Below are 71,795 nucleotides of genomic sequence, written 5' to 3'. Positions count from 1 at the left end.
TTTAAAATATTTTGTTTGGTCACTACACGGTCAACTCGCTCGTCGTCGCACCTATCTTTTGATTCTCGCAGAATACCGTGACAACTATTGAAATTAGTAATAAAATATAAAGACCTAATGGTATAATGGCCATTAGGTGTTTCATGATTACAAATTTCGACTATAAGTATAGGTACTTACTGACCATTGGTAAATAAGTTTGTGGTGTTTTGTGGATTAGGAAATTTGTCAATTTACAGCATATGTTTAAATTATTTAATATTTTTTAAGAAAAAAAAACCGACTTCCATGGGGTCCGATGAAAGATTATTGTAGATGGTACACTATGTAGAAAAGGAGGTAAAACCACCCACTTTTCTACTAGCATTTCGCTTCTGTATAATGGCTCCTCTACAGGATGGGCCAACGCCGGCCACTCCAAGGGACGCTGCCATGCGGTAGAATGAGATAGCAATATCACTTGCTCCCTCTAACGCATAAATGCGTCCCTTGGAGTGGCCGGCGTTGGCCCATCGTGAAGAGGAGCCATGAGGGTCGTAGTTCTAGCCTAATCTAACCCACTCCTCAGATAGCAGTTCGGTTCTGTGCGGATCGCAGTTCGAACCTAATCAAACCCACTTTTCAAGTAGCATTTCGTTTCTGTAAGGCTTCGCAGTTCTAACCTAACCTAATCCTTATTCGGTTCTGTGAGGATCGCAGTTCAAACCTAACCTAACCCACTTAATGGCGCATGCCGTGCGGTGTACGGGGGTTTAAGCGGGAGGGGCTAGTAAGATTGGCATCATCGTACTTTATACCTACATTAATTTTATGATAGGTAATCATAGTTGTTTATTTAGTTAAGGTATCATAGTGGTTTTCTGGGTCAAGGTCCGGGTCAAGGTCCGGGTCCGAGTCCGGGTCCGAGTCCGGGTCCGAGTCCGGGTCCGAGTTCGGGTCCGTGTCCGGTTCCGAGACCGGGTCCGAGTCCGGATCCGAGTCCGGGTCCGAGTCCGGTTCCGAGTCCGGGTCCGAATCCGGATCCGAGTCCGGGTCCAAATCCGGATCCGAGTCCGGGTCCGAACCGGATCCGGGTCCGAACCGGATCCGGGTATGAGTCCGAGTCCGGGTCCCAGTCCAAGTCAGAATCGAAATTCGTAATCACCAAACGTGTACCATGCGTCATTGAAGAGTTCTGTTCTGGTCATCATCAGCAGTTCCACTTCATCTAATGCGACAGTTTTTATTGTAAATGCTTGATTTTAATGTCACTTTTTTGGGTGTATATGCTTGATTTGTTGATAAAAACCCAAAAATCACTATATGTATGCCTTTAATATTTGAGGAGTTCCCTCGATTCCTTATGGATCCCATCATCAGAACTGGAGCTTGACAAAAACGTGGCTTAAAAACTTAACTTGCTTAACGAACATAACGAAAAGGAAAAATCGCCAAACGTGAACTATGCATCGTTGAAGAGTTCTGTTCTGATCATCATCAGCAGTTCCACTTCATCAAATGCAACAGTTTTTAATGAAAATGCTTGATTTTTTTATGTAAATACAAAAATCTCTATACGCATGCCTTTAAGATTTGAGGAGTTCCCTTGATTCCTCATGGATCCCACCATCAGAACTCGAGCTTGACAAAAATGTGGCTTAAAAACTTAACTTGCTTAACAAACATAACGACGAGGACAAATCGCCAACCGTGAACTATGCGTCGTTGAAGAGTTCTGTTCTGATCATCATCAGCAGTTCCACTTCATCAAATGCAACAGTTTTTAATGAAAATGCTTGATTTTCTGATGTAAATACAAAAATCTCTATACGCATGCCTTTAAGATTTGAGGAGTTCCCTTGATTCCTCATGGATCCCATCATCAGAACTAGATCTTGACAAAAATGTGGCTTAAAAACTTAACTTGCTTAACAAACATAACGAAGAGGACAAATCGCCAACCGTGAACTATGCGTCGTTAAAGAGTTCCGTTCTGATCATCATCAGCAGTTCCACTTCATCAAATGTCACTTTTTTGGGTGTATATGCTTGATTTATTGATAAAAACCCAAAAATTATTATATGTATGCCTTTAAGATTTGAGGAGTTCCCTCGATTCCTCATGGATCCCATCATCAGAACTGGGTTTTGACAAAAACGGGACCAATCTGTATGCATATACATTCAATCAAAAAAAGAATTTTCAAAATCGATCTAGTAATGACGGAGATATGGAGTAACAAACATAAAAAAAAATAAAAAAAATAAAAAAAACCGGGCAAGTGCGAGTCGGACTCGCGCACGAAGGGTTCCGTACCATAATGCAAAAAAAAAAACAAAAAAAAAGCAAAAAGAAACCGGTCACCCATCCAAGTACTGACCCCTCCCGACGTTGCTTAACTTTGGTCAAAAATCACGTTTGTTGTATGGGAGCCCCATTTAAATCTTTATTTTATTCTGTTTTTAGTATTTGTTGTTATAGCGGCAACAGAAATACATCATCTGTGAAAATTTCAACTGTCTAGCTATCACGGTTCGTGAGATACAGCCTGGTGACAGACGGACGGACGGACGGACGGACGGACGGACGGACGGACGGACGGACGGACGGACGGACGGACGGACAGCGAAGTCTTAGTAATAGGGTCCCGTTTTACCCTTTGGTCACGGAACCCTAAAAACATACAACCGAATTGATAACCTCCTTCTTTGAGATTTGGAAGTCGGTTAAAAATGGAGTATTTAAAGCTTATGTATATATGTATCTTAGGTATTATGTATAAACAATAATATGATGCTTAAATTTGAGGCTAATATATTTATTGGCGCTAAAATATTAATGCACAGCCAAATTATATTATATGCCCAGTGAAAGTTCCCGTTTAATATTTTAGCTGCCCGGTTAATAATAAGCCAATTGTTAATACAAGTATGCACGTCATCTGTAATTTTAATTCGGTGAAGGCCGTATGTTACGGATTATTGTGTTTACCCACCTGCTGCTGCTGGCTAGGAAACTACATAATATTTATATAAATGCATCTGACGCAAATGAGTGTTATGAATAGCTTTATTTAATTAGCCACTGGAGCAGATGTGAGTTGTATTATTACTTGCTCTCAAGTTCTGTAAGTAGAAGGTAAGTATTCAATTTCCTACTTGTTTAAAAGACAAACCGTCTTTTAATTATATAGGTACACTAAATTACCATGAACGTTCGTATATCACTGGTATTTTATCTATTTGTATCTGAGATTTGTGTAGATTATAAGTAACTGGCGACAGTGGCGCCCCGCCCGCCCCGGGTTCGCACGGGTTACACAATACCTTAATAAATTGCCCCAATTTCACCACGGTGACACGTGCGACAATTGTAAAACATCACTGTTGCTGACGTCACAGGCATCCATGGGCTACGGTTACCGCTTACCATCGGACGGGCCGTATTCCTGTTTGCCACCATCATTATATTATTAAAAAGAACTTTATTATATCGGAAAAAAACAGATATTTCTCTTGCTAAGTTTATGACCATTGTCACAAGAAACACGACAATTGTCACGAAATTCTGACATTATAACTTATTTCCTATCAAGATTCACCAACAATTCTACAAATATGTCGACTAGAAAAAATAATTCTTGTTCCACGACATAATTGTAATACATACAATTGTAGCAAACTGCCTGTCATGTTTTTAAGTATTTCTATAGAAAATATTTTATAAAATTGTAATAAATTGTAATATATAATAAGTCGCTTGACAATTGTCGCTCGACATATGTCACTGACAATTGTAGCCACGGTGAAATTGGGGCCAGGTGAAAACCGCATGAAAATCAGTTCAGTAGTATTTGAGTTTATCGCGAACAAAGATACACGCGGCGAGGACTTTGTTTTATAAAGTGTAGTGTACACTGGAGAGCATCAAACATTTGAGTCGCCATCTTAAATCATATTTCGTAAAGAATTCACCTACCTAAATTAAAATTCCACCAAAAACATTTTTATGCAAAATGTTACCAAGACGAGACCACATGGCGCGCTCTGTCAAAAAGTTGTCAGATCTCATGTAGATTGTAGAGCCAAGCTTCTAACTCTACAAGCCTTACCGTCACAAAGTCCCCATACAACCAATTCCAGTCGCCGTTACGACGCGGTGTAGACACATCTTGTGTTGACACCGTCTGTTTCGGTCACAATTCCAGTCGCAGAGTCGTCGCCGTGTCGACACAGTTACCAGAAATGGGGAAGGGTCGACACATGACACAAAGTGACATAAAGTGTGGTCGCCGTGTGCACACATTGTTTCGGGTTTGCGACTACTTTATGCCAAAATCATTCGTTCATTCGTTCATTTTGTTCCTGTCAAATGGAAACTGTCAGATGGAAAAATAGTTAAATAAAAATAAGTGACATTAATACGCCATCTCTAAAACGGATTACAAGACGTAATTATATATTGTTTGCATTTATATTACAATAGGACTTAAATTATTATGGGGAATTAAACTGCTCGAGTGATTTGATAAACTAAGTGTAATATAATCAACGCGCCACCACATTGTTTTAGTTTAGCCGGAAATGAAATTGTTTACTTCTCAGTGCTTGTGTTCATAAATATATTATTTGATGCATTTTTAGTACTTCGATGCGTATACTATACTTAAATAACAGAAATAACGCTTTACATATTACGAAACTTGTTAATTATGATGTATAAATATGGTTTAAGGCTGAGAAATATTGCAGTCACAAAGTAGTCGCAAATGTTTCGACTTTGTGTCGACTCTGTGTAGACACATGACACGCGCTGTCAAAAGTAATAACAAAGTTACTGGATTTGCAAAATGGCTCCTTGTGTTCATTTGTTTTCAGATATTCTCAAAGTGTAAAAATGACGTGGTCAGAGATGGGACTTAATAGATTAACTGTTTATTCGACTAATTAATGGAATAAAAAAAGTTAATCCTCAAATTTTAATCACGATTAGTTTAGTCGACCTAACATAGATTGAAATTGAATTAATCTGAACATTAATCGAATAAATTATCGATTAAATCTCGGTTGGAAGTTGATAGGGGGCCATTTTTGTACGTAAAAATAATAGAAATGTCTTGCATGCAGATGGTAGCCAAACACTTTGTCATAAAAGTCGAGATGGGTGTCGATTTATAGGTTTTAGGGAGTGCCGATTTCGAAAATGATGACCATTTTGGAATCCAAAATGGCGGCCATGCACTGTGTCATAAAAGTCGTCATGGATGTCGTTTTATACGTTTTAGGGGGCCCCAATTTTGAAAATGATGACCATTTTGAAATCCAAAATGGCGGCCATGCACTATGCCATAAAAGTCGTCAGGGGTGTCGTTTTATAGGTTTTAGGAGGCGCAGATTTCAAAAATGATGACCATTTTGGATTCCAAGATGGCGGCCATGCACAATGTCATAAAAGTCGTCATGGGTGTCGTTTTATAGGTTTTAGGGGGCCCCGATTTAGAAAATGATGACCATTTTGAAATCCAAAATGGCGGCCATGCACTATGTAATAAAAGTCGTCATGGGTGTCGTTTTATAGGTTTTGGGGGGCGCAGATTTAGAAAATGATGACCATTTTGGATTCCAAAATGGTGGCCATGCACTATATCATAAAAGTCGTCATGGGTGTCGTTTTATAGGTTTTAAGGGTGCAGATTTCGAAAACGATGACCATTTGGATTCCAAGATGGCGGCCATGCACTATGTCATAAAAGTCGTCATGGATGTCGTTTTATAGGTTTTAGGGGGCCCCGCTTTCGAAAATGATGACCATTTTAATGGCGGCCATGCACTATGTCATAAAAGTCGTCATGGGTGTCGTTTTATAGGTTTTGGGGGGCGCAGATTTCGAAAACGATAACCATTTTCGATTCCAAAATGGCGGCCATGCACTATGTCATAAAAGTCGTCATGGATGTCGTTCTATGGGTTTTAGCGGGCCCCGATTTAGAAAATGATCACCATTTTGAAATCCAAAAGGGCGGCCATGCACTATGTCATAAAAGTTGTCATGGGTGTCGTTTTATAGGTTTTGGGGGGCGCAGATTTCGAAAACGATAACCATTTTCGATTCCAAAATGGCGGCCATGCACTATGTCATAAAAGTCGTCATGGATGTCGTTTTATAGGTTTTGGGGGGCGCAGATTTAGAAAATGATGACCATTTTGGATTCCAAAATGGTGGCCATGCACTATGTCATAAAAGTCGTCATGGGTGTCGTTTTATAGGTTTTAGGGAGCGCAGATTTCGAAAACGATGACCATTTTGGATTCCAAAATGGCGGCCATGTACTATGTCATAAAAGTCGTCATGGATGTCGTTTTATAGGTTTTAGGGGGCCCCGCTTTCGAAAATGATGACCATTTTGGAATCCAGAATGGCGGCCATGCACTATGTCATGAAAGTCGTCATGGGTGTCGTTTTATAGGTTTTGGGGGGCGCAGATTTCGAAAACGATAACCAAATAGTTATGGTGGCCGCCATTTTGGAATCCAAAATGGTCATCGTTTTCGAAATCTGCGCCCCTTAAAACCTATAAAACGACACCCATGACGACTTTTATGACATAGTGCATGGCCACCATTTTGGAATCCAAAATGGTCATCATTTTCGAATTCTGCACTCCCTAAAACCTATAAAACGATATCCATGACGACTTTTATGACAAAGTGCACGGCACACATCTTGGATTCCAAACTGGTCATCATTTTCGAAATCGGCACTTCCTAAAACCTATAAAACGATATTCATGACGACTTTTATGACAAAATACGTAGCGGCCATCTTGGATTATAAAATGATCATCGTTTTCGAATTCTGCACTCCCTAAAACCTATAAATCGACATCCATGACGACGCAAGTTATCTTTATTTTCAGATCTAACAAATTGCTACAGAATACAAAGGACAAAAAAAGAAGCGAGGAGGTAATGAAACAAGCAAAAATACAGATGATTCCTCGACGCAATAGGATGCTTCTTAAATTGTGTCCAGATTTTTTTGTCATAAAAGTTTTTATTTTTCATGTATTACTCTCACAAGATCCGTGACATTTCGACTTTGTAATTTTTTAAGCAGGGCTCGGAAACCGGTATTTGCTCCATACAAAAATACCGATATTATTACGTTCTTTTTCGTTCTTTGGTTTATTATTTCTTTTTTAATTAAACAATCTGATAACACAAATTCGTTACCTAAATACATGATCCAGTCTTACGTAAAAAGCATAAAATAATTCAAAATATTGGTCTATTTCGGGGTTTTTTAAAAATACCGGTTCCGAGCCCTGTTTTTAAGTAAATGTTTTTGTTTATCTGTGAGGATCTCACTAGAATAATATAATCAAGGTATGTTTATATTTGATGATTGAAATAGTAACGCAAAAAAAATTATATTTGTGTCTTGTATTCCTGCCGAAGACTTTTATTTTTCCTTTTCCTTCTACACAAGTTTGGTCAAGTAATAAGAATTTAGGGCTCTCAATTTTATTTTGACTTCTACAACAGTAAAGCTACGAGGCCATGTTTGGTATCGTTTTCGTATAAATTCGCAGTACCAAATTTAGTTATGGTATCACATTGGCACCATTCCAAAGTAAAAACATATAAACTTACTTTCTTTTAAACTCCTCTTCACGCTTAAACTGCTGAACAGTTTTAATTTAAATTTAGTACACATATATTTTGAGTCTCGAGACAGGACATAATAAGTTATCTCAAAAATCATCCTTCAAAGGTGTGAAATGACGTGTAGGGAGGAATTCAGAATTGACTTCTTGAAGTTAATACTGTTTAAGTTTAGGTTTGAAGTCATGTTTTTTTTATCATTTTTAACTAAATCAAAGATGTAGACCATCCCAAATTTAATATAAATCGGTTCAGCGGTTATTGATTTCCCGTACAAATTTCCACGCCACTTTTCACACCTTCAAAAGATGATTTTGGTTATAAGATCTATCCTATGTCCTGTTCCGGGATGCAAACTATTTCTATACCAAATTTCAACGAAATCGGTTCAGCGGTTAAGCGTCAAGAGGAGTTTAAAAAAAACCGACCAAGTGCGAGTCGGACTCGCGTATTAAGGGTTCCGTACATTAAGTCCGACTCGCGCTTGACTGCACATTTCTAATAGGTTTTCCTGTCATCTATAGGTAAAGAACTATTTTGTGTATTCAGACAGACAGACATACAGACGCACGAGTGATCCTATAAAGATTCCGTTTTTTGCTTTTGAGGTACGGAACCCTAAAAAGATTTTTTTAATTTTGTGGAATGGTTTCAATGTGATACCTTAAATGGATTCAGCAACCCAGATTTATACGAAACGATGTAGACTGATGTAGATATATCAAGATAAAATTGAGAGCCCTAAATAAACTTTCAAGAGCGGATATCTCAAAAACTATTCAACATATCGAAAAAATTGTCTGAATAAACTTGTAACAAATTAAATTAACTTTCATTTTGTATAAGTGGCCATGTCGCTAAGATGCATAGTTTCCGAGATATAATCGAAAAACCGGAAAATGGGACATTCAAAGCCCCCCTCTCTTCCCCCCGCTCAAGGGCTACGGCCGGGGACTTTTGATATGTTCACCTCCTAACTTGCCCAAACCAAGTTACAGAGTCAAAAATTGTGTTCCGAGGATTTCCTTCTACAACTTTTTTGAGCATTCGTTGGCTGACCTAAGTAGCTTATTGCATTTCTTTAAAAACTTTTCTGTAAAAGGTTAACGGGTGTTGGGTGTTTATATGGTTTTGGTCGATTATTATCATTTGCATCGCCCATGATGACTTACTAGAATTACTTACGAGCACACGAGACACTAATAGTAGTTTGACAAACCTTGGTTTTCAAGAGGTATTTTATATTGACATTTGCTGTCACAAATTTGCTGTCAGATTTAGTCGCAAACCGCACGCAAAGTGCACACAAATGTGTCGACACCTTGTTACGGAAAAGTGTGCACACGGCGACGACACTTTGTTTCGAAACAATTCTAGACACATTGTGTGGACTCTGTTACGACACATCTGACATTTAGTTACCACTTTGATGATTCTGCGACTGGAATGGTTATATGGGTCTACACCTTTTGACCTGAAAATATGTGACTTGGCAGTTTCGTTACTACAATAACTATTGTATATCAGAAAAGTAATGAACGTGGATAAATTTTTCACCTCACGCGCATGTGACGGTAGCGAAACGGCCAAGCCACATATTTTGACTATAAGGTGTAGAGTTTGTGAAGTTGGGGCTAGGGGCTAGGATAGATACTTAAGCCATTCATTGATGATGATGATGACAGTATGTACGGAGGTACGTACACTATTTAACAATGCTACCTATTATTAATATACGGACATATAAAATGAGACTTGAATTGCTAAGCCAATTAGCGGTACCTTAACTCAAATAAAAATGTAATGCAAACATATTAGGTACAAACATTCTTTATCGGAAAAATCCATTTTCAACGTGATTTGTTTTTGAGATACCGCTATTCGGCTTAGGGGGGTAGTATATGAGTATACCGTTGACCTGGGTGAGGACGACATTGAAACTATTGAGAGATGCAAAAAAAGTCCCTAAGATATTATTTATTTAACCACTTCATATGTATCCCCACGTAAAAAGATAATTCGCTGCCTTGTGACTCAATCTACTAGAGTAAGACCATCTGCAACGATTTTGACAGCACTCGCAGTGCAAGTGTTATTTTATACGTCGTAATTTCATAGAAGTTTGACGTTTAAAAGAACACTTGCACTGCGTTTGTTATCAAAATCGTTGCATACTTATTATGGTCTAATTACTATTCGTAGGTACACCTGCAGGTTCGTGTGATGTTAAGAAAGCTCCTGAATATATTGCAGGTATAGCGGGCTCAAAACTCAAAGTCGCTCAACGAGCTATGGAGATGGCTATGCTCGGAGTTTCTCTACGTGATCGAAACAGAAATGAGGAGATCCGTAATAGACGAACTAAAGTCACCGACATAGCCCACCGGATTAGCAAGCTGAAGTGGCAATGGGCAGGCCACATTGCACGCAGAGAAGATGGCCGATGGGGTCGAAAAGTGCTCGAGTGGAGACCACGGACTAGCAAGCGCAGCGTAGGACGTCCACCCACAAGGTGGACAGACGACCTTGTTAAGGTCGCCGGAAGACGCTGGATGCGGGTCATTTCCAACCGGCACGTATGGAGGTCCAAGGCCTATGTTCAGCAGTGGACGTCTTATGGATGAGATGATAATGATGATGATAGCGGGCGGGTGGCGGGAGTACTTCGACGAGGAGATGACGGCGCAGGCGCAGCGCTGGGTGGACGACCACCTCGCCGGCTCCGACCTCCGCTTCCCTGCTCATACGTTCTAATAGTCCCAATTAGTCCATAATAGTCCACTAAGGCTGCCTGTCCTCTGAGGCGGAGCGGAGCGGAGATGTGGGAAATCAACCAACACTTATCCAATTTTATTTTTGTATAATCCCTATTTAGATTAATAATAATTTTAAGTTGTTTTTATTTTACCGTGCTTTAATGCCTAATAATAAATGAATAAACAGTATCTGATATAGGTACAAAAAAATTGAAGCTAATTATCTTCGTATATTGTTTTAGTTTAAATATTATCGAATAAACTTTTCTTTTTTGTGCCATGTAATAATTTTAAATGCACAGTGAAATGTAACATCATATTGTATCTTAGCTGTTTTTTTTTATCCCTAATATGAATAATATAAATATAGGTCCAACATAATATTATGTAATTTAAGAATAAATAATAAACCCTCTTAAATACTTTTAGGCTCTCAATACTAAAGATAATCACCGGGCTTAACCTCTAGCCGCCCATACGTCAAACTTTGTGCCAAGCAAAATGAAATTTTATTTTGTCAACACAAAGTTCAAATTAGAATGGAACAGGAGACCTTTTTATAGGTCTATGGGAGGCTAGAGGATAAGTCGCCACTCATCTGTCAGTGTCACCTCGATGATGGACCGACTACCCTCACCTGCAGTAACATGTTACACAACGAAGGCAGTAAAAATATCCGACCCGATAATAAGATAAGAGCGTGTCACGTATTTTTGTGGCCTTCGAATAGTAACATATTATTGCAGGCGATTGTACCATTGAAGGCAAACTAGAAGATGCGAAGCGAGACTTGCTTAAAATATTGCTACCGTGCCTGTGGACCGGAGTCAGCTTCTTTTTCCCCTCCTCCTCATAAGTAGCGCCTCGCCTGGGCTTAAGGAAGCTCCAATTCTTTTAGCCTACTCGGAGCAGGGTATAGGTATTTCCTTCTGCACTACTCAAGGCTCTAAGCTGCTATCACGTAAAGAGTTCCTCGTCCGCATATAGATTTGGCTCTCTTGGTAATGGTAAGTAACTTACCATAACGTACAGTTACAGTAAGTTATCCCGGGGGTTATGTGCCCCGAGACACCTATGTCAGGGGCCGATCGTAAAATCTGACAGATCATGAAATTCCTATAGGCATATCATGAAACCCCGTTATTTCATTATCTGAGCAGCGACCACCAGCCATACGGTCCAAACCTAGTAGTTTGAAGCATTGCTAGAAAGTTGACATTTACACGTTCCATCTACATATTATATGTATTGTGTACAAGAAATAAGAAGCGAGTTTGACAAATTCCTGACTACCTACTCGTATTTCAATGCGGTTTTTTTAAGTGAAAGCAAGGCTCCTTGCGGTGGTTCTTACCTATATTTGATAACAATCGATCCAGCAGTTTGAAGAGTATCAGCTTTTTTCCGAAATCGCATTTTTGTGCGAAGGGTTTTTTATTTTTTAGTTATTGAAAATTCATCCCCTGTGGTGAAAAAGTTGTAAGTTTGTAAACGATTTTTTTTGAGTGATGGACTTGAAACTCCGTAACAAGGAAGACACAACACAATAAAAGTAATTTCAGCGTTTTTATAAATTCTTACGGTAAGGTGGTCAGAGGGTTAAAAGTTTGTATCCGAAGCAACTTGAGTAGGTAGGTAAGGGATTTGAAATTCATAGGTAGAAACAATATTAGAAAGCAAGAAAAGTAATTTCAGTGCTTTTGAAAGGTCATCCCTAATAGAGTAAAAAAATTAAAATGGTTGAAAGTTTGTTGATACTAACTTCCCCGTTCCCCGTTTTTTTGTTCCTGATGGAACAAAAATTAAAGGCTTGAAACTTCAAACAAATAGGTACACATTGTAGTACAAGAAAAGCAATTTCAGTGTTTTTAAAAATTCATCTTCTAAGGGCGGTAAAAAGGTGTTGAAACTTTACTCATCGAGAAAGAAAATGTTTTCAACTGAGTTTGGGAAAATTCATGCTAGGTATTAAGCGGGTTGAAAAGAGATTGCAAGCTATCAATCGATATCGAGGACAATTATTTTTCAAATGAGTTAAAAATTTTGGAAAAAGACACGTTAGTCTACTCGAGAAACTGAAAACGGTGAAAAATAGATATACTAAGTACTTACTCCTAAAAATACGAGTGATACCTCGTAACGATAATAATGCCTAGAAAAATGTATTCGAAGCGTTAGCATTAGCACACAAATAATATCAAATTTAATAATATGATGTAATTAAAACATGTAAGAAAATGTATTACTTAATTTATCTTAAAGTTAATTTTCTACAAGTTAGGGTTTTTTAACAAATGTTTAAAAAACTATAGTATTTTTTTTCGCTTTAAGAGCCCTTCTCACATACATGCTTAATATTAAGATCACGTTATAAAAATTCTGAAAAATGTCAAGGTCATGTACAATTACAACAACCAATATAATGATCCACGCGAACAAAAGCGTAGGTATTAAAGAGTCCTTCGCTGTAATGTACGAGTAAAGACATTCATCACCAAAGTTTATTAATACGCATGTGATTAACGTCTTAAGTAAATAGAGGTAATAATACATTTTATGGTTTACTTTCAGAATATTTTACGCTGCTGCCCGTTGTAATTAGGTGCCTTTTCTAGGGTGATTCTATTACCATTTGAAAATATCAAGGCCAGCGCAAACCGGCGCACAGTGGTTCGGGTTGTATGGGCGCGCGGAATTAATTGTTTTTAAGAATAGGTGGGATTATAAAACGTGTGTAATGTGGTTTTATCGATAGAAATAGGTAAAATAAATAATATAAATAAATTTTTGTTTTGTTTATTAGAAATTTATATTAAAATCATCAAAAATATACTAAAAATACAAAATTATAATAATTCAAAAATGGCTTACAGAATTAAATTGCAATAAATTGAGTATATAATAAAAATAATTACTAGTATAAATAAATAAAAAAGGCTTTAAATTAATAATTTTCTACAATAAATTGTTGTATTTCGTCGTGCTCTCGTCCTGTTTTCTTATAATTATTATTTGCTCTTAAGCTGTAAATAAAAAGGTCAGAAGATGTCAAAAGCAAGTTTATGATATCTTCGTTCGCAGATTCCCTTAAGCATTTCCTCGAATGGTACAATCTGTACCGACGATAATCCTTATTCCGCGCTTCCTGGGCTTCTTCGGTTAACATTCCAATCGGTAGAGCAGCAGCGGATATTATTTTACTTCCATGGATCAGTATTTTGTGTACTGTATTTGGCATATAGTACCATTCGTACAAGCCAACGAATATTTCAGCTGTTTTATTGCAGTAATCTCCAAACTTTTCAGCATCTATTGTGGCACCAGAGTTAATTGCCTGTAATATTACTGAAAACCGGTGAATCAGTTCTTTCTACCCCTGTAATCTCTGCAACTAAACTTGGGTTACTGAAAAATCTCCTGGAGGTATTACCATCATTAGATGACCCCATACCTTGCTTGACGAAGTCAACTTTCAAACCCAATCTTTCGTACAACTCTTTTTGAATTCTATTCTTTTCTGCTTCTTTTTGTGGCCGTGTGACTGCATTTGTACTCCATTTACAAAATGACTTGTTGTAGGCTATGTGTAGAATACATTCCATGAGCTTTCAATACACTTATGCACATCTCGGTCACTTGAAATAGCAATTTCAACTAACTCTGCATTTGAAATGCTGAAACTTCCCATAACTACTAAGTAGGTACAATAACGCAAAAAACAGTGTTATTTTCTCGAATCGATAATTGTAACTGAAGAAGAAGAAAATAATGTATGCATTTTATACCCAAAATCAAGATATTTATTTATTAATCACCCCCATTAAGGTGTTAACCTCATTAAGGTGTTTCCTTACATTAAGTACGCTCATTAGTTATATGGTCATTATTCAAATGTTTGCAGGCCCCGGCAGTTGGAATCAATTTAGTAATTATCTCAGATACTTAAGCTATCATTTGTGCTATTTTTCGATGGAGCGGACGCTGGCGGAAGAAAGTAATACTCTTTTGAATAATGAAAATTGGCAAAATAATGACTATGTCGTTTTCGCCCAAGCCATACTCAAATTAAGCCACAAAGTCAATAATATTATATAACATATAAATAGCTTAATATATGCTCCTGTAACTAAAATAAATATTTTGTATACTTTAGCGCTGATTTCAGAAATATATGACCTGCAATAAACAAGTTTTTTAAGGGAACATTGGCATGTGTACAGCATCGTGTACTTTGGTCTATTAATTTACTAATAAATAATACACCAAAATTAAAATCCTTTCACGATAGACCTACACAAGTATTCTACTTTTAGATTTAAGACATACGAATGACTAAAGCTGACCTGTAAAATTTGGACTTTATTCCGCTCTTGAACCAATGTGCGGCGGGCCGCAGCGTAGATCACCGAGGAGGATTTACGCCGCGCACGCGCAGCGCACACCGGCGACGTAAAATACCCCCAACATGCCGCGAGCGCCCGCACAGCCCGGCGCTGGCAGCCGGCGCATCTGGGATCACTGCGGCGCAGGCCGGGGGATGCCGCGGCATGCCGTCGCGTGTACTCTATCAAAAGGGATTAGAGACTAGTGTGCACGAGTTCTCCCCCGTCGTCCCGGTGCTACTCCGGCGCACTCGGGAGGCCTCGGCGCATACCGGGGTATGCCGCGGCATGCCGGCGCCTACCGCCGCGGTATCCTCTAACGTGCTCCTCGATGCCGCAGAGTAACAATCCTCCGTGATGCTCCGAGGTCTCAAAGCATTTAAATTTATACCTGAATGTAATTGAAATAAAAGGACATGCCTATATACAGTTATTCAATATTATTATAAAAAAAACAACGGGTTGCACTCCGGGAGTGCCGACAGAAGTGAAAACTCAATGACTAGTCCAAAATGTCTGCAGCACTATGTATAATTGACCCATTCTCCTTTCTATTGAAAAACTTTAGTTCCGAAATTGCTGGCCAGTGAGCTTAAATTTGCAGCGTTAATTGTTTAAAATTCGAATAGAAATTGTAAAGTTACCTTGCATACCTCGCATCTAATTTGGTCATGATATTTTGAGTTTTATTCACCAGCACTAGAATTCACTTTTATTAGCGATTTCATCAAGATGTAGCTGTATTAAATTGAATTATATTTGAGTGATATAAAGTTAGAATGTAACTGTGAGATCCTCGTATTTCAACCCGTACAAGATTAGAACCTTTTTCATGTTATGTCATTGAGTTTTTCTTTATTGATTTAAATGCCATCTAAATCAGTGGCCATCTAAACGTTACGGTCACGTGATCGAGTTACGCTGTCTCGAGTTTATCATTTTTGCCCCACCTCAAAAAGTGCCCAGTGCCGCTAAATAAGTTTTCACTTCAAAAATCGCTTTTTTCACTCTCCGTCGTGGAATTGCCCAACCATGTCTCACATATTATCACATACGTACACACATGCACACATACATATTGAGCTTGTTTTGGGACATCGGCAAGCTATTCACAGAGAACGTGTTGAGTTGTCCACAAGACAGGAGACCCACAGTCAGTGCGCTCTCGACATTTGTATTCCTGGAACGTAAGATTCGTAAGTGACATTGTCATAGGTACCTTTACATGTAACTGATGTGAACAACGCTATTTATTTATGTAACCATTATTGCACAAAAGACAAAACCTTACAGTACAACCGTCGGACTTAATGCCATAAGTCATTCTATACCAGTCAACCTTGCTTATGTAGCGAGAAGGTAATCCACATTTCATAACCAACGATGCTTTTATGCCGCATTTATATACATATGCGACAAGTCACCAAACTAAGCCAGAAATAGTAGGTACATTACATTACGATACGAGTACAAGTGCGAGAAGTAGGAAATTCGCAACGAGTGGCGATAAAATGAAACACGACCGAAGGGAGTGTTCTACATAAATCGATACGAGTTGCAAATTACCTTTTCGCACGTGTATTGTGCAACTTTTTACAGTAAGTAGCTACATATAACATTACGGCTCTTAAAATTTTTGACATAATATGCACGTATTACCTAATATTGGCCTTAATCCCGCCCTAGGTAAATTAAATGTAGAGTAAGTAGGTACATTTGATGCTACTTTACCACCCTAGGGCCACTGTTGCCACTTTTTATAATCGTAATACCATCAAAGACTTCAAGCACGATTAAGATTTTATTTTTTAGGGTTCCGTGCCTCAAAGGGAAAAAACGGAACCCTTATAGAATCACTCGTGTGTCTGTATGTCTGTCTGTCCGTCTGACGCAGCCTATTTTCTCCGTAACTACTGGACCAATTAAGTTGAAATTTGGTACACATATGTAAGTTTGTGACCCAAAGACGGACATGTAACGTAAACAAATGAATTTTAACATGGAGGTCACTTTTGGGGGATAAATGTGAAAATTAAAAATAAAGCTTTTCTCTCATATCTCAGGCTATTTATATACTAGGTAAATTATAGTATTAAAATATAGTTAAACGTGAGTTATTAGCTGCAGATAGCGTGGCTCCAGTTCGTGATCGCGTTACCTACCTGAAACAATAACAAATATGAGTATTCATTACGTCGTGCAGCCGATATTTTTGATAAAATGTGCAGGTATAGACGACTGAGCAGTTAACGCTAAAACCGAAATTCGCAATTTGCGGGGATCTTTCTCTTTTACTCCAATGAAGGCGTAATTAGAGTGACAGAGAAAAATCCCCGCAATTTGCGAACTTCGATTTTCGCGGTTATAGCCCTGGTTAGATCATTTTCCCAAACACATAATTTAATATTTTTAATAAAAAACAATAAGTTTCTAGCAATACATAATACATAACTTGGAGTTGAAATTAGAAGTTATAAGTACTTAAGTCTCTAAGAAGGTAAATTCTTATTTCCTAACTAGGTTTTCAGGGTTCCGTACGCAATGGGGAAAAAACGGGACCCTATTATTACGACTCCACTGTCCGTCTGTCTGTCACCAGGCTGTATCTAATGGGCCGTGAATTTAGAGATGGGTAGTGAGTAAATACTCACAGGTAAATACCGAGTAAATACTCAGTATTTACTCAATATACCCGTATTTACTCGTTTACACCCAAATTGGTGGGTATAAACTATTTAGAGTGCTGAAAGGGGCATATAAATTTGAAATATAGGTGTATTTTGTAAGCCGCTACTGGATTAAGTACTCAAAATTGTAAGAAATGTATTTTTAAGAGGGGCACTCCATACATGTAACTAATTGTCACAAAAAAATATCTCAGAAACCACCAACGTATTGCACGTCATTAAATGGGTCTTCAAAATAACTGGAATGTTTCTAAGAACATTTTTGGATAAATTGAATATTTTTGGAAAAAAACCGTTTCGAAAGGCCAAAATAATGTTTATCTTTCTATAACTTTCGAACTAAAGTTCAGAAAAAATATGAAAACATATCGGGAGATTAGCCGTATAATAGAGTACAAAAAACAATATTTTGAACATCATCGGTTGAGCCATTTTTGAGTTTTCTTTAAAAACCCTTAATAAAAGGTCGTAAGTGCCGCGCAAACACGAACTTTTGCGCGACATGCACTTATCTAGAACATCGATAGAATTTAAGTACTCATATTTTTTAAGAAAATAGCTTCTTATTTAAAACAAAATTGTTATCACAATTTGCCTCTCAATAATAATTACCTTTTTTTCCTAAATTAAGCGCCCTCTATGCTTTTTATTTTATAGATATTGTTAATACACGTTAGCACTCTTCAATAAAAGACAATTTTGTTCTTAAATCTCACTTTTTGAATATTTTATAAGCAATCGTTTTTACCCACCTAAATGAGTAAATACGGGTATTTATCGGGTGCTTTGAGTAAATACCGAGTAAATACTCAGTATTTACTCACCCCTACCCATCTCTAGCGTGATAGCTAGACAGTTGAAATTTTCACAGATGATGTATTTCTGTTGAACTAAAACTGTCCAATTTTTGTTATGAAACAAAACAAAAAGAAACTCCATAACAAAAATCTCTTTGAATTTCTGTTGAATACGATGAAATGATATTTTTGAAATCGAGCGACAGAAATCGAGAATCGAGAGGTAGTGACCACTAACTATTCTATTTTATTAGTAGAATTTAAATTGTAATCTGAATTAATAGTATCATGAAGAGAGCCATAGTCTCCTACTATACCTTCTTAGACGTAGTTTAGAAAGTCATGGGGGTGGTCATGGGTAGGTTACGGGGTGGTCATGGGATTTCGCCAAGGAATGGTCATGGGGTTGATCACATAGGTAGACATGGCTCGGCTATGTGGTGGTCATGGTGTGGTCTTAAGATCAGCCATAGGGTATGTTTATGGGATGTCCATTGACCATGGGGTGATAATGTGGTGGTCATTGCATTCTCCTTGGGGTAGTCATGGGACCGGATTGGCCATGGGGATGGTCAAAGGGTTGTCAGCCACGGAAATATGTATGCAATTTATAGAGCAACGAAATCCCTCTAGTTAGTGTAGTTACCATACTATCATTATTAATGAATTCGGGCACCTGGCATCTGTTCAGCGGTGGGTGCGGGAGTGGATGGGCAACAAAGGGGTAGTTACAATCAATTGAAGGTGTACAATTTATAGAGCTCTGAGTTTGGTGTGATATAATAGCTAATTATGTATTTAATTCAAATATAATAATGCCAGGCGTTTTATTTGGGGGAAAAGTAGTGCCACATTTTCTAGCTCTTAGACCATAATTAGTTTTGTTTATTGTGTATTGCATTTCCATGCTGTTACATAAAGGTGTTACAATAATTACTACCCTAGTAGCATTTTCGTTGGGGCCCACGGTGCCAACGGTAGGGAAAACGTTGGGATGAGGTTCGTTCCGTAGCCAACATTAATTTTGTATTGGCCCACCATCGCATTTACCAACATTCGCTGTGGCACAGATGCCCAACAATGGGCCTTTGTGTATTTTGGTACCGTTGGCTAAACAACGATAATATTCGTTGGCCCAATGATGACATATATCGCATTTACCAACATTGGCAGTGGCAGTGATGCCCAACAATGGGCCTTTGTGTATTTTGCTACCGTTCGCTAAACAACGATAACATTCGTTGGCCCAATGATGACGAATACCGCATTTACCAACATTGGCTGTGGTACGGATGCCCAACAATGGGCTTTTGTGTATTTTGGTAACGTTGGCTAGTCAACGATATCATCCGATGGCCCAATGATGACAAATATCGCATTTACCAACATTGGCTGTGGCACTGATGCCCAACAATGGGCCTTTGTTTATTTTGGTAACGTTGGCTAATCGACGATATCATCCGATGGCCCAATGACGACAAATATCGCATTTACCAACATTGGCTGTAGCATTGATGCCCAACAACGGCCCTTTGTGTATTTTGGTAACGTTGGCTAATCAACGACATCATCCGATGGCCCAATGATGACAAAAATCGCATTTACTAACATTGGCTGTGGCACTGATGCCCAACAATGGGCCTTTGTTTATTTTGGTAACGTTGGCTAATCAACGATATCATCCGATGGCCCAATGACGACAAATATCGCATTTACCAACATTGGCTGTAGCATTGATGCCCAACAATGGGCCTTTGTGTATTTTGGTAACGTTGGCTAATCAACGATATCATCCGATGGCCCAATGATGACAAAAATCGCATTTACCAACATTGGCTGTGGCACTGATGCCCAACAATGGGCCTTTGTTTATTTTGGTAACGTTGGCTAATCAACGATATCATCCGATGGCCCAATGACGACAAATATCGCATTTACCAACATTGGCTGTAGCATTGATGCCCAACAACGGCCCTTTGTGTATTTTGGTAACGTTGGCTAATCAACGACATCATCCGATGGCCCAATGATGACAAAAATCGCATTTACTAACATTGGCTGTGGCACTGATGCCCAACAATGGGCCTTTGTTTATTTTGGTAACGTTGGCTAATCAACGATATCATCCGATGGCCCAATGACGACAAATATCGCATTTGCAACATTGGCTGTAGCATTGATGCCCAACAACGGGCCTTTGTTTATTTTGGTAACGTTGGCTAATCAACGATATCACCCGATGGCCTAATGATGACAAATATCGCATTTACCAACATTGGCTGTGGCACTGATGCCCAACAATGGGCCTTTGTTTATTTTGGTAACGTTGGCTAATCAACGATATCATACGATGGCCCAATGACGACAAATATCGCATTTACCAACATTGGCTGTAGCATTGAGGCCCAACAATGGGCCTTTGTGTATTTTGCTACCGTTCGCTAAACAACGATAACATTCGTTGGCCCAATGGTGACGAATACCGCATTTACCAACATTGGCTGTGGCACGGATGCCCAACAATGGGCCTTTGTGTATTTTGGTAACGTTGGCTAGTCAAAGATATCATCCGATGGCTCAATGATGACAAATATCGTATTTACCAACATTGGCTGTGGCACTGACGCCTAACAATGGGCCTTTGTGTATTTTGGTACCGGTGGCTAAACAACGATAACATTCGGTGGCCCAGTGAGCACGAATATCGCATTTACCAACATTGGCTGTGGTACTGATGCCCAACAATACCAGTTGAGTTTGCTTGTGGCGTCACTAGATGGCGTTACTGTCTCCAAACATCGAAGTTATAGTTATTTTCTCGATTATTCCGGATATAATCATAATATTTTTTTAAAGTAACTTATAAATCTAATAGCTATAACTATAAAATTTATACATAAATTTAAAAAATTGTATTTTACCAACATTTTCTCAATTTAAATCTCAAAAAACATAAATCTCGCTTACGAAGTTTCGAAGTGCGGTTAGTATATATACAAATTAGAGTGTATAGTAAGTGTACTTGCTTCGGCAGTACATATACTAAAATTGGAACGATACAGAGAAGATTAACAACAACTGCTGCCTAGGGCCTTCATGTGGATACAACCAATGCCTACCGTAGTGTAATTGTAATATTTATCAGCAAAGGCCCAACGTCGTATTACACAACCACTTACTTAACGTAGGGTAACTGTAGGACTCGTAAACAGAAGCCCATTACATAATTAGACTGTAGGCACACTATAAATTACACAACTATTTACCTACGGTAGTACTGTAAGAATCCTACACAAGGCCCAACGTTAAAGTTACAATGTTGGCCCTTTGTGGGACAAGCTGTGTTGGGCCTTCAACCTGGTGCTCGACTACCTACCGACCTACCTGACTTGCCGTTGGGTAATTGTTGAATTTGCAAACAGAAGCACAACGAAAAAATTGCCCTTTTTATTTTTTTGCAGTTGGCCCTACAGCAAGCCATACGGCCAAATGTAACAATTAACCAACCACCAAACAAATGTGTATAGGCCCAACCACGGCCCAACCAAAACGACCACCGTTGAATAATTGTATGATTTATTTAAATAGGCCCAACGAAAAAATTACTCTAATGGCCCTCTGTTGGGAATCTTCGGGAGGGCCTTTGTCGAGGGCCCTCCAGCAAATCGTACGGCCAAATGTAACAATTAACCAACTATCAAACAAATGTGTATAGGCCCAACCACGGCCCAACCAAAACCACCACCGTTGAATAATTGTATGATTTATTTAAATAGGCCCAACGAAAAAATTACTCTTATGGCCCTCTGTTGGGAATCTTCGGGAGGGCCTTTGTCGAGGGCCCTCCAGCAAATCGTACGGCCAAATATAACGGTTGCCCAACTAATACGTAAACAAAGGCCCAACAAAATCCCTACAAGAAAATGCTGTTAGGGTAGTACATGCAGTGACATGGACCCTGTACGGGCACAGCAATTCTTATGCTAAAATAACAACTAATATAGTAACTAATTCTAGGCATGTCAAACAAATAGGTAATAACAAACAATGTTCATAACTAAAAAAGGTCAAGTACAAAAATACAATCCAAAATATTTAGGTACACAATTAAAATTTAAAATAAAATTATAATTACAAATTATTAATTAGCTATTTACATGACTGTAGAGATTTAAATAAAGCTAAAAGAATGCCGATACCTAATTATGACTAAATACAAACATTAACAATTGATACCCGAGCAAGCGAAAGATTTCAAAATTGAACCACGAGCGTAGCGAGTGGTTCGAAAATGGAATCTTGAGCGTTGCGAGGGTTAAACAAAATTTGCCCCCGAGTGAAACACAAAATTTTTCACCACACCAACCCGAAGCAAATATTAAATGTAAAATATCAAACCAAATCAAATCCAAATGAATGTTATTAAATATTTACCATTCAAATTCATCATTTAAAAGTCAATTCTACCAACATTAGAAAACAACTCAAAATTTGCATTTGATTACTTTGCCTCACATGTGAATAAAATACAACTTTGCTATCAGTTTTTGAAGTGCAAAGTTTTTGAAGTTTCCGAGCTGGTGTGGTGAAAATGTATTGTAAACTTATTTAAATGTAAATATACTTATGTAACACTCAATTGTACCTAATGATATTTTTTGACCTCGACTGTATCGCTGTACCATATTATACAAACACATATGTGTGTGCTCGGTCAATTCTTTTATATTTAGTGACAAATTAATGTTCACTTTTACACAGGCAATTAATTCATTTACGTCAATCGCAAACATCTGCTGTAAGTATTGCCGTAATATTAGGTACATACTAATAATTAATACATTATTAATAGCTTACATATGCTTGTTCAAGTAATTGTAATAATTAATTATTAACATAATGAGATTAATGAGTCACCATTACGTTTAATAAAATTTTAATATTTGTACAATAGGCAAAACATCTATGGGGTCATCCATTAATTACATCACACGTTTAGGGGGAGGGAAGGGGTCAAGAAAATGTGACATATTGTGACATGGGGGAGGGGGGAGACACAAACTTTGTGACGTCACTTTAACTTCATCAGTAGGTAGGTACCTAATCGAAACTTTATTTAAATTATTTTATTCGCTGTACATTTCAATAACTCGGTATTTTAATTAAATATTCATGTATATATACTGTAGCTTCTTTCTATCCCTCTTTTTGTTAGTTTTATTATGTACAAGTGTGTATTTTTCGCTGACATAAAAAAATCTATACCTACTGTAATTTATTCGAAATAACGTTTTTGTAACACGTTCATCCAACTTCCGTCTTCATTGTTGGTTCTCAGATAATTGTGCCTTTAATATGCAAGAAATGGCGAACGCGGCGATTCCCGGACACGGCGAGGCGTCGGACGTGGTGATGTCAGGCCTGTCGGGCCGCCTGCCCGAGTCCGACAACATCGAGGAGTTTGCGCAGCAGCTGTTCGCCGGCGTGGACATGGTCACCGACGACGGCCGCCGCTGGACGCCGGGTGAGCAAGCATTACATGATTTCGTGGTAATGGTGGCCGTCTATCCGAGTGCGGCAACGTCGAGGAGTTCGTGCGCAGCTGTTTGCATGCGTGGACCTCTTCATCGCCGATGACTGCTGCTGGACGCCGGGTGAACTTTATTTTATTATTTTTGCTCCGATGTAGTCTGCGCGTGCGATGATCTAGTGGAACGGCCCCTGCACATGCACCACAATTACATGTGAGCTCTCGTTTAACAAGCAGCTAATATTGACATGATTAAATTGCCTTCTATGATAAATAAAGTTTTATTTTTGTTATGTAATGGTACAGCTATTCATTCGCATCAATTATTATTGTTTGGGTGCAGGCAGGTCCGGGTTGCCTGCACGGAGCGGCAAGCTGAAGAGCCTGGTGCACTTCGACGCGGCCTTCTTCGGCGTGCACGCCAAGCAAGCGCAGCTCATGGACCCGCAGCTGCGGCTGCTGCTGGAGGTGACGCACGAGGCGCTCGTGGACGCCGGCCTCTGCCCCGCCGAGCTGCGCGGCTCCCGCACCGGCGTCTACGTGGGCGCGGCGGGTTCCGAGTGCGAGTACCACTGGAACGCGGACGCGGACAACATCACCGGCTACGCGGCAACTGGTTGTACCCGCTGCATGTTTGCTAACCGGGTATCCTACACGTTTGACTTCAAAGGGCCATCGATGACCCTTGACACCGCTTGTGCCAGTTCCATGTTCGCGCTGGTGCAGGCCGTAGATGCCATCCGAAACGGACACTGCGATGCTGCCGTGGTCGCCGGTACACACGTCTGCCTCGACCCGCACGTAGCCTTAAACTTTCAACGGCTGAAGATGTTGTCACCGGAAGGACGCTGCGCCGCTTTTGACGCTAGCGGTCGTGGCTATGTCCGCGCCGAAGCTGTGGTTGCCGTGTTGCTGCAGCGCCGACGGGACGCGCGCCGCGTGTACTGCGCGGTGCGCGGTGCGAGCACGAACAACGACGGCTACAAGACGAAGGGAATCACATACCCCGCTGGAGAGATGCAACGCCGACTCGCCACTGAGACTTTCGAGAAGGCGAACTTGCAACCGCAGGATGTCGTGTACGTGGAAGCGCATGGCACCGGCACTAAGGTATGCAGCGGAGGCTTTACTATATACGTAGATGTTCGCTCTGGATTCAAGCACTAACAGCGGCATCGGCAGCGGCCGTAGTACCACAGCCACGCGGCCACAACGATCCAACTTGCCGTTCTCATACGGGGCTCGCCGCTGCCTCAGCTCATCACGACAGTCGCCGCGCAGCACGCTCTTTGTTGTAGGCGAGGCGGACACGAATAACCTAATTGAACAATTGTACCGCTAGTGCACGTTACTGCATGTATGCACATAGGATGTTGCGGTTTTGTTTCCCTTTTAATTTCATTTTGCAGGCGGGTGATCCGGAGGAGCTAAATGCAGTCGCGGAGCTGTACTGCGCGGGGCGGCGGGCGCCGCTGCTGGTGGGGTCGGTCAAGTCCAACATGGGCCACGCGGAGCCCGCCTCGGGGCTCTGCGCCGTCGCCAAGGTGCTGCTGGCCATGGAGCGCGGCCTCCTCCCCCCCAACCTGCATTACCACACCCCCAATATAAACATCCCTGCGCTCCGTGACGGCCGCATAAAGGTAACACATATGTCATATGCCGTGCAACTCGTACAACAACGAGCAAAGTTAGTTTTTGCTGCACGTGTTAATTTTTAAACACGGTGATCTATACAGGGTCATTTTTAGGGTTCCGTACCCAAAGGGTAAAACGGGACACTATTACTAAGACTCTGCTGTCCGTTCGTCCGTCCGTCCGTCCGTCCATCCGTCACCAGGCTGTATCTCACGAACCGTGATAGCTAGACAGTTGAAATTTTCACAGATGATGTATTTCTGTCATAGAAAAGTAAACACCTGAAACTCCGGCCCGGACCTGGCCTGGTCTAGGGTGAGTCATCTTTAAATTCCCAATCATAAAATGTGACCGACATGAATATTAGCCACTGGAATTATATTGTCAAACACTATACGAGCTTTTTGTGTTGCAGTTTACTTTGTGTGTTGCAGGTGGTGCGCGAGAACACGCCATGGTCTGGCGGGCTGGTGGCATTGAACTCGTTCGGGTTCGGGGGTGCCAACGCGCACGTCGTCCTCGAGGGCGGCCGCGGGCGCCGCCCGCCGCCGGCCGAGTACCCGGCGCCGCGCCTCGTCCTGGCCTCGGGCCGCACCGACGAGGCCGTCCGACGGATGCTCGAGTTAGCGGCCTCGCACCCGCGCGACGCTGAACTACATGCTCTTATAGACGCCGTGCACGCGCGAGCTATTTCTGGGCACCCGCGCCGCGGGTACGCCGTGCTAGATCCTGTAATGTCGCGAGACCCTGTAATGGAGGTGCTCGAGAGTGACAGCGAGCGCCCGATCTGGTTCGTGTTCAGCGGCGTGGGCTCACAGGGGCCGGGCGCGGGGCGCGCGCTAATGCGCCTGCCGGTGTTCGCGGCAAGCATCGCGGCCTCTGCGGCGGCGCTTGCGGCGTACGACGTGGACCTCCGCTACCTGGTCACAGAGGCGCCGGAGGCCGCCTTCGACGACGTCATTAATTGCTTCGTGTGCATCACCGCCATACAAGTGGCACTGGTGGATGTGCTACGCGAGTTGCGCGTGCATCCTGATGGCATCGTCGGCTCCTCGTGTGGGGAAATAGGTCAGCAGTTCCTATCAACTTATTGTTCGGTTAGTGGGGATTCACCAAGGCAGCCAGGAGATAGCATTAGTAATTATGAATAAATCGAGACAAAAGTACTATCAGTATATTAATTAGATAGTTATGGAAGAGTAGGTATAAAACTATCTAAAGCAATAAAAAATTATTGATATGAAAATACACCCGGTCGATTCTTGTTTTCGTGTTCGGGAAGGGAAGGGACGCGGGCTGAGGCCGGTGATTATAGAATAAATGTAATATTAATAATAATATTCCTCCCACAGGCTGCGCATACGCGGACGGCACGCTGACGGCGGAGCAGGCGGTGTTGTGCGCGTACTGGCGCGGGCGCAGCGTGCGCGACGCGGCAATGCCGGCGGGCGCCATGGCCGCCGTCGGCGCCGCGTGGCACAACGCCCGCCAACACTGCTCCGCTGACATTCAATGCGCTTGCTACAATACTCCCCAAGATATCGTGGTACGTGCTACTATAACTTTCCAACACGCATTTATAAAAGAAATTTATTTATTTTAAAATTTAATTTTGGCAACATGGACTGCCCAGGTCAGACAGTGTTTGATGTACCTACCCTACCGAATATATATATATGGCGCATGCGGTATTAGCTGACTAAGACCGTAAATGTATATATTAAGGTACTTGCCTTCCTAGTTCCTGCATTTACATCGAATTACTAAAACGAATGAATGCAATATTTATCTATTTGACTTCGTGAAAATCTGTACTTAGATTTCATAAATTTTGAGACATTCTTAAAAGTTTCGGCAATTTTGTTCAACGATAAATGGACGTAGTTTAGGGTAAAAGATCCAATCCACAAAAATCTGTTAGTAAAATTTGAACTTTATGTCAAACGGAAAAGTCATTCATTTAAATGACAAATTTTAGAGGATGGATCTTTTACGCTAAACTACGTCCAAATCATCAATCAATAGTTACATGACTATAAAATGATTTTGATTCATCACAGACTCAACTACTACTACTACTACTATACTAGCTTATAAATTTACCACCTGTACAACTACTTTGTGAATTTGCAAATAAATATTGAGTATTGAAATTAAACAACAAATTTTAACTGGGATCGTTGTACAGATATCAGGGCCGTGCGCATCGATAGAGAAGGCCGTCGCGAGCCTGTCAGCAGCGGGCGTGTTCGCGCGCGAGCTGTCCCCGCGCGTGGCGTTCCACAGCTCGTACTGCGCTGCCGCCGCGCCGGCGCTGCTCGCCCGCCTGCGGGAGGTCATCCCCGACCCCAAGCCGCGCAGCGCACGCTGGCTCTCCACCTCGGTACCGCCCCATCACTGGGGTTCAGATCTGGGTGAGTGACTCTAACTCTCATTTTCTCCATCTTAGTAAACCGCGCAATTTGTCTTTATTGGCAATCAGTTTTTACAAAAGTGAAGTTTGAATTATTTGGAACTCGATAAATAATGGAATGTGTATGCAACATTCCTGTCGCAAAATCGAGACTGCAATGTTAGTTATTTTTGACTGATCATAAACTATTTCGCACTTCATGACCTATTTTTGAACCGGTATGGCGTCTATTCTACAATGACAAATGTATGTGTGCCATATAAATGCAGACTGGCTACTGCCAGACGGCAACAGGGTTTTATGAGCATCTTTATATATAATAAAATTAACAAAACTCTAAATATCTATCCCCTAACTAAATATGAGTGTAAGAGAAAACTTAAGTCTTGGTTGCTGTCATTAGATTATGATCAAACTGAAAGCATCCTACATTAATATACTCATATACACACACACACACATACACACACACACACACACACACACACACACACACACACACACACACACACAATAAATAAATATATATATATATATAATGTAATTGCTATGTAATCTTACTAGAATGGCATTGTTTTCTGGTATCAAAACAAGCCCTATAAATAAATATAATTAATTTCTTTAAATATAAAATTAAAAACATAAATTTAGTAGTTAATAATAAGATTTGATAATCTTCATTCTGTCTCTATTGTCTGGGAGAGGACACTGACTTCTGTAACACAGGTCTTTACCTAGCTCAGAAGTCAGGGACTTCAACACCTACCTGTAACTTGTTTTTGTCAATAAAAATATTTTTATTTTTATTTTTTTATTTTTTTTATATTCCTGACAAAAATCGAACTATGTGCGATATGGTGTTCGTTGTTACAGATCGGTTGAGCGACGCGGCATACCAAGTGAACAACTTGGTGTCGCCGGTGCGGCTGGCGGAGGCGCTCGGGCGGGTGCCGGCGCGCGCGCTGGCGGTGGAGCTGGCGCCGCACTCGGTGCTGCAGGCGGCGCTGCGGCGCGCGCTGCCGGACGCCGCGCTGCTGCCGCTGCTGCGCCGCGCCGCGCCCGACCCGCTCCACCACCTGCTCGCCGCCCTAGGGAAACTCTACGCTTTCGGCGCGCAACCACAGGTACATCCCTTCACACTTGCAGGATGCTTTCTCGTAGGTAATATAATATTAAAGATTAAATAATGCAGGCCACGTAACATTACTATTTCTGTTTTTGAATTGAAAACTTCTTTAGCGGCGCTGGGCACTTTTTGAGGTGGGGAAAAAATTATAAACTCGAGACAGCGATCACGTGACCGTAATGTTTAGATGGCCACTCATTTAGATGGCATTTAAATCAAAAAAGAAAAACTGAATGACATTACATGAAAAAGGTTCTAATCTTGTACGGGTTGAAATACGAGGATCTCACAGTTACATTCTACTTTATATCTCTCCAATATAATTCAATAAAGCTACATCTTGATGAAATCGCTAATAAAAGTGAACTCTAGTACTAGTGAATTAAACTCAAAATATTTTATTTAGATGCGAGGTCTGCCAGGTAACTTTACAATTTCTTGACGCTACAAATTTGAATTTCGAATTTTAAACAAGCTCACTGGCCAGCAATTTCGGAACTAAAGTTTTTCAATAGAAAGGAGGATGGGTCAATTATACATAGTGCAGGAGACATTTTGGACTACTCATTGAGTTTTCACTTTTGTCGGCACTCCCGGAGTGCAACCCGTTGTTTTTTTTTATATATGTCCTTATTTATACTTTTGTTATATCTTGTTCTTCCTCGCTCATGTCTGAGGGTCGTGAGTCGAGGGTCGAGGTCGTTATTTTATGCACGCGCACGATTTTTTACCTTCCTAAAAACGACTGATAAAATCATACCTATTATTGATCGTTCCATTCGTATGTACCCTATCAACCAGCATAGGTAAATTATGTTTTGAATCCGGTTCGAAGGACCAAAAAGATGTACGGGATGCGCCTCGTACAGTCTTGAGATGATAGTTGATAATGATAACACTGCAGTTCCCACCGAAATAACGATTTATTGATAATATGATAAATTGATACAATTAGCGGCTTAATGAATACACTCCGCGGCGGTCGGGCATTTACTGTCTTAAAATAGGTAATAAGTATATGCTATGTGACGGAAAGTGCTGACGGGCGAAATGTTAACCTTTGTACGGACCGTACACATACATACAAACAACTGAAGGTCGATTTGGAAATCGAAATGATTATTTATTTATTAGGTTTTTACAATATAATCGTATCATTTTTATTTTAACAAACATCACAAAATATAAAATAACCTAAAACATTTAATCCTTAAATTATACATAAAAATAAAAAACCCTTAAAATAATTCAAATTTTGGAACATACGTCAAACATTTGGAAATAAAGCAAAATAAATTGCATTTCAACTGCTCTTTCAACCCTTATTAACTCTTGCGTTTGTACATACCTATACGAGAAGTCGATAGAGCAAAGAGGGAGCGAAGCTCTTCCTAATTGACTGGTTTTAAGCAAAGTACGTACCTATACAAATATGTATGAGAGTTCTAGATTGCCCTATGACGATCTACGCTACCAACAATTTTATATGCCGGTGGTAGTCCTGACATTAATAGTTCCTTCTTCTATTTATTGTATAAGGTGTCGCGGCTGTACCCGGCGGTCCCCTGGCCGGTGTCGCGCGGCACGCCCTCGCTGGCTCCGCGCGTGCGCTGGGACCACGCCGCCGAGTGGCCCGTGGCCGACTTCGACTCCGGCCGCGGCGTCGCCGGCGCCTCCGCCGTCTTCCAGTACGACCTCGCCAAGCCCGAGGACGCCTACATCGCCGGACACTGCATCAACGGCAGAGTCCTCTTCCCTGCCACTGGATACCTGGTAACTCATTCCTTTGTTAACCTTGTTATTTTGCCTTCCCCTTAACTGTTCAAATCTTTTACACGTAGCAGAAAAGAATAATGACAAACTTTATTAAAACAGATAATAAATAACAAAATAAATTAATTATAAATCTAGCCCTAAATTAGCCTGAGGCATTGTTCCCAGGATGCTGGCCGCGTTCCCCCTCTGCACATAAATAAATAAAATATATTTTGTTAGAACCTACATACTTAGACCTTTCAATGACTACTTCTGTCCAGTATCTAATGAGCGGGTAAATAGTATTTATAGCTATGCCCCTGTGGCCGTCAAAAAGTTTAATAGGAATCCAATCATCGCGCTAATGAGATTCAAACCTTTGCGTTTCACTGCTTGATGACGCCATGTTGGTTGACTGTCTCGAACCATTGGAATCATAGTCTAATAAAACATGGTCTTCTCTTCCCAGAGTGACACAAGCCTACGTCATAATAACATTACCACTTTGTATAGCGCTATTGCATATTAATATTATATAGCGCCGTCGCATGATGACGTAGGCTTGTGTCAGTCACGTGGTCGGAAGAGAGTACCAGGCGGAGTATATTATTATACCATGATTGGAATGTTTTACTTTCCGTATAGCACTGCACTCGTGATAAACAAACACCTTTGCCCTCTTCAATAAATAACTATTGTGCGTGTCTACAGGCAATAGTGTGGCGGGCGGTGGCAAAGCTGAACAATTTAGAGCTGGAGAAGACCTCAGTGGTGCTGGAGAACGTAAAGTTCCGTCGCGCGACCATCATGGAGCCCGACGCGCCGACACGGTTCTGCGTCACGTTGCCAGACTCGGGAAGTTTCGAGATTAGCGAAGGAGGTGAAGTGGTGGCGACGGGCACGGTGCGGCTCACCGGCGACCCCACCGCCGAGCGCCTCCCTGCTGCCGAGCTCGACGAGCCCGCTTGTGAGACGGAACAACTGCTGCCTCTCGAATCAGGAGATATTTACAAAGTGTTCCGCCTCACAAGATCCAACTACAAGGATGTGTTTCGTGGAATCAAGTCTGCAGACGCGCGCTTCACTCGCGGTCTGCTCCAATGGTCTGACAACTGGATCGCTTTTATGGACACCATGATGCAGTTTTATTACTTGAGCAAAGATAGAAGTGGGGTGTACTTGCCGACGCGTCTGCAGCGGGCGGTCATCGACCCGGTGGCGCACCGAGCGGCGGTGGCGGCGGCGTCCGGAGGTGCCGTTCCGATCAGATCGAGCCGTAGTGTCGGCGTCATGGTAGCCGGCGGAGTCGAACTCCGAGGAGTGAACTGGTCACTGGCTATGCGCCGCGTCGACACCGCTTCGCCCAAGTTGGAGGAATACGTGTTTATCCCATTGGTCAGAGCATGCGTGGAGCTGGAGGCGCGGCGAGCGCTCGCCGTCGCGCTGCAGCTGGTGGTGGAGAACTGCAGGTTGACGACGGCGACGCTGAAGCTCTTCGAGCGCGCGCTACGGCGCCCCACGGCAGAGCTGCTGTTGCCACACGCCATCACAGGTATTTTTAGCTTAATGCAAATAAATATTTTTGATTGATTGATTGATTTGCAATTGATACATAATTGGATATCTTAACACACGAGTGTAATTCTTTTATGAAACTCGCTTTCACAATTACTATGTGCAGTCGGTCGGAGTTGCAGTCGCAATACCTAACTAGCGCATTAGTTACCTTATTATCTAAGTATATATATACATTATAAGTAATCTAAAATGGGCACCTACAGAAGCCGACGCGGTTGATGGCCTGAATTGCTACTAAGTATTAAGCAGGTATATTATAGTCGGACCAAACTAACTTTGCATCGATATTGATGTGACAAAGGGTGGGATGCCATAATAAACCGAATAAACGTCATTTCCTACGATTTATAAACGCGTGTGACTTCCACGCTAAGAAATAAAGGAAACGTAAGTATAAAACTCACTGTCTCGGGCCAGTCATACTAGAGAGCGAAAATACTTACCCAAAGAATATAATCCTCACTAGGAGATACCTACTTACAAACAAACTATTGAACCTTGAACCTTTTCGCATAAAAGGTTGTTTATATTTTTTTGTTCTTAAACGATATCAATGTATGACCGTTTATATATGATATACCTAATGTATGTGTATAGTACTGGCGGCGGAGCCGGGCGTCCGCGCAGACGCAGAGCTCTTGGCCGGCGTCGACGCTGCGACCTACGCCGACGCCGTCACTCCCCTCGGAATCAAGGTAAGCAACGCAAGCCAGGATACTTTAAGTAAGGTTAAAAACTTACAGCTTTTAAAAACTGTTTTATTGAACTAAACAAAAGCTTATAGTCTATGGTATATCTGCCATATTTAAATTAAGTACCTAAGTATAATCCCATCGAAAACATTACATGTAAAAAGGTGCAAGTCTCGCAACGCTTTTACTACAAAAAAGTTTTGAGATGTAATGTGAAACCAATTCGGTTATTTTAATCAGTGCAAGGGGGTGTTAAAACCGTATTAATAAGATATATTTAATTCGTAATACATATATAGTAGTATACCCTATAATGGACGTGGAACCAGTAATGGGACAAAAAACCACAAATCCTCTAAAATAAGTATCTAAAAGTAGTTTATAAACACTGGATATATTTTTATCCTAAATAAGAGTCCTAGAGCTGTTTATGTTTGAATTTTTATTAAATTGGGTTACTTTTTAAGAAATGTGCGTCAATCTAAAAGTTGTCGTGCCGCTGAAAAAAAATATCATTAGGAATTCTTAACAATTTCGCTAAGAGAGGTGAGTTAATTTATTAAATTTTAATAAATTAGTACTTGATGAAAACTAGAATGTGTTTTGTTAATTGCATTTACCATGAGATAAGGTATACAACACACTATGTTGTGACTCCACAGATGTAAAAAAATAGTGGTATTTGACCCAATCCCATTATAGGAGCTGTAAAACTGTATACCTCCTATGATGGGACAATTGACATAATGATGCTTGCCATGCCATAATATCATGTTTAAACAATACAGAAGTAAAATGTAGTTACGAAATATGTCAGCCAGGAGGTATTCTCGGACTTCGGATAAATTGATATCGTTTTTCCAAACTTTTATTTAACTTGCCCTGTTAGTTAGTGTGGGTCAAATCTTGGTAGCTGAATTTGAGCCACTTTTCGATTTCCGATTCAGTTGAAATTTTGTGTAAGTACGTAATTAAGTATGTAAATCGGATGATAATGCAATATTATGATAACATTGACCTGATCTGATGACGGAGACAGGAGGTGGCCATGGGAACTTTATCGCAATAAACCCTAACTAATTTTATTTGGGTATATTAGAATTGTCTCGATGGATCTAATACAATAATAATTGGCTGAGGAAAGAAAAATACATTCAGCGATAAAAGCTTGTACCAAAAATTGATTTTTTTGCCATAACTTATTCCCCATTTCAATATTTTATACTGATAGAGCAATGTCCATTATAGGGGGCCCATTACTGGATCCACGTCCATTACCGGGGGCCCATTACTGGAGCTTTGGTGTCCATGACTGGAGAAAAAAAGCATAGTTTTAATTTGTTAAGTATGTGAAAATTCCTTGCAGTATCTTTGATACAACACGCCTAAAACATGAAAGACGGATAGGACTTTCATCTTTTAACACGCTAAGCGGTAGACCATTTACATGTATAAGGGAAATATCATAAATACTCCAAATTTCCTCTTAAATGTCCCATGACTGGTGCTGTTACTATAATAACTTGGCCATCGCACGGCAGCATAATGACATTAATGACATAAGGATCATCGTCAACTATTAAAAATAATTCTAATTGCACATAACGCTAGCGCTAATTGCAGTTTGAGCCTTACACATATTTACGAGTACGATACGAGTAAAGCATTAATGTGCGATTGCCAAGTCATTATACGTCTTACAAATTAAAGATATCTTATTGATTCGGTTTTAACACCCCCTTGCACTGATTAAAGTAACCGACTTGGTTTCACATTACATATCAAAACTTTTTTGTAGTAAAAGCGTTGCGAGACTTGCACCTTTTTACATGTAATGTTGTTGATGTTTGTTTTGCTTTGTTTTGTTTTGCTCGACTTGGCGGGGGCACTGCCGTGCCTCCAGATAAATGGACTAAGTAGTACTAAGTACCTACTTATAATAAAAAAATGACCCTAATAAACATGGTACTCGAACCCACGTAGGCAAGACGCCTGTTATAAGTAGATTTAAGAAACTATTTCAAATTTTATTTTTGTTTAGGTGTCGAACAGGGACACGCCAGACGGTGATGCTGGCAACGAGTGGCACGTGGCTCTGGGCAGCGACGTGCTGGCGCGCGGCGCGCCGGACGAGCTGCGCGCGCTGGGCGGCCGCGCCGACTTCGTGCTGCTGCACGAGGCGGCGGGCGCGCTCGACGCCGACGCCGCCCAACACCAACTCGACGCCTGCGGACTCACACTAGTATTTACTTATTTTTCTACACCTTTGTTTATCATTTTTTACTTCCATGAATACATTTTGGCAATTCTACGGAAAAGCCAATTATTTTTATTTTCGCGATTTTGGGGTTGGTCCCATAATAAAAGTAGCTCAGTTTAGCGAGTAGAATCGCGCCCTGTATCTAAAACCCCAGAGACATAATTTATTTACTTATATGGTAAAAATTCCGTTGTAATTATTAAGTTAGTTGAAATTAATGCATTTTTTATGATGTGCACGAAGGTATCGCGGGTGCGCGCCGCGTCGCGCGAGTACGTGGTGCTGCGGCGCGTTCCGAATGTCCCGGCGACGAAAATCCTCATAGAAGTGCACGATGACGACTTCACCTGGGTGGACAATTTGAAGGTCGCCATGAAGCGCGCCGAGAGCGAGGAGTTGCGCGTGGTCGTGTGGTCGCGCGCGCCCGACTCCGGCGTGCTGGGGCTGGGCACGTGCCTGCGCCGCGAGCCCGGCGGCGCGCGCCTGCGCGTGTACCACGTGCCCGGCGCGCCGCGCGCGTTCACCGCCGACGCGCCGCCGTACGACGCGCAGGTGCAGCGGGACCTGGCCTTCAACGTGCTGCGCTCCGGCGTCTGGGGCACCTACCGCCACCTGCCGCTCGAACACACCGAGACACTACAGCCGGTGCGTCTGTTACTATTTTAACTACGTGCCAATTAGTACAGCTAATATATCGGCTGAAAATATCAATTTCCCGGTCTCTGAAAGACTTTCGCAAAAGTGCAAAATTGCGTGCAATCCGTAGGCGGTGTTCTGTGGGATGCAATCACCCCATAGCCCGCCAGTTTTATCAGTACAATCAGCGAACAGGGCAGCTTGTGGCGGGCTGTCGTGGAAGTAGCGTAGCAACCCCACATAACAATAGACAGAACTAATAATTATTCACTACAACAGCCCTCATATTACTCATCCTGACAAAACTGCAAGAACTGTTTACCTCTCGACGACGTTGCTGTTCCGAACGCCCATAACGCGTCTCCTAGATACCACCAAAAAGATATTTGTCAAAATTGACGATTTTGTCGTGACTGTAAATTTTTCCAAAATGTAAAAAAAAATGGCGCAATAGCGCGGGAAGCTGCCCTCAGTGCCCCATTTATTAAAACCTTAGTAGTCAATTATTAGTATTCTGTGTCTGAGATTAAAGGATAACTCACGTGTGCCTGTTATGTCACAGTCTATGACTCATAGACAAATATAAGCCCTGGAAGCTCCGGCCCGGACACGCCCTGTGGCCTATTTTATAAAGCTACAAGTTACAATTTACAAGCGGAAGTCTCTTTCTACCCTATGTGTTAGAACGAGACTTCTGCTTGTAAATTGTAGCTTTATAAAATAGGCCACTGGTCTAAAGTGAGTCATCCTTAAATTAACTAATGGTAGTATGGGTGTACCTAATAGGTGGAGCACGCGTACGTGAACACTCTGACTCGCGGCGACTTGTCCTCGCTGCGGTGGGTCGAGAGCGACATGCCCCTCGCGCCGCACCGCGCTCGCGCCGGCGCGGGCGCCGCCGCCGCGCTCTGCCGCGTGCACTGCGCGCCGCTCAACTTCCGCGACGTCATGCTGGCCACCGGCAAGCTGCCGCCCGACGCGCTGCCGGGACACCTCGCCGACCAGGTAATACTCTCCGATTTAACTACACCCAATTGCAGTACGTAGGTAATACTAGTTGCGACTGCTACATAATGGAATTCATTAAAGGCATTAATACGAGTGTGGTTTTAAAATTGTTTTGTTATTTCGTAGGAATGTGTCCTCGGTTTAGAGTTCAGCGGGCTCTCGTCAACTGGCAAACGCGTGATGGGCATGGTGCCAGCCAAGGGTCTGGCGACCACGGTGCTAGCCGATGAGAGCTTTACTTGGGAGGTGCCAACGCAGTGGTCACTCGAGGAAGCGGCGACCGTACCCGTAGCGTACGCGACGGCATACTACGCGCTGGTGGTGCGCGGGCGCATGCAGCGCGGCGAGTCCGTGCTGGTGCACGCGGGCGCGGGTGGCGTGGGCCAGGCCGCCATCGCCGTGGCGCTGCACGCCGGCTGCACCGTCTACACCACCGTGGGCTCGCCCGCCAAGCGCGCCTTCCTCCGCGACCGCTTCCCGCAACTACTGGACGCCAGTATCGGCAACTCGCGCGACTGCTCGTTCGAGCAGCTCGTGCTGCGCGGCACGCGTGGCCGCGGCGTCGACCTCGTGCTCAACTCGCTCGCGGGCGATAAGCTGCAAGCCTCCGTCCGGTGCCTCGCCGAAGGCGGCCGCTTTCTAGAGATCGGTAAAGTGGACCTGAGCGCAGACTCGGCGCTCGGCATGGCCGTGCTGCTGAAGAACACGACGGTGCACGGCATCCTGCTGGACGCGCTGCAGGGCCCGCGCGGCGACGGCGCCGGGAAGGCGGAGCTCGGCAAGTGCATGGCCGAGGGCATCACCGCCGGAGTCGTGCGCCCGCTGCCAGCCACCATTTTCGCCTATAACCAGCTTGAGGAAGCCTTCCGGTGGGTTTTAAATAAAGAGAAACTGCCCTCCTAAGCCCAATAGCGGTATCTCAAAAACAATTTTTATTTATATTCACATAAAAAAATTAAGGTTTAAGCTTGCATTCAATTTTTATTCGAGGTACCGCTGGCAGGGGGCCAGCCAAGATGACAATCATTGATAGAACACGCTAATCGAAACTTAAATAATGTATGAAATCGAAATAGTAACGTGTTTTTTTTTCGTGGCATCTATTATCGAACTATTTTTTCATTTCGTTTGTTCAACGTACGGTACGATTGTCTTATCGTGGCTAGGTGACAGGACAGAACAAGTCACTCACTTGCATGTAATACCGCACATCGGCCTCCTCACGCGCTCGTGACTTGTCTTGCAGCTACATGTCGACGGGCAAGCACATCGGCAAGGTCGTTATTCGCGTGCGCGAGGAACAGCCGGCGAACGAGAGGCTGCTGGTGCCGGCCGTGCCCCGCGTGTACATGCATCCCGGGATGAGCTACGTACTCGTCGGTCAGTATTAATCCCAAAGTGATATGTGCACCTACCTAAGTAGGTATAATTGTTCAGATAGCAATAATTTTGGCCGACTTCTATTCTCCTTTTCTGTCGCCGGTCGCAGGCGGGCTGGGCGGCTTCGGTCTGGAGCTGTGCGACTGGCTGGTGAGCCGGGGCGCGCGCACCGTCGTGCTCTCTTCGCGCAGTGGCGTGCGTACTGGCTACCAATCCTGGTGCATCCGCAGGTGATTCAAAACTTACACTTCCGTTTTAAACTAAACTTCGATATTTTTCCTGTTGGCAATAACCGTATTCGCTCATAGATGGCGCTCGGCGGGCGTGGTGGTGCTGGTGTCGCGGGCGGAGGCGGCGACGGCGGCGGGCGCGCGCGCGCTGCTGCGCGAGGCGGCGGCGGCGGCGCCGGTTGGCGGCGTCTTCCACCTCGCCGCCGTGCTGCGCGACGCGCTCCTCGAGAACCAGACGCCGGACACGTTTCGGGCCGTTGCAGAACCCAAAATTAACGGTAGGTCACGATGTATGCATACAATAAGGGTCCGTTGCACTGCACCAAACCATCTGTCACCACCGTTAAAAAGTACCTACGCTAAATTTTATAGTAGGTACGGGAAGTCTCATAGTTCAGTCCATCAACTGTGGTTGTCGATCATTTACTTGTTGATAAAAACTGAAATTTCAATTCAGAAATATCTTATTTAGGCGCTTCAGATCGGACGAGTATGACGATATTGTGTTTTTCTCTTATAGCGCACCGCTCGCTTAAGCGCCAGAACTGAACTCTCGCAGTTACCAGCAGGTTATGCGATATTTAGTCTTCCTGAGTCACATGCAAACATTCCTGAGTCACATAAAAAAAAAAAAAAAAAAAAAAAAAAAAAAAAAAAAAAAAAAAAAAAAAAAAAAAAAAAAAAAAAAAAAAAAAAAAAAAAAAAAAAAAATTACTTTCGCACATAAGATGTTATGATAACTACTCGTATGCAGTGCCCTCGAGAGTCTGGGTGGACCATTGACTGCAGTACCTATCTTTCTCTGTCCAGTGGCGCGCGAGCTGGACGCAGCTTCGCGCGAGCTGGCGCCCGAGCTAAAGTACTTTGTGGTGTTCTCTTCGGTTGCTTGCGGTCGCGGCAACGTGGGCCAGAGCAACTACGGGCTCGCCAACAGCGGCATGGAGCGGCTGGTGGAGCGGCGGCGCGCGGCCGGGTTGCCGGCGCTGGCCGTGCAGTGGGGCGCCGTCGGCGACGTGGGGCTCGCCGCCGACACGTTTGGAGAAGACGCGAAGGAGGTAGCTTTCCTTAACCTTCCTGTGCTAAGAAAGGTCATTTGTCAGGAACAATATTGAACGCGCAAAGCGCTATATACGCAAATGGCATTGCAAATAAATTTGTTCCAACAGTTAGCTTCCTGAATTTCGAATAAGTTTTTTTTTTTAATTTTAAAAAGTTGAAATTTTATTAAAAAAATTATATCACAGGAATATATACCTATCATGTTCTATTTTATAAATTTTAGTCGTGATCTTGTATTTCATAAGCCTTTTAATCCCTTAAATCTCTTACTATGGTCAAAAGTTTCGTTCGGGATTCAAAATAAGAACTTGAGTAAATATAGTATTTGGCTTTCCTGTTGCAAAAATGGTTCCTAAAAAAGACTCCCTTGAATATGTTTAGGGTGATGTGCTTGGATGGAAATTGAACAGTTACGTTTGGCAAGTATAGGTGGGCGGCACCGCGCCGCAGCGCATCGCTTCGTGCCTGGAGACGCTGGAGAGGCTGCTGCTCGCGCCGCGCGCCGCCGCCGTGCTGGCCTCCATGGTGCTGGCCGACAGGCGCGCCCGGGACAAGTCCACACAGGACCTCGTTCACGCCGTAGCCAATATCCTTGGTAATTCCTAATGATGTTACTAATAATCATACTCGTAAATAATTACACGCGACGTGCGTCGACACCTTAGCACAGTCCCACATTAGGGCCACCACATCTGGGCCAGGTCGGGGCTGCGGCCGACCAGGCCCAGATTCTTAAGCAAATACTCGCGACCTTTGTTAATGGTAGAGTTAGCGGCCGTGGTTTGCGGCGTCCACGTTCCGAGTTTAGTTACACCTATTTCCCATATAAAAAACGAAAACAGCAGTCGGATCTTCATTGTTTTTGCAGGCATTAAGGACTTAAACAAAGTGTCCTCGACTGCGACCTTGGTGGAGTTAGGTCTGGACTCGCTGATGGTCTTTGAAGTGAAGCAGTTGTTGGAGCGCAGCTACGACACCGTGCTCGACGTGCAGGCCGTGCGCGCGCTCACGGTCGGCGGGCTGCGCGACCTGGCCGGCGCGGGCCCCTCCGCCGGCGTGGGCCCCTCCGCCGCCGCCGCCGCCACCGCCGCGCCGACCGCCGATGCCGAGATCATGCCCCGACAAGTGCTTGTCAAACTGCCATCACTACTACCAGCGAACTCTGATCAGAAGCTGATATTCATGGTAAACTAGACTAGACTCTGATGCCTGAGATTATGTGTTGTTAAGTTTGTGTATAAATTATAAATATAAAGACAAGAGCATAGGTTTAGGGATTTTAAACATATAACATAACAAAATTGAGGGTGCCGTAGTCAACTAGGAATGTTTATAGTTTCTTAGTACTTTATACCGGGTGTGGCCTGTAACATGTGCAAATAATTAAAACATAAGATTGTACTCCTCAAAAGGTGACACTTTTGTTCAACAACTTTAAAAAATTATGAAGTAGGTATTTGGACTCCCTATTTTTCATACAAAATAAATATTATCTTCAATGGACGCCATCGCCACGGCATATCATTATAATTGACGTTGCTTGTGACGTCTTAAACCTATAAACTTAACAAAATTCGCAATACATTGCGTCTTAGAATAAACTTTAAAGTGTATTATAAAATTAAACCTTAAACCACCTATTCCCTAATTATGCAATTGTGGTCCCACGTTGTTACATTGTCGATATTTATTGTGATTGTGAAGTCGTGAAGTGTGATGTGACATTGTGGGCAGGTACACCCGATCGAGGGCGTGGCGGAGCAGCTGCGCGGCGTGGCGGCGCACGTGCGCGGCGCGGTGCTCGCCCTGCAGTGCACCCGCGCGGCGCCGCTGGCGGACATGGCAGCGCTCGCGAGCTTCTACGTGGAGCAAGTGCGCTCTGCGCAGCCGGAGCCGCCGTACACGCTCGCGGGCTACTCGTTCGGCGCCAGCGTCGCCTTCGAGATGGCGCTGCAGCTGGAGCGCGGCGGCTGTGCGGCGCGGCTCGTGCTGCTCGACGGCTCGCCCGCCTACGTCGCCGACGCCATCGCTAGTGCTCTTGATAAACGCTTGCACACAGTGCAACTCGACGACGTCCACTTACTCGCCCATTCGGGAAGAATTCTCTTTGGTCTGGATCTGACGAAGGTTAGTAGTGGACAGTAGGTCCAGTGACGTAGCTGGAGCCTCGCGGAAGCCAGCCCTTTTGTCTTGGGAATACCTACACATTGAAAGAAACTGACCGCGCGGATGCGACTTTGCCCTCGGGCTAGATTAGTTCACGCGACGCCGCGTGCTGTAAGTACTAGTGTACGTGTTTCATTCATTCATTCATTCATTCATTTATTCACTTCAATCAATTAGCACTTACAGATAAACCTTACGTGCTAATTGGCATTACATTACTTAATATCTAACATGCATTAACTGCCTGATATCATCAATCGGTCTCTTCTTCCTCGCGTTATCCCGGCATTCTGCCACGGCTCATGGGAGCCTGGGGTCCGCTTGACAACTAATCCCATGATTTGACGTAGGCACCAGTTTTACGAAAGCGACTGCCATCTGACCTTCCAACCCAGAGGGTAAACTAGGCCTTATTGGGATATCATCAATCGGTCTGATAGAATAAAGTATCTACATCTACATTGTTAGGTACGGCATATCTGTTGGTGTTGAGCCATTAATATTGTTCATAATCCTCGCTGTTGTACAGTCGGCGTTGTGTGACTGGCCATATGCCTATTACGTAATATTAAGCTCATTTATCAATATAAAACTTACATTTTAGCGGTGAAGGAAAGCTTCCGGGAGCTTCCTTGCCGGTCGTGCGTTTACGTTCCTGATTTTCATTGAAATTTCTAAAAATGGTAACTCGAAGCACTTGATTTCATAGTCTAATCTTTATCACATGTATCCACAATTAGATTAATTGTTAATTGACTTAGTAAAAACAAAATAACGACAAGGATTTGTTTACGAAAACATTTGACAGTAAGAAAGGTTGTTTACGTTGACTTTGACAGGTATGGGCGAGGAGCCATTTAGGTATTGTTTTAAACCGTAAAACTCAAAAAGCGTGAGGTAGATAAAAGGTTACAATAATTAAATAATTATTTTCTTATATATGTTTAAAAAACATTATTATAAAGGTAAACATGAAATACTTCAGTATGAACGTAATATTTGGAATCATAAAGGGAAAAATGTTAACTCAAACGTACTTTGGTTGTGCATGCGCGTACGTAAATACGATTTAAAACTACCCTCATCAGCATTTTATTATTAGAATATGGATCTTAACATGTAGGACATAAGGTTTAAGTAGTTGGGTAAGAGATTCATATATGGCTCAGATTAAGGTCATCATGGTTAATCAAGAGTAAATCTTAAAGTATAAGGCATAGGGACTACATGCGAAGCATGTCAAGAAAAGGCATTAAACGGCTTTATTAAATTATCCAACCAAAAATAAGCTTTAAGTAAAGTATGTAAGACTTATGTTTCGGTAAAGTAAGTGGGTATAATATGGGACGATGGTTTGTCTTCACTGACGACAAATGGAATGTCTGAGGACAATGGGTTGCACTCGCCAAGGTCAATTTTGTCTTCACTGACGACAAATGGAATGTCTGAGGACAATGGGTTGCACTCGCCAAGGTCAATTTTGTCTTCACTGACGACAGATGGAATGTCCGAGAACAATGGGTTGTCTTCAGTGACGACATGGGTAATAGTATAAAAGGATTGATGGGGAAGGACGCGAGTTAGTCTTTTACTAGCGTCCGGACCGACAACTGACTTTGGTTTTTGTATAGTACGCGGAGATTATTGGTGAGGGGTGGGGATACTCTGTCCAATTTTTTCTGAGTCGCTGGGCTTTATCGAGATTAAGACGCAAGTCCCAAATCTCATAGAGTAGCACTTGGAATTGTGTCTTTGTTTTGGCATGGCGGAAATATGTTTCCGTTTTGTTGGAATTTAGGCATCTTTGGTTAGAGTGTGCCCATTTTACTAATAGTTTTCTATAGGAGAATTTCAATAGAAATGTAGTTGTTTGGAAAGTGTTTACTTGTCCTAAATCTGAAAACTCCTAATTTTATTTTTTCATATGATTCAAAACCAAATCAGTGCCTAGACATACAGTTTAGTCTAGCCTTTCATCTGCTATCCTAACGGTGACAAACAGCGGATGGAAGGAGGTCTATTTTGTTCCAAGATGAGGGTTGTCTTGGGGTCTGCTTTATATCAACATAGCAGACTTAAAACGTCTCCCTCCCTAGCTTTTCGATGTCCAGCTGTAGAGGAATAGCAAGGGCGTCACGTGCGCGTCATCCGGGGTAACCTGGGCTTGCTTGAAATCTACAGTATTCGAAGGCTTTGTATTTTAAATATATTTATTTATACCAATTATATACACAATAGGGACCTGCCCTATCCATGTTGCATCCCTGCCTTTGTGCAAAACGCCATGGAGGGGGGCAATAACTCGAGTTGATAGGTTGCAATCTCGGAGTCACTCGCCGAATGCTTAGCTTGTATTTAATAGGGACACACTTGAGTATATTCCAAAGTACCAGGGTCGATGGTAAGTACGAACTGTGCTTTGGTTATACTAGAGTAGGGACAGAGGATAGGGTTAATAGGGTAGAATCGCACACTATTACTAGGGAATTAGGGTTTCTTTAGAGATTTAGGGTCAAAGATTGAAACGGTTGATATTTTTCCTCGTTTAAAACCTTCGAATATGGTTTCTTCATTATAAAATTATGCGGAGTTAACTGTTACTGCTAATGAACTTATAATTTATCTGGGTAAAAGGGTATTCTCTATCTTATTCTAATTTTATCTATTAAAATTCTGGTCGTCTGGAGTAGAGATGAAGTACTGAGTAACATAATCAGGTTTCCAAGGTATTTATAAAACAAATTCTAAAATATCAAATTGAGTTGCTAGGAAATGCAGTCTATTCTGAGATGGAATATCAAAGAATAACTGTTTTAGGGGACCTTTGGCAGGCAAGAGTAAAACCAAAGGATACTTTGAGTGAAATAATACTCATTCTGATATTCATAATTCGTTTTCAGTTTCATAGTAAATTTAGTACTTCGTTTATACTAATAAGAGACCAGAAATGCAGCTTATATTTTAGTTTGGGGAATGGAAATGGCATTAATATCCCTTAGCTTTTGAATGTAAAAAAGATTAATTTTGATGACTGATGAATATTTGGCACTTCTCTTCATAGTCATCTAGATATGCATAAGTTCCGAAGTGTTGGTAAAAGCCCGTCTGGCTAACCAGTTAGGGTAGGTGTTCCGACTAACCTTGTTGACTGGACTAAGAGCCTCCAATCCTGCATCGGGTGTATGAGTAGCATCTTCGCAAGAAGCTGGTAGTTAATTATAATCTTGTAAGCGGGCATAGCCCAGGAATGCTACTTATATGTTATCCCGGAGGCTTAATAGGCGTGGCAGGTTTTTACCAACAAATTTTTAAACTCATTTTATCAAGAATATATAACTTTCTTAATATTTTATATACTGCATTACCATACCATTCTAATATTTTTAGCAATACCATTTATACTTTACCTTAGAACACGTTGAATATGCTGCGACAATAACTTAATAAAATATTCCTGAAAATTTTCTTTAATAACATAATAAAAAATATTCTCAGTAATAAAATCTCTATTTTATGAACTAGGTAATAATAAAATAAAACAGAGTCCAAAATAAGCATTACTCATTAAAGGATCTAGGTTTCCGCGGTCCACTTCGAGGGGTCCTAACTGTTAACTAGACGATTACGAGGCCAAATTTTAGGAGTATTTATTAAGGGGATTTATATTTATTTATATATATAAGGGGGAGGGTACAGTTGGCGTTTTGACAAAGCTGGATGTGGATGTGTCAGTTCGACGCAGACAGTAGTCTGAATGTGTGTTATGTTTTATATTTATTGAATTTTCAAATGTTAGCCCATAATCATTGTCATTTATTTGGTAATTTTGTGGGCAGGTAGCGAGCGAGCTGGAGCCACTCTCGAGTGAGACGGCGCGCCTGAGCCGTCTGCGCGAGATGGCCGCTGCGGTCGGCGTGCGCGTGGGAATGGACGAGTTGCGCGACGCCGTGCAAACGCTGCTGCGTAGAGTGATCATCGCCCACGAGTACCGGCCGGCCGCGCGCCTGCGCGGGCCCGTCACGTTGTTCAGGGCGCAGGAGAGCGAGCACGACTACGGGCTGGAAGCGGCGTGCGCGGGCGAGCTGCGCACGCGCACGCTGCCCGCCACGCACCGCACCATCGTCACCGGCAGCGCGGCGCGCGCTGTTGCCGACCACCTCTCCGAGTTACTCGCGCGACACTAACTACACTCGAGCCAAAATCACGTGTACTAGTTTCTACTCAGCTACATACCTACATAGTAAACTCAACAGTATCCTGTACCCTGTCTAACAAACAAGAAAATTGTAATTGGATAACAAACTTAGTTAGTTCTAAGTTAGTTTAGTTAAGGCAATATTATTTTTTTACGCCATAGGGCAGAGCATCACAGAGTTCTTTTGTATATTAAGACTTTTGTTAAGGCCTGTGTTATACTCGTACAAATAAACGTTATTCTTATTTTACCTCGATCCTTATGAGCGAGCTAAACTCCGCCTCCCATAGAGATAACCAATTACGGTGCATTTAGGATTCTTTATCTTAGTAATGAAAAGGGAAATAAATTAATAGTTTAAAAAACTAAAAAAACACGCTTGATGCCTGATCGTGTTCAAAGTCCATTACGTGACCTTTCTCAGAAGTGCAAACACGACTATGATACGATATTCCATCATGGAATGCCAGTGCCTATCTTCCGGCTTCATCAGCAGACCTTGAAACCTAATCCTGGTCAAAGTTCATTACAAGACTTTTCTAACAAATCCAAACACAGCTATGATACGATGTTCCATCATGAAGTTCCAGTTCATATCTTCCGGCTCCATCATCAGATCAGAGTGGCTACCGCGAAAACCGAAATTCGCAAATTGCGGGGATCTTTCTCTTTTACTCCAATGAAGGCGTAATTAGAGTGACAGAGAAAGATGCCCGCAATTTGCGAACTTCGATTTTCGCGGTTATAGCCCAGTTCGACAGTACCATATTATTGTATTGTCATCAGAACTACATACAGCTACCAATTTTCATGACGCTACGATCCTTGGAAGATGGTTAAATATGTAATGAAAATATGTAATAAATATGTAATAAACCAGCTATAGCTGCTGCAGCTTTGCAGCTTTTATAGCTGGTCAAGCAAATCTTGTCAGTAAAAAAAGGCGCGAAATTCAAATTTTCTATGGGACGACATCCCTTCGCGCCTACAGTTTTCAAATTTGCCGCCTTTTTCTACTGACAAGATCTGCTTGACCAAGTTTACATACAGACCGACCTAATAAAAGCGTGTTAATTAAAAGCAGATAATGAGACAAATAGATAATAGGTAGTAAGGACATTGCATTGAGTACAGTTCGTTTGCAGAGAGAATAAAATTTATTCTTATTGGTACAGCTTGGAAAAAAGAGCAGAAATTAAAAAGTGGCAACACTGTAGTGTTGTCCCTTTCTAACCAATTTATATAAGAAAACGAGACGACACTATAGTGTTGCCACTTTTTAATTTCTACTTTTTTTGCCAAGCGTGATATTGGCACAATATTGGTCATAATGGGCGACCGAAATCAGCTAGCCATAGAGGAATACCACCCTTCAGAGATTTGCTGACCGGACCAAAGTCGACTCTAGTACGCCCGTCTGTAATGGCTTTAAGATTCGCATTGACGCCACAATTAATTAGTAGCTTTTGTAATTTTGTACGGGTCACACTAAGACAAACGTCAATGTCAATCCATTGTCAAAAATTGGTCAAAAGATGGTCAAAAGCATGTCAAAGTCAAAAGCATAAAAGCGTCAAAAGCGTGATAAAAGCATATATGTCAACAGTTCAAAACCATCGACGTGATCGACGGCGACCAAAAAAATTTGACCATAATTTGACGGCGACGACGGCACCGACCATGCAGCGACATTGTCGTTCCCTTGGCGTAGTCATTCATTATTTTATTAATCGCTGTTAATGTCGCAAGAATCGAGCATTTGATATAGTTAATATTTGGAGGGGCATTGTGCGAGATGGAGTGAAGTGTTCGGCGTTCAGGGGTTATAATGATAACACAAGAGTCGAGTAAATACTGAATATATTGGTAGAAAGCGCTCGCCTTATATACTAAGGTTTTAACAGGTTTAATCGAGTGGAAGTTATGGCAATGGTCATTAACCATTGTATAGTAAATTACAGTAAGTCAAGGTTTATGGCATCGTTAACTTAATGTTCTATAAAGTAGTAAAATACATATGTGGGATATAGGCATTAAGTATCAGCTGTATCAGCTGATAGCAGCTGTGTATGATCTGACTACACTACAGCTTTCCCGTTTTTTTTTTTTTTAAGACAAAAAAAATATATAACAAGTATTATTTTTTTTGGCTTAAGTGAACTTATATCTATGGTATACATATTGGTTCTTAAAATTATGAATGTAATAAAAATCTTACTGCTATCTGGATATACAATTTGCTTACATGCTTATTTCTAAGATTACATGTTCCTTATATGGTTATGGAATACATTGTTACATTAACATGTGTTTACTTTTATTGAATCTGTTAATATGATATTTATTTGTTAGGCATTATTGATTAATTTTCTGTGTCATGGTGATAGTGGTTCCTTATATGGATGGTGGTATGCAATGGGATGGGTTTGTTTGTTTTTTTTTGTTATATATATATATTATATTATACGTGTATTTAATGTGTTTGTTGTTCTATTGATGCATAGTAAGGTTTTGTTCTGTTTTTATGTACAATGTGTTCTTTACCTAAAACTAATATTTTTACATTTGTACCTTGATCTTCAATAACTGTATATGGTCCCTTATACACTGGGTCCAGTTTATCTCTATCTTCCTTTTTGACTAATACCAAATCTCCTATTGTATACGTTATTGGATTTGTTTTTAAATCATAACTTAGTTTTCTAGATAATTTTGTCTTAATTAAATTATTTCTAGCATCCTCTTGGGATTTTTGTAATCTATACTTAAATTCTATTGGATATGAATCAAAATTATACATTGGATCTACTTGATTAACAATATTACTTGGTATTACGACATAATTTACCGAATACTAATTCATACGGTGTATATTTAGTTGCTGAATGCACTGTCGTATTATAGGAAAAACACCAATATTGTAACCAATCTGACCACTGGTGAGCCTGGTTGTCTGTTTGTATTCTTAAAAATGCTCCTAGAGCTTTATGTGAATTTTCCAAGGAACCAAGGCTTTCGTGGTGGTACGCGGTTGATTGCAATTGTTTTATACCTAAAATGTTACAAATTTCGCGCATAGTTGATGAGATGAATTCACTTCCTCTATCTGTTCCTATTTCTTTGGGAATACCATATCGTAATATAAAATTATCAACTAAAGCTCTCGCGACTGTGTCTGTCTCCTTATTTAGCAGTGGATATGCCTCTACATACTTTGTGAGCTCGCACTGTAACGTAAGTATATAGCAATATCCATTTGTATCTTTAGTTAGGGGTCCGCATAAGTCTAGGAATACCTTATCGAATGACGCTGTTGCCGTGCTAGTAATACATAGCGGTTGTTTAACGTTTTTATGGAATTTTTGTTTTTGACATTTATCACATTTTTTTACGAATTTCTTAATGTCGTTATCCATTCCGGGCCAGTAGTAGTACCGCTTTACGTTATTGGTCATTCTTTGAATTCCTGCGTGACCGCTAGTAGGTAATAAATGAAAATCGTTTAATATGACGCGTTGGTCATCTTTATTTGTTATCTTTGTGACACCTTTAATAATACATAATCGGGGTCCGGACCCGGTATTGTGTGTATGCATGTATTGAGCTAGCTCCTTTATGATAAATGCGGTGTCATCATTATATAATATGCATACCTCTTTTATTTGTTGTGCCTTGCAAAATGCACCTAATTCTCTCGCGAAGAAAGCTCGTTTCGTACGCGATGGAGTAATAGGCCTGACACACAATGTCGCCAAGGATGGCGAGTATATGATTTCATTATTTTTACTCATGACGCGATCTGATTGTTTTAGTATTTTGTAGTAGTCGCGTTTATGGAAACTTAATTCCGGTAATTCCTGAGGTTTTTTGAGAAGTTCAACTATGTCTGGTTGCGCAGGCCAGTCGCAGTTGGAACCCTTGTCTTGTGACTTATTATTGTTTTCTTGCTCTTCCATGCGTTTCCTCTGTGCTCTAGTCATTACTGATACCACTTGCTTTGTCATGTTCTTTAATTCTTCACTGGAAATTTCAATCCTAGATAACGCGTCTGCAGCTACGTTATCTTTACCTTTCAAATATTCTACAGTGAAATCGTATTCTTCTAGGCACAATCGGAACTTGGTGAGTCGACTCGAGGGATTATTCATTTTGAATAAATAAATGAGTGGGCGGTGATCGGTGACAATTTTAAATTTTCGTCCATATAAGTATGGTCTAAAATATTTCACTGCCCATACTATAGCTAGTAATTCTTTTTCTGTCGTGGGATAATTTTTCTCTGCTTTGTTTAGAGGTCTGCTTGCATATGCTACTGGTAATCCATTTTCATTGGATAAGACACATCCTAAAGCTATGCCCGATGCGTCTGTGTGTATCGTAAACGTGTTGTCATTTGAGAAATCCGGATATTGTAGTAATGGTGGGGTACTGATGGCTATTTTTAACTTTTTAAATGCGTCGTCGCATTGTTTCGTCCAACTAAATTCTACATTTTTCTTTAATAAATTGTTTAGTGGTTGTGTTATTTCGGAGAATTTCCTAATAAATTTCCTGTAATAATTTACAAAAGCTACAAAACGTCTGACCTCGTCTGAGTTTTTCGGTACTGGATAGTTTTGAACTATTGAAATTTTTTTTGGATCGGGTTTTATCCCTTCCGAGGTTACTACATGTCCTAGGTACAATATTTCTTTTTGCAAAAAATTACATTTTAGTGGATTTAGTTTAAAATTTACTTGTCTTAATCTCTCAAAAATATCTGTTAAGTTTTTATTATGTTGTTGCAAGCTTCGACCCATGACAATGATGTCATCTAAATAAACTATACATTGCACGTAGTTTAGTCCTGACATAGCTATGGTCATTGCTCTGCTAAAAGCATTTGGTGAATTTTTTAATCCCATAGGTAGGCGTTTCATTTGATAGTGTTTATCTGCTATGAACGCGGTGTATTTCCTGCTCTCGGGATCAAGTTTTATTTGATAATAACCCTGGTTTAAGTCTAAGGTGCTAAAATACATAGCGCCGGTTAAAGAATCTAAGATTTCCGTGATGTTGGGTAAAGGGAATTTATCGTTTTCTATTACCTCATTTACTTTCCTGTAATCTATTACCAATCTCCATTTCTTATCTCCATTTGAGTCTGGTTTCTTGGGAACGAGTAGTAACGGACTTGCCCATTCCGACTGCGACTCTTCTATGATGTCATTTTCCAACATTTGTTTTATTTGTCTATTTATTTCTGATTGCTGTGACTGAGGTAATCGGTAGGGTTTAGTATATACGGGTGATACGTTGGGTTTTAAATGTATTTTCTGTTCATATAGGTTTGTAGTGTTTAACAAGTCACCCGGCAGCTGAAAAATGTCGGCATATTTTGCGCAAATGCTGGCAATGGAGTTGCTTTCTTCATTGTTTAAGTTGTTGAATTTTAAAAGAGAATAAAGTAATTTTACTCGGTCTGCGTTATTTTTACTTTTCTCATATGTGAAACAATTATAATCACGCAATGGTTTTATTTCTGGTGTGATATTGTTTAAAGTTACGTCGTCTTCACGTGTGTTTAATATTTTAACAGTTATCTTCCCATTCTTGCTATGTGTTAAGGTATTGGCCAAAAAAATTCCTTCCCCAATTTCGCTTGATAATACGACGTAATCCCCTGTATAATTTGTGGGTAATTTTACAATAGATTCACTTCTTGCGGGTAATTGTATTTGATTTGAACTAATGGTTCTGTTGTTGTCATTTTGTAATGTCAATGGTATTGTAATTAATTCGTTGTTATTGTTTAATGTGATTACTCCTTTTTCGTAATTTATGACACATTTGTATTTTATCAGAAAATCTTGCCCAATTATTCCGTCGACCTGTAATGGTAATTTTTGGAATACATGAAATTCATGCTCAAATGATTGGTTTTCACTCTGCAAGTGTAGAGTAATTGTATTGTATGACGTTATTTTCCCTCCGACTCCGTTGATATGAGTCATCTTTGGTACGATGTGTCCGCGAGATATTAATGCTGCGTCGTTCGTTATCGCGCTTAGACTCGCGCCTGTGTCAATAAGCCATTTGTGCGTTGTACCGTTTATCGTAAATTGAACTGAATTCATATGACAATAAGTTAGGATATAGTTGTTATTCACGAAAAAATTGTAACAGCTGAGGCGAATTGCTGTCATCTGGTGTATTTTGTATCGCCGTATTAACTTGATATCGTTTGTTAGGTATATTTTGACGAGGACGGTTATAATTTGTATATGTACGCGTATTATAGTTTTTCGCGATTTGTATAGGTCGAGTGTTTTTCATCTGGGTGTGCACCCTTGGTGGCTTGTTTGACGTATTACCCCTAGTAGGGTATGTACGCTGTGGGTATTTACCCACTGGTTTATTATTGTAATTAGACCTGTATTGTCTGTGGTTATTATACCCTTTGTTCCGGAAGTATAAAACTTGCTCCGGAGCGGGCGTAGATGATATGGACACCTCTTGGTCCTTTGCACCTTGTATGGCATCTTTTAGCGAGGTGTATCCTCGTGAAGCTATAATGGTACTTAGTTTGTCATTTCGCAGGCCTTCCGCGAATTTATTTATTGCCATTTTCTCATTCAACGATTGTAAGACCGTATATGCCTCTGGTTTCCCATTGGCCTGTGTTACTGTGAGGTTTACAAATAAATCCTCCAACTCTTGTCCGTATCGCTCGATTGACCTATTTCCCTGTTTTGCCGTAAATAGCTTGGTTTGTATCGCGGTAGCTGATTTAGTCGGTAAAAGACGGAGTTTCATCTCATCAACTAAATCGCTTACACTGGTATGTTTTTCGGATATTCTAAGTTTAGCACTTTGTGTTAATCGAGTCTTAATAATGAAATTCATCAATAATTGTGAATCTGAATCTTTTATCATTGTAGAGTACAACTCTATGGCGTCTATAAGTTGTCTAGTGACGGCCTCCGAACCGTCCATAGCTGGTAGCAATGCTACTGCTGTTTTCAGGTTAAAGTTGTCATTCGACGTCATTGTGACCTGATATTTGTTGTCTTGGTCGTATTGAGTTATAATTTTACTGTAAATTTCTTCTATTTTTAGAAAATAAGACTGGATTAACTCACTGTCCTGTATAGAAATTTCTGATTTTTCTACTTTAGAACTATGTAGCTCTATATATTCTTCGTACTGATTATATAATAGTTTTACTTGCTGAAGTTTACTTTGACCATTAGCCTCTTTTCGGCGTTTTGGTCCTAATTTTCTAATATCTTCCTGTAGTGATTTTAATTGGTCATATAACTTTTGAATATTGGTCATAATATTCTTATGAATTTAGGTGGTACGGAAATATTCACATTGCTTACAACAATAATTGAAATTGGTTAAACACAGTAATGCTTAAATTGTACCTCTTAACATCGTATGATCGTTGTTGGACACTGGGGGTGGTCGTAGCGACGGCTCTGGTGCTGGTGACACACTGCAGATGCTGGGTAGTGGCGGTGGGGCTGATGCTCTTCCTAGACGCTCTGCTCTGCCTTGTTGGTGTTGCGCATTATCGTGGCTACTGCTTGTCGCTCAATTTTCCTTGTTAGACACTTATGTATCTTTTTCCATATGGCGTATGAAAAAATTACGCATACGATTACTAGAACAGCTGTTGTTATGTATGTTGCAACTGTGCTGCTGTCTGCCTGTTTAGCGCTGGCGTTGTTGGAAGCACCGTTCTGTGCAATAATCACCTCTTCTTTCTTGTCGTTTTTGGTGCACTGGCTTCCCATAATTTTCACGGATTTGTGCTTGCTTCAGTAGTGGAGCAGTAGAGCTGGCTGGCTGGCTGGCTGGCTGGCTGGCTTACTGGCTGGCTGGCTGGGCGGTGTCTAAGCTGTGGCTGCCTCGAGCAGCCCGACTGGCAGGGTCGCCATGAAGTGTTCGGCGTTCAGGGGTTATAATGATAACACAAGAGTCGAGTAAATACTGAATATATTGGTAGAAAGCGCTCGCCTTATATACTAAGGTTTTAACAGGTTTAATCGAGTGGAAGTTATGGCAATGGTCATTAACCATTGTATAGTAAATTACAGTAAGTCAAGGTTTATGGCATCGTTAACTTAATGTTCTATAAAGTAGTAAAATACATATGTGGGATATAGGCATTAAGTATCAGCTGTATCAGCTGATAGCAGCTGTGTATGATCTGACTACACTACAGGAGGGGATCCCGGACGGCGGCGGCGACGGCGCGGCGCGCGTGGAGCAGGAGCCCGAGTGGCATGCTGGTCGCGGGAGTCGCGGTGAGCGGGCACTAACATCACTTACATTTATCTCATCATTACCATTTACTCATAGGGATAAACGCCTTTTACGAGACTTGCCCCGCCATGCTATACAATGTAATACATTATACATATAGTCAATATACCTACCATATTGACATCATCCACGGCTGTATTGGCTGTTTAGATAATCCTTGATGTTGTGATCTTTACCATGTATGGTGCCACTTTGTTGTATTCCAGCACCACATTAAAAGCTGTCTCTTCTCTGTCCATGCACAAGTACAAATTCAATTCAAGTTTTGAACTTACAGGAATAAAAGAAAGTTTAAATTTGGAACTGAAGGTGCAAAAATTGCCCCGAGTCTCACAAGGATAAAATATAATTATGTTCGTTAAGCAGTCCATGACCTCTTATGACACTTATTATAATAAACTAATGTATTTCATTTGTTCTGCATACAAGCTAAGACAACAAGTATCTAGTTTTTGGTGTTCCTGCCAAATTACTCTGAATGGAACATGCTTCATATTATAGTCTCTTGTTAATAAATTTAAAATGCATTGTTTTAGTAATTGTTAAGGAGGAACCAGAATTCGTGAATGAAGAGGAGTGTGAGGACAGCATAGACGGGTGCGGCGTGAGCGAGGCAGCCATGCTGGCCGGCCTGTATGACGAGCACGAGGTCAAGGACGAGCTCGTGCTGGGGCCAGAGCGCCCGCACCGCCCCACAGTCGGCCTGGTGGTGAGAGGTAGGTTAATTTTTATTTAACATGTACACATCTCACTGTGGTATATCCTTCCCCATAACAAAAACAATCTACATAACAAATTTCAACTAAATCGATCCAGCGGCTATTGATGCCCCATACAAAATTCTAACCCCCTTAGGGGCTAAAAATCTCAAGTTCTTGAATTTTTGTTATTTGTGTTCTAATAAGTACTATCTTACATACCAAACTTCAGCTTCCTAGGACTTCAGGAAATACCCTAAGGGTTATGATGATCATCAGTGAGTGAGTGAGTCAGTGACGAAATCGGGTTTTTTTTTAGATATGAATAAAATCGAAAGTATAAGACTTATGCTATGCAATTAAAAATGTGTATGCTTAATTAGTCCACTATTGACATATCCCGAGAGTTTTGTTTATCTGGTTTAATCCAAATCCAAGTTATGAGGGTTCAATAAAAAGACGAAGCGCTTCGAGAAAAGGTAGTTAGTGCCCTTGCGCTTCGCTTTGCTCGTCTTGGTGGGGGCACTACCATGCCCCCAGATAAATTATCGGTTTCTGATGAAGTTAAAGTGACGTCACAAAGTTTGTCACTCCCCCATCCCTCTTGTCACAACGTCCCACACTTTCTTGACCCCCTCCTTCCCCCTAAACGGAATCCATAATGGTAATATTTATTTTGATAAGGACCGTATTTCTTATTTATAAGCGATTTACGGTTTCGCTTCTTATGTTTAGATGGATTTAATATTTCGTTTTCTGGATATTAATAATGCATTTAAATTCTGTTGTTAATTACTTTATCTTTTTAAATGTGTAATTTAATGCTAAATGCCAGAAGTTGATATGTAATAAGCATCAAGTATTACGTGATGTTGCAGCACCTGCTCTTGTCACCTCTGCGGTGGTCTCGGTGTCGCGTCCGCGCCGCTCGTGCGCGGTCAGGCTGGAGCGCCTGCTGGTGGACGCGGAGCGGCGCGCCTGCCGGGTCGGGCGCCGCACGTACAAGCTGCACGCCACCGAGCCCGCACCCACACACAATGTCACCGCCACCGTCTATCAATGTCCCCATTGCGGCAAACGGTTCAGGAACAAGTCGGTTTTGAAGAAACACATACGCACTCACTTGTCGTCAGGACCGTCGAGTGGTGAGAAACCTTATCAATGTAGGTACTGCGATCACAAGTCCAATAGTAAAGGAAGCATACGAAAACACGAGATGACACACGCAGGTGAAAAGCCTTTTAACTGTAAGTACTGTGACTACAAGTGTATTGTGAGAGCAATGTTACGGGAACATCTGATGACTCACGGTGAAAAGCCGTTCAAGTGTAGGTATTGCGACTACAGGTGCCGTCATAGACGAAACTTACGAACTCACGAGATGACACACACTGATATTAAACCATTTAAATGTAGCTCCTGCGATTATCGGAGCATTTCAAAATCTCATTTAAAGAGGCACCTCATGATCCATACTGGTGAGAAGCCTTACAAGTGTCAGTACTGTGACTACACGAGCCGTCAGAGAGGAACCTTACAAAGACACGAGAAGATACACACTGGTGAAGCGTCATTTAAGTGTAACGACTGTGAGTACAAGTGTACGCGGAAATCAGCCTTATTGACTCATCTCATGGTTCACTCTGGCGAGAAGCCTTACCAGTGTCGGTACTGTGCCTACGGGAGCCGCCGCAGAGACACCTTACGAACTCACGAGACGATGCACACTGGTGACGCGTCACTTCTTTTCAAGTGTAACGACTGTGAGTACAAGTGTAGGCATAAATCAGCCTTAGTGATTCACATGATGGTTCACACTGGCGAGAAGCCTCACAAGTGTCGGTACTGTGACCACAGGAGCAGACGTAGACGAAACTTACGAGCTCATGAGATGAGACACGCAGGTGACTAACATTTTAAATGCTAAGAGGATGCATACAGCTGACACCCCCTTCAAATGTAACAGCTGTGCTTACAAGTGCAAGAATAAAGCAAACTTATTGGCTCACCTTACGATTCACACTGGCGAGATGCCTCCCACGTGTCACGAGATAACACACACTGGAAACAAGCCTTCTGACTGTACGAGTAGTGACTGTGACTACAAGTGCAACAGCAGAGCAGAACTTCGACGACATCAAATTATACACTCGGGTGAAAAGCCTTTTGAGTGTAGTTATTGCGAATACAGGTGCAAGCATAAAGGAAACCTAAAGAGACACGTGGATCTTCACACTACCTAATAAACAGCTTCGATAGCCACTGTCATTACTCATTATAGATGTGCGCGGAAGACTACAGGCACTCTCTAGTGCGCCGTAGCCAAAATGGCAAAAACGGAAAAGAACCGTAGTTTCGTCATGTCCGTCCGTATGTCACAGACACGTGACCTGGAAACTTAAGGCGATTTAGAATATAAGTATTTTATGTGACACGTTACTTCGTTTTTAAGTTAAAATTTTAAATAATGTATATTTATGGGCACATCATTATAACCAAACGTATTAAATACGTGAGTTATCCGTTCTTAATATATTTAAATTTATGCTTAGCACTCCGTATACATGTAACCATGTGTCCGTATGTATGTACTTAATGTATAAAAAGGAAAATAAATCAGTAAATAACAATTCTTCTAAGTTTTTTTTTATAAATATACTACGACCGTGGTAGACGAGAATACGGCCCGCCTGATGGTTAGCGGTCACCGTCTCGGAGTAAATATCTATGGAGCGGCCATTAACAGGCGTTCCCCTCTGCAAAAAGATCGCGGCCGCCGGTCAAGGAGGTTATATAAAACTAGTTGCCACACGTCATACGCCATTCAGCAAACGTCAGTCTAAGCGGAATGATAGGAGCCGAAAATGCCGAATTGCAGCGTTTTCTCATGCAAAATGAGATCGAAAACGTCTAGTCTACAAAAAGAACACGTTTCTTATCATATTTAAGTACTATTACATCTAAATATTATCAAATAGTGCATTAATTTTGCAAATAACTAAAAAACACTGTCAATCTGACAGTGATACCAGTGATATGATATTAGATCTAATTTAGGGAATTCTAAAGAAGACTTTCTAAATATTAATTAGGTACGAGTAGAATTTCTAATAGGAAATATTATGCGAAACTCTGCGTAGGGGGCGCGACTACCACAATCCATCACAATCTGGGGGTCCGCCGCGGAACAAGAAAATTTAAATTTCGTTATCTAACCTCTCTATCACTATTGCATATTTGAGCGATAAAGAGAAAAGACAAAATTTACTAGCTAGCTTAGTGCTACACTCTGGCGGCAGAACATTGCAGTAATATGCCCTATTTGCTATGCTTTTTGTTATATAATTTATGTAACACATTATTTTTATATAACACCTTAGTTTCATATCAATCTAATCTATTTAATCAAATTAATTGATCTATAAGAATAAAGAAAAGGGGGACGGGGGATCAAAAAGTAGTCGAAAACATCTCGCGTGATTTGTGCACAACCCCTAAATAACGTAAAATTACCGATAGACTATTTTTCGAAAATTAATTTTTCCTTTAGTTTCTACATATAGCTGGTCAAGCAGATCTTGTCAGTAGAAAAAGGCGGCAAATTTGAAAAATGTAGGCGGGAAGGGATATCGTCCCATAGAAAATTAGAATTTCGCGCCTTTTTTACTGACAAGATTTGCTTGACCAGCTATATATTTTTATTTAACATGTCAAATATATTATTAATTTAAGGTATTTACGGCTGTCACTTTCCATAAATAGGCACTTTTAATTTATTACTCTGGTATCACCGTACCAATATTAGTGATGGGACACCATAAAAACCAATATCGGTAAAATCGATATAAACATAATGAATAATATACAGATGGTCATAATGCCTAGCGAACACCAGCCATATCGTACAAACCTCAAGGTGTGATATTCCTAGGCAGATGATGATCTGCCTAGTGACCACCAGCCATATCGTGCTAACTTCAAGGTGTGATATTCCTAAGCAGTTCATGAAACGCCGGCATGTCATGATCTGACTAGTGACCACCAGCCATACCGTTCAAACCTCAACATTTAGGCATATCGAATAAGTAGGATGTTCTAAATTTTAGCAAATGATAACCATTGAAATGGCTTGACAGCCTACTTATAGTACGTGTTTGGGTAGCGTATGATTTTAGTACCTACCTAGTACCTACGCATTCTGCTACAAATGCCACATAGAATGCAGCACTAGCAGTGGCAAAAAATGCAAAAGGCAGATTATTAAATGGCGGCGTTTCATGATATGCCTAGGAATATCTCGATATGTCCGATTTTACGATCTACCGCCGATATATATACTAATTATCCCCTACTCAATATCCCTTAAATGACATCCTATGGCCGCGTTCCATCTCTATCATCATGCAGATCTGCATGCTCGATAGTATATTGCATTGCTTTCAGAAGTAAACCAACATGTAAAATATTAACTAATGAACTGATAATAAAAAATCATTCTATATCAGCTTGCAAGATTCGCCCTAAACAAATTGACAAACTATTAGAAATAACATCTAAACAATACAAAAATTGAAAGTTAGTAAAATGTTGGTACAAAGTTATAATCCATAAAAGCAGAAATTAAAATTCATTGTCAATTTTATCGACAATATTATCGACGCGTCCCTCGCACTATCTAGGTTTACTTAGAACTGACGTCATCTCGTTCACGGACAGGGTTGTCTGTGTTTGTTCTTGTACTTGTGTGAATACAGTTTTTGCTAGTGTTTGATAATTTTGTCGTGTGCGTGTGTAGCGACGCATGCTAAAAATGCATTAGTGTTAACATTATGTGTGTGCGTTACCTCGTCCCCCGCGCCAAAAACGACAGAATTTTTCAGATAGAAATTAGTGCGCGTCTCTACTCCATAGATATTTACTCCGAGGTCACCGTGGCCTATGGACACCTGCAACTCTAAACAGGTCAACTGAAATTATTTTGAACATGACGGTTGTGCCCTTAATGTCATGTTCAGTGTAGGGTAGGGTCAGTTACCCTTATGTAACAATAGGTTGCCTTGAACGGGGGCTTAGAGTAAAGCTACCGTTGACGTGAAAATTCAACTACATAATTTATTCCGTATTAACTACGTGCTTATGTACAGTTGAGTGATCGTAATTCTATATACTTAATCTACACGTTACTGTACAAATATTATCCTTACTAGATCAGCGCGTGCGATAATCTCTTCTATTAATATTTTGCTAATTAGTAGTTACAGAAAATAGTAATGATGGGACTACTAGCGCCATCTAGTTAGTTATTGATGAAATATATATATATTACGTTGACTAAGTTTCACTAATTATGATTTAGACATTCGTTCCGTTCTCATAAAAATCTATAGGCTTGACAAAACACTAGGTTTCGGAATTTAAAAGCCACAGGAAAGGTAAAAATATTGTTTTTTAATGTTTACATCGGTACCCAGGACTACTAGCGCCATCTAGAAGGCTTTTTGTGAACTAAACATAGTCTTATCGGTGAAATTCGAAGTTCGCGTTACAAAACTGAATTTTAATAAAAAATACTGCTACTCGATTCTAAATGTCTCTCGTGTGACGACTGACGAAACAAGCTTCAGCTCGCGACTTCGGATGCGTGGGATGATGATGGTGAATGATAAACACTGTTTTATGTCCTCCTCAAAATATCTCCATACCAAATACCATACCATACCAAATTTCTTCTAAATCTGTTTAGCTGTTTAAATGTGGAAAGGTAAAGGCAGGCAGGATTACTTTCGCATATATAGTTCTGGGGGCCGAGTTCTGAATTTCGACCGCTCGATTTCGTGTATTTCGTCCAGTACCCGGCATTTAAATTCTACTAATAGAATTGAAAACGAGTGGTCAATACTACTCGATTCCCAATTTCTATCGTTCGTATTTCAAAAATTAGCATTTCGCTGTTTTCCACCGATTTTCGAGTGACGAAATCGAACGCTCGAAATTCAAAAATCGGCCCCCTGGTTGGACCAACATATCTCCGTATGGTTTATTGGTACGACCCCCGACCCCATTTCCAAAAAAAAAAACAGGACATTAACTAATAATCCGAAGAGGAAATTCCCAACGGCTTAACTTTCTCATTCCTGTTAATATAGCCAGTGAACCAATCCTGAGTAGTAAGAAGTCAATAAAGAATGCAATCGCCGTGTGCCTGCTTTAAGGCCACAATTCAAAAATGTAAATTTTCTGGTTTATTGCAGATTCGGATTCAAAATTGTTCAATTTACGACCTTATTTCGAGAGCCATAGCAAAAAAGGTCTTTAAGAGCCTTTTTCTCACAAGTGGCCTTATGCATTTGACCATAAATTGTCAGACGATTCCCTGCAATACAGCCACTTACCAGTCTGCCGCCTCCTCCCGCGGCGTTCGCACATGAACTGAGGGACTACCGCGAACCACGTTCAACGTGTTGCCTTCCTGTCACACTTTCCTACGAATTTACAAGTGCGACAAAGAGGCAACACGTCGAACGTGGTTCGCGGTAGGCCCTCAGACGGCCCTTTTGAGTTGTGGCTATATTGCACACGTTTTAAATGAAGCTTTTGAGTTGCGTCCTAGAAAATAATAATTAGTTGAGTTACACATAATATATTATCGCGTACAGTGATCTTGTTCCTATCAAAATTGATAAAATAAAAGGATTTTAACTATTTTGGTGTTTTTATTTTTATTTGTATGGTAACCTTTATCCAATAATTTTGTGTTTAAATTTGGCCGCATCCCAAAATCTTTAAAAAACGTTTCTGCAATACGGCCACAACTGTAAATACCTGTCTTTAGGGCCTTGTGTCTTAAAAAATATACATTTCTTTTAAAAAGTGGCGTGGTCATAAGGAGGGTTATATCATTCCGAGTAAAAAAAGCTAAATTTTAAATTCATAGACCTAAAACTAAAGACCTAAAACAACTCACAACTTTGAGACGCGATTTCTCGAAAAAACGGTTTTTTGAGATGTGGCAGTGTAGCAGGCACACGGCGCAATGTCTCTGCACAATTCTTAATTTTATTTAAAAACAGAACATTCTCAATTTAGATACTGTATGAACGCATAGCTAAAAGATACATACAAGATTAAAAAAATATATATAAGGAAATATAGGAATGCAGTGACGTTGATTGCGACACCCTCCAAGCAAATCGTTATAAAGGAAAATAAAAATCCGGGAGATGGCGTTTCTCAACCAGGACGTTCAAGATAGATCACGCTGTTAAGATTTTTCTAAGGAACACCTACACGTTTTACAAATGGAATGGTTAGGTTAGGTTCTGAGTTAGGTTAGGTTCTGAGTTAGGTTAGGTTCTGAGTTAGGTTAGGTTCTGAGTTAGGTTCCAAGAGGAAGGACGAAGCCCGAGAGGAGTTCATTTGTACGCTGGACAGGAACCCATGGGGACGGCCATATAAAATAGTGCGGAATAAAATGAAACATGCCCCCCCCATGGATTCCTTGGAGCCGGAACTCCTCACGAGAGTCATAGAAGGCCTCTTCCCAGCGGCACCGCAGTTTACTCCTCCAGTAATGTCGGTTCCGACCCGTGAAATCCCGGTTGGTGATGTCCCTGAAGTGACAGATGCGGAAATTCTCGGGGCAGTAATCCGCCTTAAAGCATGCAAGAAGGCCCCAGGGCCAGATGGCGTGCCAGGAAAGGTCATCCCTGTGGCTTTGAAACACTTGGGGCCACGTTTGCGGTATATCTTCGATGACTGCCTCAGGGAAGGGATTTTCCCCAAATGCTGGAAAGAGGGAAAGCTGTGCCTGCTGCGGAAGGAGGGTCGTCCAGCTGACTCTCCTTCAGGGTACCGCCCCATAGTCCTCCTGGACGAGACGGGAAAAATGCTTGAACGCATTATTGCTAGGCGTGTAATCAAGCACTTGGAGGACACGGGCCCGAACATAAGTGACAGGCAATTCGGGTTCCGGGAGGGGCGGTCGACGATCGACGCATTGAGTACACTGAAGGCCTTCAGTGATCAGGCAGCGCGTAAAGGGGAGGGGGCAATAGCGGTATCCTTGGACATTGCAAACGCTTTTGGCTCCCTCCCCTATGAGGTAATTAAAGAGGCACTCCGTTACCACCAAGTGCCCCTTTATCTGCAGAAGATTATAGGACACTACCTCTCTGAAAGAGTAGTGCTCTATCAAGTAGCGGACGGCCTAAAAGAGCGCAAAATGGAGTGCGGCGTTCCTCAGGGGTCAGTGCTGGGGCCCCTCCTTTGGAATGTCGGCTTTGACTGGGCGATACGAGGTGCACAACTCCCCCGCATGGTCACCATTTGCTATGCTGATGATACTATGGTGGCCGTGAGGGGGAAGGACTATAATGAGACTCTGAGGCGGGCAACAGTTGCTACAGAGCTGACAGTGGGGAGAATCAGCCTCTTGGGGCTAAGGGTGGCGCTGCCGAAAACGGACGCAGTGATCTTCGGAGGAAGGGGCTGGCGATTACGACCCAACGAGGCGCTCCCCGTTGGGGGAGATGCGGTCCAGGTTAAGGCCCACATAAAATATCTGGGTCTCATTCTGGACCGCAAGTGGAACTTTGAGGAGCATTTTTTACAATTGGCTCCTCGGCTCGTCGGCACGGCATCGGCATTGGGCCGCCTGCTGCCAAACGTGGGAGGACCCCAAACCCTATGCCGGCGCCTCTTCGCAATGGTGGTACGAAGTATGGCGCTATATGGGGCGCCGATATGGGCAGAGCGCCTAAAAGATAAAGCAAGGGCGCTCCTCCGAAGACCGCAGAGGATAATAGCCCAGAGAATGAATAGGAGCTATCGCACGGTGGCATATGACGCTGCATGCGCTCTCGCGGGCACTCTGCCATGGGAGCTCGACGCCAGGCTCTTGGCAGAGCGGTACAGAGAACGGGTGGAGGCCAGAAACAATGACGATCGTCTGGCTCCACAAGAGATAGATGCGAGGCGAAAGGCGGCAGCCAAAAGGGAGCGGGACCGGTGGAAAGACCAGCTGGAGGACGCCCGATATGGTACCCGCACCATAGCGGAGCGTCTCCCGTCTTTCGACAACTGGCTGGACCGGAAAAGAGGGAGCCTAACGTATAGGCTGGTGCAGGTTATGACTGGACATGGCTGCTTTGGTCATTATCTGTACCAAATTCAGCGGGAACCGTCAACAGTCTGCCATCACTGTGGCGAGGAGGACGATACTGCCCAGCACACCCTTGCGGATTGCCCAAGCTGGGTTTTAGAGCGCCACGAAATGGTGGCGATATTGGGGGTGGATGATCTCTCTCTGCACAGTGTGGTGTCTAGCATGTTGAGCAGCGAGAGATCGTGGGATGCCGTCTCAAAATTCTGCGAAGAGGTCTTGCAGAAAAAAGAGGTAGCGGAACGGGAGCGCGAAGAGCGAGCAAATGCGCACCCGCTCCGGCGTAGACGGATGGGGAGAAGGCGGTTACAATATATCAATCGCCTACTCCCCCAGTAGGGCCTGTGGGCTGGGGACCCACGTTAAAGGGCCCTCTCGACGTCTGGGGGAAGGATCAGTGCGTTGCTGATCCTTCCCTCGAATGAAGTGAGGGTGCCCCCGGTATACTAACCGGGGCAGCCGGGGGGACGACACGGTGGAATGGTCTGCGAACCCGTGGCGTCCCCCAATAACGGTAACGCGGGCAACGCCGCAGGGGATGTTAGTGGGTATTCTCTTCCCCTCCCTCTGCTTAGCAGAGGGAGTTATGGGAGGAGCGAGTCCCACATACCACCCCCTCCCCCTTGGGGGTGAGATGCCTAAATGCATTTACCCCTGCGTCAAAAAAAAAAAAAAAAAAGTTTTTGAGTTAGGTTAGGTTAGGTTTTTTTTTTTGCTTTAATGATATTCTGAAAATTTATAGACATATGGTCCTCGCTATGGATACGGGCGACCATATGCCCTGCAACTGAGTTTATACAAAACTGAAAAATTATTTTGGTGTGTCTAAATTCCTGGAGCATTTACAATTTTTCTTCTTAGTTCGTGGAGTGGCTATGGCTATAAAGTGGCTATGGATGGAGCATGGAGCATTTACAATGAATTCTGTGTTCATGGAGCAGTCAAACATTTAACTATTAAATCTACAACTATGTTTATTTTATACAATGCTAGTAATTATTTTGGTGTGTCTAATTCCTGAGGCTATTATTCTGGAGCATTTACAATTTTTTCTCTAAGTTCGTGGAGTGGCTATGGATGGAGCATGGAGCATTTACAATAAATTCTATGTTCATGGAGCGGTCTTACATTTAACTGTTAAATCTGCAACTATGTTTATTTTATACAATGCTAGTAATTATTTTGGTGTGTCTAATTTCCTAAGGCAATTATTCCTGGAGCATTTACAATTTTACTGCTAAGTTCGTGGAGTGGCTATGGATGGAGCATGGAGCATTTACAATAAATTCTATGTTCATGGAGCAGTCTTACATTTAACTATTAGATCTGCAACTGTGTTTATTTTATACAATGCTAGTCATTATTTTGGTATGTCTAAGTTCCTACGGAGCAGTTATTACGGAGCATTTATCATTTTTCTTCTAAGTTCGTGGAGTGGCTATGGATGGAGCATGGAGCATTTACAATAAATTCTATGTTCATGGAGCAGTCATTCATTTAACTATTAAATCTGCAACTGTGTTTATTTTATACAATGCTAGTAATAATTTTGGTGTGTCTAATTTCCTGGAGCTGTTATTCTGGGGCATTTACAATTTTTCTTCTAAGTTCGTGGAGTGGCTATGGATGGAGCATGGTGCATTTACAATAAATTCTATGTTCATGGAGCAGTCATTCATTTAACTATTAAATCTGCAACTGTGTTTATTTTATACAATGCTATTAATTATTTGGTAAATCTAAGTTTCTGGAGTATTTATTATGAAGCATTTACAATTTATCTTTTGAGTTCGTGGAGTGGCCATGCATGGAGCATGGAGCATTTGCAGTAAATTCTATGTTCATGGTTACTTGAAATTGAAATTAGTTTGCTATTCATTATCTATCTTAATCTAATTTGATTTCTTCCTTCTTCTTCTTCTTCTTTCCAGGATCAGCTATGCATGGGGAGTCGACGCCCGGAGTCGTGGTGATTTTTCCCCCCAAGCGTGGAGCAGGCAAGTACGCTCTGAGTATGATTATGATTATGTACATTTAATTAATTCGTTTTTTTTTCTTTTTTTTTTCATAGAAATATAAAGATAGAAATAAAAAGATAATAGAGAAAGGAAATTTTCTGATGATCATCGATGCCGTTGTCTTTGCCAGGCCTGATTGGGTCAGCCTGCCATCGACAGTTGCATTTGGAGCAGCAATTTAATTTGATTTGATTCTCCTGCCCCTCCGGGAGGTCCTTTCCTGGTGACGTCATGCATTTGTGGTATGTTATTGTTGTCGCTATTCAGTGTGTTCTTCCTCATCCTTTTGTCTTGTATCCCGGATCACGCCCGTGTATAGAGCTTCCAGAAATTTGGGGTTTGTGCCCGTGACAGCCCCCACCAGCCACATGGGGGGGAGGTGCTGTTGTGGGCAGTATGTTGCGGGTTTCTTGCATTCATACGATCCATATTTTTCAAATACTTTTTTCCCATTATCTTCTGTCAGCCATTTATGCTTTACGCGTTGGTGTCGTAGCATGTGTCCGCTTTTTGTTGAATACCCACATAGAGTACATTGTTTTATTCTATGCAGGTTACCTCTTGTTGTTCTCTTTTTCTTTGTTGTTGGTTGGTGCTCCGCGTTCTCTTCATTTTCCTGAGAGGTGCCGGAGGTACCTGAGTCCCCGGTCATCTTCAAACTCTGTATTCTTTGTTCCAGTTCCTGTTCCGGCTCGTTTGTCTGTTCCTTCATACGATTCAGGTCCGTTTCCACGCACTCAGATGCGTCGAACAGGTCAGGTGTGATGGGTGCATTTTGTACGTTAGGTTTTTCTGATATCTTGGGTGTGTTGTATGTCTTTATATTTTGGTCCGTTGTCTTCGTTAATGTTGTTGTTTCTTCCGTAGCTGTTGCTGTTCCAGATGATGTTGATGAGGAGCTGGAACTGGAGCTGGAGCTGGAGCTGTTCCCGGTACTGCCACTGCCGCTGCCGCTGCTGCCGCTACTGCCTGAGCTACTAAGGCTCAGGCTTAGCTTGCGACTCCCCACGTCCTGTACCTTCCCCTTCCCCTTCCTTTTGCGAGGTGTTGAGTCCGTAGTGGTGTTGGTTGTGGAGGACACCTCACTGGCCTTCTCCTCTGCTGTCTCCCCTGTCTCTCCCTCTGCGGCTGCTCTTACCACTGCGTGCCGGGGATGCCAGCGGAGATGTGGAGACAGTAGCTTTCTCAGTTTTTCCAACGGGGGTATGGAGCGCTCGGTAGGGGTGGGTGTGTTGGGGGGGGTTGTTGGTGGTGTGCGTGGTGGCTGTCCTTGTGGTGAGTAGGCCTGTACGTCCGCCGGTTTGCCTTCCAGCTCAGGCAGCAGCATTGGTGCAGTCGACTCGCCAGGGCTGCCGGGGTTGTCGGACGTCGCCAATATTGATGACAGCGACCTGGTCCTCCTTCTTTTCCTTTCCCCCTGCATTACACTCTGGCCGTTCGAATTCTTCTGCGGTGCCGCCTCCCCCGGATCCGCGAACCCCAGATCGGACGGTTGGATGAGGTCCGTTTCGGCAACGGTCGTGAGGTCCATGGGCTCCTCGTTTCCTTCAGTCAATGTTTTTGTCGTCGAAATGGGGCTGGGTGGTGAAATATCTGAGAGGTTTGGACTTAGAATCTGTTCGCATGTTTGATAGAGGTTGGGGGAGGTTATGTTGTTGTTGTCCCAGTCCCCTTCCCTGTCAGCCTGTGCGATTGCATGTTGTGGTGGCTGTGGCGTCGTCTGCGGCCCTTGTCCATGTCCCTTCGTGGGTCCTTCCTCTTTGTATCCCAAGAGGTCTCGTATTGTTTCTTTGATTTCTTTGGGATCGGATGGATGTTAGTGTCACGCATAGGCGACGGTGAACGTTCTCGCTGGGCAGGTGTGCCCGGCGGTGTGGTGAATAGATTGTCAAACTGCTCTGACATGTTGAGGCTATTTACACTTTCGCTACTCATTTTCTAATCTATTACAACAATTTTCAATTAACAATTTATCAGTAATTATACACACTATATTTAACTATCTAACAAGCAATTTACATATACTTTACAATCCAATTATACCTTTACACAGCAAGATGAAGTTTATTTACGGCAAAGGTTTAAAGTTAAGAAATATTGATTAAATTACAAATTATTTTTTAATAAATTTCTAATTTGTGGGAAATAAATGGCAGATTTAAATAAAAATAATGCAGAAACTAGTTTTTACTAACAATAATCAAAGTATCAGCAAAATTTTTTGAAAAATATCACAAGGAAAAAAGTCGAGTTTCAACTGACGTAATTATAAAAATAGGGCGAATTAGGGGACTTAGTTTACTTAATATTACTTTACTCAAAAACTATTGAAGCGAAAAATCTATTAATTGGCAGACTTATTGTCCACTGGATTTCAAATCTAACGGTGTCTAAAGATCATATAACGTCACTTATTATTACGAGCAAATGGGGGTCAAAATTCAAAGTTTACAAAAAGTCACGAATTATGTCTGGATTATGCTATATACAGGTTAGAAATTATAACGAAAAAGTAGAAATAGGTAGGTTATACAGTATTATATACAAACAATTAGTAGTAAGTCTGATTTTAAGAGTAAAACGTTCAGTTTACTGTCTGAAAATTAATATCCTATTTGTGCTAAAACTAATTTTTAACAACAATAAACAAGAATAGAGCTAAAAATTTTGGAAAAAGTACATAGGAAAAAAGTCAAGTTTCAACTTACGTAATTATATATATCGAGAAATAAGGAGATTACAAAATAGGTTAAATTTTAAGAAAAATATTAATTTTAATGCAACGAAGAGTTTTTAAGAAAGGGTTATCTAAAGAAAATGTTAAAAACAAAAAGATCTATCAAATGAATTTAAAACAAGAAAAATCTACCGAGTGGAAATGAAGATAAATAAGTTTTAGAATGATTGCTATTATGGTTTTTGCAGGCACCGCTAAATTTCGAAGAAATGATTAAATTAAAGTATGAAGATGTAAGAAAACTATTTAGATGTATTAAATTATTTTATAGATATAAAAAAGACAGATTTTATTGTGAAGTAAAACTATATAAAACTTGAAAAATGAGTGAGTTATGAATTTTTTAAAATAAGAAATATTAAAGGAACACTAAAAATTTAATATCTCCGTAACCAAACAAAATACGAAGATAGAAATGATACCAAAAAATGGAGCTTAATGAGCTTTAAATATGTACTAAGTTTCAGAATTTTTAAATAAAATTTGTTTAACAAACTATTAAAAAGTGTGGTAAAGTTAGGTCAGAAGACGACGGAAGTGAACTTCGAAGTTATTCAAAAAACTGTAAGAGATACGAGGTGGACTTATATAACAAAAATGAATGAATAAAATTTACTTTACTTAAAAAAATAAAAACTAGAAAAATCTATTGGGTGAATTCAGAGATATTAGTAAAAATGTAGATTGCTTGTAGCTTTTTGGCAGGTGCAAATAAAAAGTAAAGAAAATTGAATATTTTTATGTGAAGTTGTATGAGAATATATTATTTTTAGTATTGAATTATTTAGAAATATCAAAGAGAGATTTTTAAGAATGGAAAAAATATTAAAAAGTAGAAATATGACTGAGTTACGAATTTTTGAATAAGTGAGATTTTGAAAAGAAGTAAAAATTTGAATATCTACGGAACTAGGAGGACTATGAAAATAAGTATAGTATCAAAAAATCGGGCTCGTTGAGTACTAAAATTGTGCCAAAAATCAATTTATTCGAGTAGTGTTTGGTTTGGTTTTTGGTGGTTGGTTAGGTTAGGTTAGGTTAGGTTAGGTTAGGTTTTTTTTTTTTTTTTTGCGGTGAGGGAGGAAATACTCATGTATACCGCCGGCCCGTACCGACGGTTATGTCCGACTCAGCTGGGTATGGTGCCCAGCCGCCTACGGACTAAAAACTCCCCCACTTCATGTTGAGTGTAATGTGTTTTTATTAGATGTGTGTTGAGTGTAACTGGAGTGTTTGTTTGATTTTAATTTAGGGATAACTGGCCCTCGCTAGAAATACGGGCGACCAGCTATCCTAAAATGAAGTTTTGGGGGGAAAAGTTCTGCCGCCCGACCGCCCGCCCGATGACAGAGTACAATGAGTGCGGGCGGCCGCCCGGCCACTGTCCCCCTGCAAGAGATTGGATATTACTAAGCCAGTAATTTCAATTGATAAGTTAGTGTTCATGTGATAAAGAAATAGATGCATAGATAGTTTTAAGGGGGGGCGCTAAGTGCCGACCGACCACCCGCCTCACGACAGTCAGTGAGTGCGGGTGGCCGTTCGGCCACCGCCCCCTTGCAAGAGATTAGAGAGTTTAATTCTAAGCTTTTGACAAAATTAGTGTTTATATGTTACATATATGATGAACAATTAACTGCAATATTGATCAGCGTAAGCCAGTCAATATTACAGTTCTCATGCAAAGCAAAATGGTGTAATATTAATAATAGTTTCAATAACAGAGATATTTTACAGATAGGATACACTAAAGATACAAGTGTTGTCGTCAATAAGCCATTACCACAAAAGAGTTAATGTTTACTAACTTATATAATTCGTTAAAGATTAAAGTTACATTTGAGTGAAATTTTAATGTTAAATATTAATTAGATTGATAATCAATGCGCGATTTTATTCTCTGTAACATAGATCGCATTCGGGGGCAAAAAGTTGATGTTGCGCTATGTGCTGTGTTTAGCTTGTATTGGTCCTCAGTTACTTGTTTATTAAATGCATCACAATTGTGGCACTTTGTTTTGGTCTGATCTTTTTGGTTCGGGCATGATTTATATTCATGGTCAGACGATGCGCAATGTGAACAGATGGTTGTGGTAGCCTTACAATGCTTTCGCGTATGGCCATACTGCATGCACTTAAAACAATGTAAGATAGGTACGTGCTCCTCTGCATGCACCCGTTGGTGATCTATGTTGATTTTACCTAGTTGAATAAAGGCCTTAAAAGTGGATGGCGTCGTCATGAGTACAGCATTATACAAACGAGGATTTTTGTTGCCTTTTTTATAGTGGAATGAAATCTTATTGCTTTCATTCATTACATTTTTGAGCGGTTGATTTTGACTTATTATAATGTCAACAAGATCCTTTGTTGGAACATCTCCGGATATACCCTTTAAAGTAATCATGGGGCGAAGTGACTTTGAAGCTTCAGCGGCAACCTCCGCATTGACGTCGTTAGTCTTAGATAACGCAATGTCACGCTGTTCTTTTGTGTTAAATTCAATACGGACTTTGCCATTCGATATAAACTTTGTAGCGGTTGGGGCAAAGCAGAGATGGGCATTTCGTAATTGATTCCTGATTCCACGATTACTCGAAATTACTTTGTAATCAGATTACCGATTCCCAGATTACTTTGTAATCTACAATACCAAATTACTAAGTACAATTCCATTTGAGGAATCAGGAATCAGTTTTTCTAATATTACAATTCCTAGTAATTGGAATCAATGTCGATTCCTCATTACAGGAATGCATTACTTGATTCCTTTCAGATTACATTTCGTACTTCTACTATCAAAAGTACATTTCGATAGCAGATATACATGTATAGATATTGTTGATGTTGGCTGACTAGATATAAATGCACCTTATTTGAATCAGGTGAGCAGATTTCGAAAATGATGACAGTTTTGGAATCCAACATGTCTGCCGTGCA

At 41.4% G+C, this 71,795-nt stretch overlaps 2 protein-coding genes across 2 annotated transcripts; one reads left to right on the top strand and one right to left on the bottom strand.

The window, feature by feature from the left end:
* Window positions 1-23,630: 23,630 nt before the first annotated feature.
* Window positions 23,631-45,924, top strand: LOC134676563 (fatty acid synthase-like). The gene is made up of 22 exons (XM_063534954.1): window positions 23,631-23,790; window positions 24,140-24,906; window positions 25,206-25,436; window positions 25,866-26,499; window positions 26,784-26,977; window positions 27,620-27,845; window positions 28,718-28,968; window positions 30,510-30,743; window positions 31,437-32,277; window positions 32,901-32,998; window positions 35,037-35,237; window positions 35,499-35,900; window positions 36,678-36,896; window positions 37,026-37,768; window positions 38,146-38,279; window positions 38,389-38,509; window positions 38,588-38,787; window positions 39,320-39,564; window positions 39,998-40,163; window positions 40,437-40,753; window positions 41,303-41,695; window positions 45,571-45,924. Exons 1-22 carry the CDS (start codon window positions 23,631-23,633, stop codon window positions 45,916-45,918), a joined length of 7,125 nt encoding a protein of 2,374 aa, XP_063391024.1. The 3' UTR covers window positions 45,919-45,924.
* Window positions 45,925-66,377: 20,453 nt separating this feature from the next.
* Window positions 66,378-68,023, bottom strand: LOC134676562 (uncharacterized protein DDB_G0271670-like). Its single transcript, XM_063534953.1, has 2 exons — window positions 67,963-68,023; window positions 66,378-67,915 (listed from the first exon to the last, which is right to left on the bottom strand). The coding sequence occupies exons 1-2, from the start codon at window positions 68,021-68,023 to the stop codon at window positions 66,378-66,380; spliced, it is 1,599 nt and encodes a 532-aa protein (XP_063391023.1).
* Window positions 68,024-71,795: the final 3,772 nt, after the last annotated feature.

Source organism: Cydia fagiglandana, chromosome 24, assembly GCF_963556715.1.
Source record: "Cydia fagiglandana chromosome 24, ilCydFagi1.1, whole genome shotgun sequence".
Classification (NCBI taxonomy): domain Eukaryota; kingdom Metazoa; phylum Arthropoda; class Insecta; order Lepidoptera; family Tortricidae; genus Cydia; species Cydia fagiglandana.
This window is presented reverse-complemented; position numbering and strand designations above follow the sequence as displayed.

Bases quoted from the DNA above. Each gene is read 5' to 3' on its own strand.
- LOC134676562 (XM_063534953.1), bottom strand. From the start codon at position 68,023: ATGTCAGAGCAGTTTGACAATCTATTCACCACACCGCCGGGCACACCT. The intron at 67,916-67,962 runs GTTCACCGTCGC...CCGATCCCAAAG, and splicing joins CACACCTGCCCAGCGAGAAC to AAATCAAAGAAACAATACGA.
- LOC134676563 (XM_063534954.1), top strand. From the start codon at position 23,631: ATGGCGAACGCGGCGATTCCCGGACACGGCGAGGCGTCGGACGTGGTG. The intron at 30,744-31,436 runs GTAACTCATTCC...GCGTGTCTACAG, and splicing joins TCCCTGCCACTGGATACCTG to GCAATAGTGTGGCGGGCGGT. The intron at 38,510-38,587 runs GTGATTCAAAAC...ATTCGCTCATAG, and splicing joins CAATCCTGGTGCATCCGCAG to ATGGCGCTCGGCGGGCGTGG.